A 70,672-nucleotide genomic window follows, 5' to 3' on the forward strand; every position below is an offset into this window, starting at 1 on the left:
ACCTTACATTTAGTATTAGTAATAAAATTTCATTGGATTAAGTAACGAATCCGCTGATTATCCATCTCTCTTCGCAGCTCACTGTGGAAGACGAAACTATTCATGAAATTATCACCCACGTGGGATTGTGCCTTTCCATCTTTGGAATTCTTTTGACAATTATTCTATATTCCTACCTCACGTAAGTACTGTAAGCATACGCTCAAAGAACCAAGTCTTTGCATGACCTTGAATGATTTGGGGCTTAGAACAGACAAGTTCTTTAAAAAAATATCGATGAAATTCAAAAGTTTATTGAACAAATAAAATAATAACGAATTAAGATGAATAAAATGTCATAGAGATCAATTAAATTTATGAGCGAGGGCCGGTAGGATGTCTAAAGTAGTACAGTACAAAATTAATAGAATACCTTGTCAAATATTGCTTCGTTTTGTTTTTGTTTCTGTCTTGCTTTGAGTTTTTTCCTTTTTTTTGTTTTGTTTGTTTGTCAGTTTTTTTATTGCTTGCTTGTTTCACTAGTGACGTATGGCAACCTCTGACTCAAATACGACTGACTCTTTCTTTGTCCCTCGGAGCTGGACAAATAGTCTTTCTCGCCGGCATAAACGCTACAGAAAATACCGTAAGTGTTGAATTTATCTATTTATGGTTTATTTGCTTTTTAGGGGCCGAACAGATTCTCTTTTGGAAATAATATGAAAAACCTACAAAAACGTTTTTTTCTCTCTCGTAGGCTCTCTGTGTCCTAATAGCAGCTTTCTTGCAGTATTTCCTACTGGCAGCTTTCTGTTGGATGCTGGTGGAGGAAATTTATTTCTTTCTAGTTGTTGTGAAAGTTTATAACATCAGCACCAAGATGCATATGTATCACTTCATATCATGGGGTAATGTTATTTCATTTGTTGTAAATTATTGTAAGCTGCTGAATCGAAATCGCCTCAAAATTGGACGTATGACTTCTCGAGTTGCACTAACTTCATTCTACTTATGTTTAGGCTTGCCCATCATCATGGTTGGCATTTCAATGAGCATCGCTGCTGGAAAAGATGGAATGAAAAGCTATACCAGTGAACCATAGTATGAGAAACAGCGAATAATATAACTACAGTTTCTTCTCTCTTCTTCCTCTTCCCTCTCTCTCTTTTCATTTAAATAATCAGCATTTCACGACCCGTTCCTATTGTTAAGATCTCTTCCCAGTTTTACTTTATCACTCCATTTGTTTTCACTTGGAGTTGCCTTGTTTTATTATGCTGTTGTATTTGATTTGTGTTGTGCTCTGAAGATTATTTTCTGGAATTTAATTTTTTTTTTATATACTCGTTTCCAGTTGCTGGCTGTCCTCGAGAAACAACCTGATCTGGATCTTCGTCACATTTGTAGCTGTCATTGAAGTTGTGAGTCTGCGTTGTTATTATTGTTATTATTATTATGATAATTTTCGGTAATATTATCGTTATTTCCTACAGCAGGACTGCCTATTATTAAAGATTTTTATTAGTAAACGTTTACCATCTTTCCAAAGAATATCAACTCCAATTGATATTCCCTTGTGTCTTTCCAACTTCCATTCCTCTTGGCCTGTGTATGAAAAAGTAATAGCGTGGCAGCACACGGTTCTCTGCTGCTCATTATAGAGACGTCGGAGCGCGTTGGTTAGCTGAAGACAGGGGTTTAATTTTCTATAAAGGTTCAGAATTTTCTTTTTTCAAACGCTCGTAACAGGACAAATGACAATTTTTTCTGTTTTCAGCGATACATTTCATAATCCTTATTTTTTTCAGCTCAACATTTTGATAGTCGTCCGAATAATTAAGGAGATGAGCACATTAACACAACCCACGGGGGAAGACAGCCATTTACAGCAGATACGGGAAGTCTTCAAATTTAACATTTATTAGATAATTGTGGTAAACTAGTTAAAAAATTCAGGGGGGGGGAAAGGTAAGTAAAAACTAGTTTCTACAAAGACTCCTCGAGTGATGAAATCAAATTATTGCCGCATTTAGTCTAGCAGTATTTTCCTAGATTCCACTCTCGTTCGTTTGCAGCGATGAAGCAATGCGATTTTTTTCCCGTGACGGAAAGAAACGGTTAATCGATCCTCATCATATATTATTGTCGTTATTCAGACTTGGCATTAAAACATGCGCGGTGATGGTTCCACTGCTGGGTGTCACATGGCTTTTTGGTCTTTTGCTATCATCACACAAAGCTCTCGCCTACCTTTTCACCATTTTCAGCTCTACTCAGGTGAGCTTTTAATAAAAGTTAGTCTATAATTAAATTTTAGTCATCTGTTCACATACTTAAATGCTCAAACCACTCTTTTGCCTAAAAAAGACTCTTTTGGTCAGATGATATCGCCTATTCAAAATAATTTACCCAACAGCAGACAATCTTTATTGGTTTAAGAGATATGCGACTTGCTTTAATTCATTCTTTTGCCACCTTTATTGTGGTGTCATCTCAAACGATCATACCGTTATCACCTTTCTCACCCGGATTACAAAAAGTGTAATACTGATATAATTAAGTATCTGTTTCAGGGAATCCTGATTTTCGTTCTTCATTGTGTGCGGAACAGCCAGGTATGATGAATATCAAGCTGAGTATGTACATAAGACGAATTATAAATTTGCTAGACACCAATAAAGATTTTGGCGGTTACCATTTGATTTTTGGTCGCCTGTTCATCTGCAGATTAGAGAGCGATTGAAAAGGAAGATGAACATCATTTTCCCATCTGCTGTAGATCATGGAAACTATGCGAAGAAGAGCTCTCAAATTAATCCAAGAGGTGCTTGCGAAGTGAGGGCAGTAGAAATGCAGTCATTCAAAGAATAGCGCCATACAGTATTCTGTCATTTAATTTACACGACTTTCAGTGATACCGTTTTTCCTGCTGTAAGGAAAAGGTAACAGGTTAATCCAAGTGATGTCAGTGATATGCGAGCAGTTGAATAGCAGTCTTCAAATAAGTTGGAATTAAAAAAAATTAGCTTAAATAACTGGATTCAATAGAACGAAAATGAAAAAAAAATCGTATCACACATTCAAGTTTCACTTGTTTAACACGTATACACTTTTACTGTATTTCCTTTAAACCACTGTTTATTATATTTATAACGACTTAATATTGGTCCACATTTTGAGTACACAAGGTAACTCTAAGCTACTTATAAAAATACCAAATACGATTGTGCTTTTGTAATAGCAGTGGTAAAAGTCAAGTTTTCATTTATTTAAATGATAAAATGATTAAATCAACAGTTTAAATGATAAATAATTAAAAGGAGTGAATGAACTATACCTTTTAGTAATCTGTTACATTTTTTCGCATGACGAGGCACATTGTACCCTGACGAGTCAGTTTTGATCACCTTGGATTAAAATCGGTGTATTGAGAAGCAATGAAACAAACTTCCACTGTCCCGTATGAAAGAATCCCTCTGAGTTTTGATCAATGCTTAGATTAAACCATTAGAGGGTGGAAGAGACGGAAGTGGTTTTGGATCCATCTCAACCACCTTCCCTCCGCTCTCATACCCCTAACTCCATCTCCCCAGGGGGAGATTCTAAGATGCCCGAGAAGTCCAACTACTCTTTTAAGTGAGTGTTTATGATGCTCTGTTGTGTTTTTGTCTGTTTTTTGGTTTGTTTCTTTAAATATGAAGCTATTGCCATGGTAGCCGGCGTGAATTCGTAGAAGTTACATGACACAAAATCTTCTGAAATGTTGAATAATCCTTTCCACTGCGTGATCACAAGCTCGTTTGATATAAGTTAACGCCACTTTACGTGAGGTGCGCACTCACGTGAGGTCCTTTCGAAAGGGGAAGACCTGAAGAGACCTAGCTACGCCCACCTATTTTGTGTCCTCTCGTTGCATTAGAAAGAGGATAGATGTGATATCAGAGCTTTGTGGCGATTCTTTAAGGATTTATTACTCCAACAAGATATAACTGCAGACATATATCGAGGAGCACGAAAACTTTTCATCACCATTGCTTGTAATTACTGATGCAACGGAATAGCGACCAACACATTCGTCGTTGAGCAACAGAGATCGATACCTTTCATATTTCATTTACGCGAAATGACCCAGGACACTTCTTGTTATCCTCTCAGTATAATGATAGAGTGATAATGAATGGTCTGAATACCCAAGATTTTCAAACTAATGTATCTAAAAAGGAATTAAATGAATTAAAAGATGATATTTGAGTGTTCATGGAGAAGAGCAGGTGCGAAAAGTAAAGTAACGGCAGAGAAAGTTAAGGCAGCGTTATCATTGAAGCTGTAGGATCATTTTAAAATGACTAAATTACTTCAAGTAGAGACACATTTGTTCCGTGCCGGTTCGAATTTTTTAGGCGCTCTAAAAACACCGAGAGTGTTATTTCAATAGCTAAGTAAACAAGGAATCTTAATGGTGAGTAGGCAACCGTAAAAATGACATTAGCAATTTTTTGTTATAATTGCTACTAAATAGTTACTTTACTCGAGCTTGGGGATATCACAATTGTTTAAATTAATTTGTTTTTTTCTCACTGCATGATTGTGGGTCGCACTCTATTTTACTGAAAGGATTACGAAATGAAACAGTTTCTTTCGATATTAATGGATTATTCTGCCATGTTTGTTTTAAGCAGGTGCAAAGAATTTAACCGAAGACAAGACGTCAAGAATTCGCATGACATTCAATTTCCTGCAAAATTTATTAGCAACAGAAGGATGATGTTCACTAAAAACAACTCACGCTAGAAAGCTTATCCTTTAAGCAGGAGACTCATCTTGAAAGGTTTACGAAAAAGGAATTCCTATCAACCTGATACTGCCAAACAGGGAAAAAGATCAGAGTTGGGGAAACATAATGCTAAAAGAAAATTAAGCTCACAGAAAAAAAGAAATGTTGACGAAATTTTGTCAGATATGGGGAACAGTCCTATTATCAATGACTCTGTTCAGTGAGTACAAAAGTTCTTTTTAAAATATTATCAATGACTTTGTTGAGTGAGTACAAAAGTTCTTTTTAAAACATAAATCATCGTTCACTAGATTAGTGGCACAAGCTTATTCCGAGCGAATAAATAGAATAGAATAAATGGCGTCGGTTCGTTGTTCTTTCGTGACAGGATCCTTAGTTTTGGCGAAAATGTGCCCCAAAGTCTGAAAAGGTTTTTGAGCAACTTTAACGTTTTGGCTATTCAAAATTCTCTTGGTATATATGGTTTATATTTATATATATAAACAAAAAGAGAAAAAAGAGCGATACATACATACTAATAAGCAGCAAAGTTGTTCTCCTTTATACTGTTTTCAACTTAAGAAAGGACTGAGTTCCTTTAACTCTTTTGGAAGATCATTCCAACAGAAAATGGCAGACTAAGCATGCAATATCTTGTGGTTGACAAAGATCCTTTTGGAAACGACTTAATGCTAATAGACCTAAGTTACTGCGCATACCTTTTGTACAAGATTTACGATGAGCTGATAAAATATTGCGCATTGCTTGGTTTTGGAGGCTTTCTAAACGCTGAGAACTCTCGGCTTATTACAATCTCCCTACACTATACACCTATGATAAAAAATAGGAAGAATAGATTGTTTGCATATTAACGAGATATTATGATACATACATACATACATACGTTTATTGACCACTTCCCTAAAGGGGCTTTTCAGTGCCAATTACAAAGGAAAAGATAAAAATAAAAACATATACAAATAATTTAAAGTTACAATTACAAATCATTAGGATATCATTCCTCCCTCTTAAATTTGTCTAAAAGCACCCCTCTAAGCTTACTCCTTCTGCTCTGCACTTATTACTGAGGACCATTAGAAAAAGCTAAAAAAATATAGCTAATTATATTAGGGTTGTAGCAAGGCGACGGTCATATTCGTCATTAAATGAAGCTTAAAATTTGTCGCTGGCTAATGAGGGTATAATTACGACTTCGGAGTAACAAAGACTTGCAGGCGATGAAAGAACCGAACTTAAATTTATTCCTCACTAGCAGTCAATGTTTCTCGTGAACTTAAAACAATTACAACTGAATGAACCAACTTAAAGGAGAAATCAATTAAAAACGAGTAGCGATCGAAACAAAAGGCGATGAAACATAATTGTATATCAAAGGCTTAATGATGATGTACTAGGTAGTGCATTTTTTTTTTGAGGCGGAGCACCACACGAGGAGAATATTATTGTTGCGTGGAAAACACGGAATATTCGAAATTGTCATGAAGATGTTCATATGCATGCCCATGAGGGGACATCAACAAATATGTTTACTAAAGGAAAAACGAAAATTACTTCTTTATCTGATCCACACAGTAAAACTACCAAATCACAAACGAAACTAAAGCGAGACGAAAAACTCATTCGCTGCCGTATTATTTGATGCTTCTTATTCGAAAACATGCAATTGACTGAAATACGAGCTGTTTAGGGAGAGTCTTAGAAACAAAGCGATGACGTTAATTAAACACCAGAAAGAAAGTAACTGATTAAGGAACGTAACAGTTAGACATATTTCAAGTGGAGGCGTAGTTGTTTCAACGCAACTCCTATGATGCTCGCACTCTTAAAACAACCTCATTCGATGTAAAAGGACTTAAGAAACAAAGAGTGGCAACTGTCAGTAATTAATAGTAACATTAAAAGGAATAAAAACCGTCACCACAAGTTGATATCTTTAGCCTATAAAGCTTTACTATTCAAAAATGCACTGTTTTTCGCCGAGTATTGTGTATCCTATGCTAAATTATTGAAAATATTAAAATTAAAATGCAGCATTTGCTAGAAAAGTTAGTTTCGTTCCTGTTATATTTTTTTACTTAAGTAAAAAGGCTTACTGCGACTAAATTGCGGCAGAAAGACCCGACGGAAATAATTTGCATGACAAACCATATTCCGTAGTGTTTGCCAGCGGTGAGTAAGCGGCTGGTTCTTGCTAAAAGGAAAATTATCACAAGCCTTGCATTTATATTGGCAAATGATATTTCGGACCGATCTCCAGCCGCTGACAATTTTCCAGAGGGTTGCATTTTGTTCAGCTTACAGGAACTAAACTCACAAAACGGAAAAAATAATGATGACGAGAAGTTGCCAGATGTGGGTGGGGAACACTCCTGTTATGAATAACTATGCTGGGTGGGTGCAAAAGCTCCTTTTAAATGTTTTTTTTTCATTTAGAATGCATTCTAATCGCACTTCGAGGAGTACTTCTAATGGTTGCCCTTTGAAAAGTCTTCGAAATAAAATTTAGCGGAAACAAAGACCGCTACAACTTAGATTAGTTTCTGATAAGACCATTCTTGGTGGCAGGTGACCACACAGGCTTGTTTCATAAAGCCAACACGAAATATTTTAGGGGAGATATCTCAGGAAGCAGTTTTACCAATGTATTATTGAGATACAGGCTTAAAGCCTATTAAGAAAAAGTGAAGCTTTTTCGCGAGGATGTAAATTGCGACGGAATATTTAAAGCTTGGGTTTTTTCCTAATTTAAAGATACGAAAATTCTGTAGTGACTAAATAGATAATTGAAATTTAGGTCGCCTCACCCCTTTAAGATACTGCCGAGCCTAGCAGCTTAGCAATACCATTCCGAGTCTTTCAAGGCTTGTTTTTCTCCTTTGCAATTTTTATGAGTCAGTTTTTCTTGGGTATTTAATTTTTCAGTAATCTGTAAACAATATCTGAGAAGCCAACTTCGTCATGCAAAAATGTTCTTTACACCCTTATGTAATTCTCAATTCCTAAGCTGCAAAACAACGTAGTAATGGAAAGAAGGCTCACTCTTTAATCTTACGAGGACCGCCTATCTGTAATGGTAGTTTCCATGAAAATTATTTTCAGTGGTTTTAAGCAACAATGGTGCAAAGTTGTTTCTTTGCGCAACGAAGCAATACCTTGATATTTTTCATACTTATCGTCATACCGTTTTCATATTCAGTATTCTCATATTTTTGGTTCTGTTCTTGTTTTTGTCGTTTCAGGTTTTGGGCCGGGCAATGGTGATTGCAATCAGGATAAATGTAAATCGGAATGTAACACTGATGGCGATCATTGTAATCCGCTCGGGAATTACAGCAGTGGTAATTATAATTGTTACATGAAATGTAAGGGGAAAGGGTGTAAACAGACGTGCGATACTAGAGTAGAGGTATGTGTAATGAATCTAGAATGTAACGGTCTGGATTGTGAGAAAACCTGCGAGGCTAAAGAATGTAAACTGAACTGCAGCGGGGAAAAGTGTAAAACACAGAAGTGTCAAGGTAAAGGAAATGCATGTAAAATGGATCGAGAATGTAACGGTCCGGAATGTGAACAAACCTGCGACGCTAACGAATGTAAACTGAACTGCAGCGGGGAAAAGTGTAAAACACAGAAGTGTCAAGGTAAAGGAAATGCATGTAAAATGGATCGAGAATGTAACGGTCCGCATTGTGAACAAATCTGCGACGCTAAAGAATGTAAACTGAACTGCAGCGGGGAAAAGTGTAAAACACAGAAGTGTCAAGGTAAAGGAGATGAATGTGTAATGGATCTCGAATGTAACGGTCCGCATTGTGAACAAATCTGCGACGCTAAAGAATGTAAACTGAACTGCAGCGGGGAAAAGTGTAAAACACAGAAGTGTCAAGGTAAAGGAGATGAATGTGAGATGGATTTAGAATGTAACGGTCCGCATTGTGAACAAATCTGCGACGCTAAAGAATGTAAACTGAACTGCAGCGGGGAAAAGTGTAAAACACAGAAGTGTCAAGGTAAACGAGATGAATGTGTAATGGATCTAGAATGTAACGGTCCGCATTGTGAACAAATCTGCGACGCTAAAGAATGTAAACTGAACTGCAGCGGGAAAAAATGTACACAAAGATGCAGAGAAAAAGGACAGGTGTGCAACATGTGTTGCAACGCTAACGTTTGTACACAGACGTGTGACGGTAAATGTAACATCACCAAATGTTCAGATAGTCACAGCGTCACTTCATATTCATACCCGTCGGATTTCTTTACATCTATTGGGGCTTCAACAACTCAATTATTCGTGACTAAAATTTCAACAGAACGTGGAACAGAAGCTTACAGTAAGTAAAATAATGATTTGAACACTTTTTTGCTTTACGAAGAAGTGTTTAAGATTCTAAACAAATAACTAAATAGAAAATATATTCTTTTAAAATTCGTTGCGCCTTAAAATAGAGTCATTAAAATAGAGTCAATTATATGGCTTATATTTGTGAAATTCCCAAAGGTAAGAGAAATTAGCCATTTATTTTTAATATTGAATCAAGTAAAAGGCTCATTGACCGTAATGCGAATGTTACCTATGAGTTCACGTTTGGTACACCCACCACTGCTATCATAGCAAGCGGAACTCATGGACCTTCTGACAATCAGGATAAAATTTTCACTTGGGCAAACATTTCTAGATCATTACGTTTCTGTTTGTTCCTGTTCTTTACTAATGTTTGTTTACCTGTTTGTTTGTTTATTTTTTTTTGTCAGCTGCCTCATTACTATCCTCAACTTTAACTGCAGAAACATCTTTACCATCCGAATCTATAAGGCCACAACCCACTCCATCGCCGCCATTATGGTTATCATTGTCGCTGTCACTATCTCATCCACTGTCTCATTCATCGTCGTTGTCGCAGTCGCCTTTCCAATTACTTTCCAAGTTTCCTTCACAGTCGTCGTCACAGTTGCCTTCTCAGTCACCACTGCATTCGACTTCTCAGTTGCCATCTCTTTGGCAATCGACTTCCCAGACACCTTCTCAGTCCCTGTTACAGTTGGCATTTCACAGGACGTTTCAGTCAACTGCAGACGCATCTTCATCATCCGAATCCAGAAAGTTACGTCCTACTCCATCGCCGCCACTGTGGTCATCATCTTTGAAATTTCTTTCACTGTCACAATCACCATCCCTGTCAATGTCTCAGTCACCCTTGCAGTCGGTGATGCAGTCGGTGATGCAGTCGATGTCTCAGTCACTCTCTCATACACCGTCTCATTTGCCATCTCAGTCGCAGTTCCCGTCATTGCTGCAGTTCCCTTCCCAATCGCCTTCCCAGCCACTCCCTCAATCGTCGTCAGAATCTCCCTCTCATTCATTGTCACAGTTGCCTTCTCAGTTGCTGTCGCATTCGCCATCTCAGTTGCACTGGGATTTACATTCAACACCACATTCACAGTCAACATTATCCCAGTTGCCATTGCAGATGGCCTCTCACTTGCCATCACTTTCACCATCGCACTTGACTTTTCAGTTGACATCACAGTCATCTTTCCAGTCACCTTCGCAGTTACTGTCTCAGTTGCAGTCTTGCTTGCCGTCGCCATCGCTTTGGCCACCGCTTTCCCTGTCACCTTCTCAGTCTCAGTCTCAGTTGCCGTCGTTTCAGTTACCTTTTTACCTGCTTTCATCCGCGCCCTTAATGCCATTGATATCATCATCGCCATTGCAGTCAAAAATGATTCAGAAGCTGGTGTGTAATTTTTTTTGTTTTTGTTTTGTTTTGTTTGTTTGTATGTTTTTGTTTTTCCCTTTTAGGATTCTCATATTCTACAATTCAACTATTATTTTCCTTACCTCAGGCGGCTGAACATGTCTCTAAACTTGGCAGAATGGATATTACCAATGTCAGTTCCTTGCAGGTATTTTATTATACTAATTTCTTTCCACAGTTATGCAACTAACGCTCCGTCGGTCTGTTTTAAATGTTCAAACAGAATCCGCAAATATGAATTATCATAAAGCGTATAAATCATGTTTTGTCGGTATGTTAGTTTTTCTGCTTTCGTCTCATATTGCTCGTAAAAGTAAAATATTAATGGCTCATAATTTTTAATTTGATTACGACGTTGAGCTACATAGTTTTTCATGCCTGTAAGAAATATCTTATTGGAATTTTTATTGATAAATTATCGTTATCAGTTTTATTATGATCATAATTATCAGTATAATTGTTATCTGTTTTTAAATGATAGGACAATAACTGAATTAACTGAATAATTGATCCTTCTGGACGAGTCGATATTTAACCTGCGCACATATATCTGTGCCCGACATTGGTTGGCTCTCTCGCTGGAATACTTTTTCTCATTTATCTATTAATCTTTTTTTGTTTTCTACCCACAAATTCTTGGTACCTTAGCTGAGCAAAATACTACATTTCATTACAGGAAGCCATAGTGGTTTTAGAAGTCTTCATCACCATTATTAAAAACATCACAAAAGCTCGTAAACACGCCTCTGTAACAGAAGAGATTGAGACAAGAAGAGAATCCACTTTTAAGGTGGCAGTTGCCTTTGAGGACTTTGCTCTTAACTACAGCAAGCTCCACCTGATTGGAACGAGGTCCCCACAAGTGATCGACAGTCACAAAATGGGTGAGTCTGAACACAATATGGTCTATGGGCCTTGATGATGAAATAAATTTGTACAGATTACTGAATGAGAAACGCTATTGCTGGATCAAATCCATCCATCTGGTCCGTCCATTGAATACCCCTTATTATGGATGGTTTTACAATATTTTAAGGATTGCACTCGTTGAGAGCTAAAGTAAATAAAAGCGTTGATACAACCATGGTTTACAGACTGTATTTTCAGTCCAGCAAGAGTCGTGAAATTATTGAAACCATCACCTGATGTTTTGTTCGTTAGTGCTAGGTATTCATAAAGCCTACCATCAAAATGCAAGTGATTTCTACCTTGAGAATCAAGAATTGCAAGCAAGCATAAATGTTTTGTCTGCAAACTTTCCGAAATCCGGTTGGTATCTACTGCAGTGTTTACTCCTAAATTGTGTAAGAACAATTCCCCTGGTTTCCCTTATAAATTTACGCGGTATTGAAATTCATTTGCACATAAACAGAGTCCTGAGTTTGTTTGTTTCTTTACACAGTCTAGATGATTGAGTTATCTGAAGTTTCTTAAAAGACTGTGCTTCAGCCTTTTTAACTTTTCGATTTTTTTTAGTTTCATTAGTTGTTGGGATTGTGTATAAGGATCTCCACGAACTACTAGACACAGATCAACTTGTCAGGAATGAAGCAGGCAAAGCCACGAGGTGAAGTTCAACTTCTCTAAAATTATATGATTCAAAATATAAAAATTATAATTTTCCTTTCCTTTTTTGTTAGGTATTTGAACTCTAGGATAATGGCCGTGGCTATGGATCCAAAACCAGAAAAACTGGAAGCGAATATCATATTAAAGTTCAGAAACCTGAAGGTAAGAACACGATCAAAATTGGTATCAATTGCTCTACACTGTGTTTATTTATTTCAAGGAGACACACATTTTCAGGTTAATGAAAGAAAAAAGACATGTGTGTTTTGGAGGGGCTTTAACAAAAGGTAAGAAACTGAAATATATTACGTACCTTGTTCTAAAAAGCTATGCAAGCCAGGCTTCCGTAATCTTTGTTAATCACAATGAATTTTTTTTTTGTTTGTGAAGGAAACACCAATCAGCTCTTGCAGCATGGAAAACCAAAAAAACAATAATATTCGAGTGGAAAAAGTCCCCACTTGACTATGATGCCAATGTGACTTCCCTAAAGTTATCAAACATCCATCACTGTCAATCTGTTACTTCCTGTTTTGAAGCTATTTGTTTTATGCATTTTATTCCTTTTCACTTGCGGTTGTCAACATTTTTCGCTTCTGCCATCGTCGTACATATTGTTGCTAACAGAATCGTTTTTTTTACCGCAAAATTAAAAGTTTACCTTTGATTTTTTTTCGATATTTCCGTTTTTTCAATTTTCTTCACAGAAGGTAAGATACAGTTGTGTTTTACTCGCCTGGATCGTCAATATACCTTTTCATCACATCGTACCGGCTAGAATATCAAAGCCGACTCTATGAGTGGCACATATCAATTACTGAATAAAATGGAAAGTAGTCAAGAAAGTCTCGAGGCTACGATTATATGAGGAAGATAGCTAGTTGACCCTTTGGTAACCAAAGGTCTTCTCCACAATTTTTTTTTATAATATTGCTGTTATTGTTTTAATTTTTTTTGTGTCTTTTTTTCTTTTAACGTTGTCGTTATTTTTCCAGCTCAGAAGGATTTTCAGGGAGAGGATGCTATGTGGTTGTATCACAAAGCAACTCAGAAGAAACAGTGTGCAGCTGCAATCATTTGACTCATTTTGCTGTCTTACTTGACTACAATGGCAGCTCAGGGGTAATGGACTAATGTTTACCTTACCTTCACTAGTGGTAATACAATTCCTTTGAGGTGATTGACACATTTCTAATTCTTTTCATGCCGCTAAGAACACTACTGAAACTAGTAGTTGTAAATAGGACCTGAAAAAAATTCAGGCCCGTACGGGATTTGAACTCATGAACTCTGCGATACCGGTGCAGCGCTCTACCAATTGAGCTAACAAGCCAACTGGGAGCTGGTCAATGAATTGGGTACAAATAAACATCCAAGTGAATGAGGAATTTAGATATATGAAAATTCACATATTTGCACTGCGGTGGAGAGATGAAATTAGAAGATCCTCGCAGCTAAGAACACTACTGAAACTAGTAGTTGTAAATAGGACCTGAAAAAAATTCAGACCCGTACGGGACTTGAACCCATGACCTCTGCGATACCGGTGCAGCGCTCTACCAATTGAGCTAACAAGCCAATTTGTACCCAATTCATTGACCAGCTCCCAGTTGGCTTGTTAGCTCAATTTACGCCCACAATGTATTCAGCATTACTTGTCTTAGCAACAACCACTCTGCCGATATTTGACATTCCTTGTTTGTTTCAGCTCAACATTTTGATTCTCGTCCGAGTCATAAAAGAGATGACCACGCTAGTGCAGCCTATGAGGGAAGACACTCATATCAAGCAGATACGGTGAGATTTAAAATTTGTAGTTAGCGAAATATTTTAATCAGTGGAGGGAAAAAAGTTAAATAAACGGGAACCAATTGCTGTAACATCTAGTTGTGAGGTATTTGCCTCAATTCCACCCTAGCTAGCAATAAACAGTGAGAAATTAATTACTTATTCATTGAAGAGGTTAATTCATGATTATGTACAGGAAACAATCAAATAATTCAAACTTTTTTTAAATGTTGTCGTTATTCCGGCAGACTTGGCTTTAAAACATGCGCGGTGATGATTCCACTGATGGGTATAACGTGGCTATTCGGTCTTTTGTCGCCATTGCACAAAGCTTTCGCCTACATTTTTACCATCTTTAACTCAACTCAGGTGAGTATTCGGTCTTTTGTCGTCATCACAAAAAGCTTTCGCCTACATTTTCACCGTCGTCAATTCGATTCAGGTGAGATGTAAATAAGACTGTCGGAAATCTAATCATCTGTTTGCTAACTTGAATGTCCAAACTACATTCTTACATTAGTCTGATGATATTTCCCGTTCAAAGGTAACCTAGTCGACAAGAGGGGATTTACTTCTTGGTTTTTGAGATCTGCAACTTCCCTTAATTTACTGTTTTATCCATTTTTTAAAGACGATTTCAAGATAGAGATTACAAGATGTTTGCACTACATCAAACTTTTTAAACGACGCTCTGCCATCTCTAAAAAAGGCTGATCTTGAAATAATTTTCTGTCTTAGGGATTCCTGATTTTTTTCTTCCATTGTGTGCGAAACAGCCAGGTAAGAATGATATGAAACAGGGGAGGTAGATCAAGTGAATTGTGAAGACTTTAGAATCACTGAGCTTTGGATGGTTAAGGACTGATATTTGGCCAATTGTTCATCTACAGATTAAAGAGCGATTGAAAAGGAGGATGAACGCAATTTTTCCATCTTACGAAGTTGGAAACTCTGCAAGGAAGAGCTCACGAGTTAACGCAAGTGATGCCGGGAAAATAAGGGCAGTCGAAATGCAGTCTTTGGATGCATAAATAGCACCGCGCCTCGGTGAAGTTAGTCAATCATCTTTTAGCGATTTGCAATCACTTAGCATGACCTTCCCTCTGTAATTCCTCAGTAGAGCCTGATTAGTATCGTAGTATCAGTAAGGAAGGGGGGATTAGGATTTTTGGTTTTGCGGTGTTCGTCATTTTTTTAGATCGGTGTTTCGGTTTTCTGCCAAACAAACTTCGATTTTACAGTTTTGGTGTTTATTGTGCTTCGCAGATTTCCGAGTTTTGGCACTTGGTTTTCGGTTTTCGTCAAAAATACTAATGGGCTTTCAGATTTGGAGTCCGAAGTAGTTTTGGCTTTTCCTATTCGGGTTCCAATTCCTCTTTGATCTGAGCGGCAATCTTTTTGCCTCCATAGCTGTGAGACCTCTTTGTGCTCTATCTGTCATCTGTATTGGGTCGATTAGGGTTTTGACAACTAGGATGTGAAAAATCGGCTTAGACGGTTTTGGATGCGATTTTCGGCTTTAAGCAAATTTTTGTTGCGGTTTTAAATGTATTTTTTTTCAGTTCTGCGGTTTCGTAGACCCCAATGCCCCCCCTCCCCCCCCCCCTTCACTAAAGGTAGGGCCATCCTGGTCATTATCGTAATGACGTAAATACATAAATGAACCGCTTATATAGTGCTATTAGCTGTTGACTTTAATTGTTGTTACGAAGGGCCGCATTCGGCATCCTGGTAAATCATGGGTCTATCTGTTTCCATAGGAAGTAGGCCCTTTGCAAAGGTAGCTTGGATAAATTGGAGACAGTACTGCTAACAACAATAGTACATGATGCTTGGACCCTCGTTTTAATGGAACGGATACAATGATATAAATCTCACTCGGTTTGTCGCCCTTCTTAAGATATTTCTGCTTAATGTTAATACTTGTAGAAGAGCTTTACATTCCAAGGCGTTGAAGTTAGTCAACTGCAATGTTTGTATTTTTATTGTTAAGTTTAAGGTTCGCCCTAAAATTAAAAGAAAAAAACTGTGTAAAAGCTTGATTGCCTATAAATTGTGTTAAACATACAAATCAACGATTTTAACGTCTTTTCTTTAATCTGTTTTCGTGTTCCATATAGTAAGTCAGATACGTAATCAAATTGAATGTGACACAAAATAGTTGCTCCTATAGCAATGATGGATAAATAAACAAATGTATAATAAATACATATTCACCTATCTAGTCATCATTATTATTTTTTAAAGCCACATTTTTTTTCTTTTCCTTTTTTTTTTTCTTTTTTTTTTTGTATCCATGTCAGGAAAATGACGAATGTTCTCAAATTTCTCAGAGTCGAAATGTTTGATCAAGTGTATTGCTTGAAATGTTGGAGTGAAAACTAGTTGGAGAAAAAGTCGGCATCGATAGATACAACATGAATGCATATACACAATTGGCAACTCTTACAGCGATTTTTCGCATTTGCTACTTCTTGTTTATCACCGAAACACCTTTGAGGAAATATAAACTATCAGGAATATACAAATGAAGTCACGTCTATTTTGTTTAATTTTGTCCCCAAGGGGGGGGGGGGAGGACATACAATTCATATAGGATCATGTACTCCTGTTATACGTATCCTTTTCTGTAGGTTCGAATATTTTCCGAAAAAAAAAATTCCGTGTTGGGCGGAAATAATTTTTCAGGGTTTGATATCATGATAAGGGTATTTCAAGCGTAATGCTACTGGCGAGTTAAGGTTTATCGGCGCGAGAAAAGCACTGCACTGAAGAAGTTTGTCCCAAAAACACTCGTGTATATCAAGAAACAAACGTAGTAGTTCTCCAATTTCATGACTTTTAATTCTTTTCGGTTTACAAATGCAGAAAACAAGGAAAACATTTAAGGATCCTTATAAGCGCGCTGCTATTGCTACCCACTGTGACTTTCTCAGTGCATCATTTTTAATTTACAAAATTTTGGTCTCGTTTTAAATTATTCGTTTGTATTGCTTTTTCTAACTTTTTAAGTTTGAACTTAAATGGGCTGTCAGGGGCAGGTTTCTAATGGCAGAAAAAAACTTATGCCCATTTTAAATTTGCTTTAGGCAAAAACAATTAGTAAAATAGGAATGACATGTAAATAAGACAGCCGTTAGAAGAGAGATTAAAGAGTTTACTGCAAAACTGCGATAGATTTCAAAAAGTAACCCCGACGCTTAAAATGGTAGTTCTTAAGAAATGTCTGAAATTAGTCATTTCCTTCTATTCAAGAACAAACAGAAAATGTTTGTTCTGACTTCAGATGTCATTGTGGTGTAACTGCGAAATGAAATACCGGACGTTCACACTGTACATGTCAGCCAGTTCTAAATCGAGAAAAATATGTTGCATTTTAAAAGCTTGACTGTCGCTAAAAATTAACAAAATACAAGCTGAAATCATCCATTTACTGGATACCGGTCTATCAAGCACTCCCGAGCAATAATTTTACACAACGATATAGAAGATAATGGACAAACCATCATACCGACTGTAATATAATACACTCTATCATATAGCGAGTGCATCATCCGGCTTAAGTTGGCTTTTTTAGCCGCGGGGAAATTATTTCTCGAAGAAATGAACATTCTTCAATCATCGACTACGAACGCATTGTTGATAAGATTTATGGGTGAGTATCAACTTTATATATGTCCATTTATTCTTACTACAGTAAGTCGTCGTATCTCCCTACGATAGTTTATCTAGAGAAAGTCTTGATGAACTTCTAACTTCTGATTCAGTTCTGGTGTCGGATCCCAAAAGGAAAAAAAAAAAAACCAAGAAAAAGTTTAAATTCACTGTTTGTTTGGTGTACGTTCGTTTATTTCAATGTCCTCCTAAAATCAATGAACACCCAAATTGCAAATAGATAAACGTTATGACTGTTCTGATAAAAAAAATTATAATAACAAAAAAAAACATTTAAAAAATCGTAAATTTTTTAGGTCAAAGATACAAACAGGAGTTGAGTGTTTTGGAAAGCATTTCGGAACCAAACGTAAGAATTAGTAATTTTCTTTATGAGTTTACTGGTATTTATGATTGGAAGAGACCTTCTATTATTTATTTTTGAAGCAAATCAGCAATAGGGATCAGTAGCTTTCGTCTTCCCATATACAGTATAAAACGCCAAAATTGCAATTCTATTCCAGCCATCGACATTTGTAGACATCTTCGTTTTCATCGTAGGTGATATATGGATCTTAGGGCCTCAATACTCGTAATAAATATCCCTATAAACCGAGCTCAAAAAAAGCATCACATGGCTATAAGTTAGGTGTAGCGACTCGGAAAAGGTGACACCGAGTTGATTTTTAAGCCCCTTTAATGACTGACTAACCTATGTTCACGGTATAAGTGTGTAATTATGAGTGACATGTATTATTCTTGCTCCACGGAAGGGGACGCTTTTTCTAAGACGGTGCTTCATGCATGCAGTGCACGCTTATGGCAAAGAATCACATGAATTTCCACTCTTGGTTTTTTGAAAATGAAAGGCATATGTGCTGGGAAGGATGAAAGTTGTATCTGAGGCAGTTTATTCGCAAAATTTACAGCCAACCAAGCATAGCCCTGGCTAACCACAGGCAAAGTGCATTGGAAAAGCTATTTCGTGATGTCATAGGCACGAACTCAGATGCAACACATGTAGTAAATGGATCTGCTTCAGAACTTTTGAGTTAAGCAAGGCTCTTCCTTCTGCCGATCGCCTATATAGGACATCTTCCATTCATATTGGCAAGTTGCTGGCGTCTTTAAGCCGTAATTCATGTTTGTGTTGATCATAAAAATCAAGGTAATTTCTCCCTCTGGCGAAGTGGCAAGTAGATTAAAAAAAAATTTACTATGCAATTCAGAAGCAGTAAACTGCTCTTATAGTCAAACCTGTATTAAACGGTCATCCAAGGGGAATGGAATATCAGATTCGAGGATTTAAGATTCCAGACCAAGAAAAATATGAATATAGCTCATTTAAGATATGTGGGGTCTTTGACAGTGTAAACAGGGTCCACTTTTATTGATAAATGCACCACGCAGAAACGATTTACAATTATTTGACGTTTTAGGCCGCTGGTAAGGCCTAAAATATTACTGAAAGCAGTAATTTTTTTTTTACGATGCATTGAAACACGTGAGAGTATATTAGGTATTGATCACTCTATTTCAAAAGGCTCGTTTTGAAAGCACAGCTTGTTGGATTTGTTTTTGTTCGTCAGAATTTACTACGTGGACTGAGTTAATTTTAATAAGATTCCTTTTAATGCATGATGATTAGCCTCAAAGAAGTGGCGTTTTAGGCAATGCACACCTGCTCTAATGAGTCTATTCAACTGCAAGCCGTAGGGTTTTAAAACACTTGCGTGGAGCGATAAGGCCAAAAAATAGCGTGATCAATAGACTCCATTAGAAACTCCTTTATATAAGCTTCGCTGAGCATCGTACGTAGAAAATAGGAAAAGTATAATATCACGAAATTTTATCATTCACCAGATAGTCTGACTTCACAATTTACCGTTTGGACTGTGCATTTTAGCCATGAATGAAGTGTCTATTTCTATGTCTTGTGAAAGTGATGAACACAAAAAATGCTGAAAATTAAAAAAAAAACCAAAAAAAAAACAACTAAACTAACGTAAGGCTTCATTGTTCGACAAATGATTTATATCATGGTTGTGGCCTTGTATCCTTGGTGAAGCTGTTTTTAAATTTTTAGTAGAAGTAATCAATTCAATACAGTCGCGTATTGAAATATTTTGTTTCTACATTGATAAAAATGATCGGAGTTAGGTTTTCCCGTGCGTATGATTCCTCCATCTCTGATTAACGTGGACAATTAGATACATGCGCTCTCGAAGTTTGAAGATGTTGATCTTCCAAATCTGCCACATTATTGATGTTCTCTCTTCCACATAATACTACTTCAATTGATCGCTTCAGTTCTTTAAGTCTAAATGTAGTCAAAATAGGATTTACTGCAGAATTGACGTTCAGAAATATCTCGGAAGTTACTCTTAAAATCAACAGCCATTTCTGATCGTGGCAGCTGTAGCAGTTTGCTTCAATAAGAACAACGACGAAATAGGGAACCAGACAAGTAATTAGACAAATTAAGATTAAAAACGAAGTTGTGGCACATCGTTGCTGTTTTTGGGTGTTTTTTAGTCTGCGTATGTCGCTAAGTACTGGGTTTTCAGAGATAGATGACTTTCTTTGCAAATCAACGCGAGAGCGGCTCTTTCGCAAAGTTATGAAAATCCCGGTATAGGCCATTGTAGTTACGACAAGAGGAAACGTCGTGTGTAAGTGAATATCGACTAAAACGTACACATCCCGAGACAAATCAACGAGCTGAAGAGAGGCGAAGATGGTAGAGAAAACAACTATGAACACTGTACAAAAGACGAGGTGTTTTGGTCTGACTTTACGAAGATAGAAATAAGGACACACAACAGAAACGAAACGATCGACCGACATGGCTGTAACGAGCAAAATTGAGCTGTTAACTCCAATGTATCCCATTATTCTGGGGAAATCTCCCTCCGTAGGAGAAAAATTTTCTCCAAATGTACACCTAAGCCTCATAACAGCCTCTGCTGGGCAAACAGCAATGCCAACGGATAGATCCATCGCAGCAATAAATATCAAAAACACGGAAAATGTTTTTCTGAAGCGACGAAGGGGGTCTTTGTATAATGCCACCAAAGTCACACCATTAAGAACTGATATAAGAAATGAAAGTAGGGAAAAAGATATTCCACTCCCGAGACAAATAGACTTCTCAAAATCTCGCTCCATGACGATAAGCGTATAACAGTTCTATGACAAAAGGCAGAATATTGTCTCCTCAATGTAAGACGTCTTCAGGGAGGTAAATTACCCTCAAAAAAATGTTAATTAGAACTTTTCAATGGTTTGTGCAAAACAATTACCTTATATACGCCACTAATGCACTGCCTGAATTTGAATAACATTCTTCGTAATCAACAGAAGCCAATTGCTTTAAAGGATCTGAATTTGAAACTAATGCCCTCTAGAGCATGGAGTGCGATATTGCGATATTATGTAATGGAAAAGGTTGGCTTAAGTAGCTCCAGAGAGGAGATTGTAAGCAAACCAAACATTAATGAGTTAAAAAATGATTAAAAATGGCCATGAGTGAGAGTGGTAATGATAATAAGATACTAAATAAAACAAGTAATACGAAACGTGTTTTCCCTTTTCAATTTACATACGTTCAATAGCAAACGTCGGTTCATTTGCTTTTTTCTTCAATATTATGACATGGAGAAAAACAAAAATAGTCTTTCAGTGAATTAAATGCAGGTTTAAAAAAGTATTACGCTCAGGTACAGTTAAGAAGACATACTGAACCTCTCATTCAACGTTAGCTTCTAGAGTTTATTTCTTTTTTAATCACGCCAAGAGAGACGAAAAATTTAAGATTCGCTTGCATCTCCAAGAAAATCTCAAGCGTGTGGTAAGGGTGGAAGTAGAAGACTTCTCGAATTTCATGCTAATTGCTTCATAAGTTGCTAGCTATCTCAGATTCAGATAAATATAACTCAACATGGAAAAAGAAATCTGCTGCTCAGTGATATCAGTTTCGATGTCAAACGTGCAATTTTGAAGAAAAATTGCGCTACATCAGGGAGAAAATATCTTGATACCAATAAAACAACAAGCAGAAACACCAATGAAACATTTTTTATTCATGTTGTGAACTAATCTTTAAGCAAAAAAATTTAAAACTATGCCAGTATTTTTTTGCCATTAATTTGCGGTTCTTCTTTCTAGAATATTTTCCCCATCATATTTTGAGACCCTGAGGGTATACTCAAACAGGTAGTTATTGACTCGTAGGCAATTTTGGAGGAAACAGCTAATCGAAAAACTATTGTGAACTAGTATGCGTATGTTTGTTAATATATTAGGAGAGATGGTAAACTTTGATCTCGGTAAAGAAAGAAAGAAAGATTTTTTCGTCCTGTCACGAGCCTGGGACAAAGAAAAAATTATGAGTCCCCATGAAGGATCAAACCTTTACCGAGCTCAGAACTTGCCATCTGTCTTATTATCTTGTTGATCCCAGCTGTATACAGGACGCGTGTCCTATGAATTTCGTAATAGACATCGCTCACCGTGAAGTCTGTGTGGCTCAGTGACGAGGAATCCGAAGGGGACTCAGAATTTTTTATTTGTCCCACGCTCGTGAAAAGACGAAAAAATCTGTATTTTTATCTACCTTATGCATGTTTAAGCATAAAATTATTATTATTATGATAAGGTTGCAGCTAATAATCGTGATGAATACACTTGCACATAAAGAAAAAGAAGATTTTTTTCCAAGGCGTAGTCACTTTCGATGTAAATAACGACATTTCGTTTGTGTACTGCGAGTCTTCTTCACGCGATAAGGTCCACAGAGTATTGCTTAAATAGTTTTTTGATCGTCGAAAACATGCAGTCGATATGTTGTCGAAACGTCGCGATCGACATCAAAAGTGATCACCTTGTCAGACAAACAATCATACCTAATAAATCAATACCGTTTGCCGTATGCTGTATGACTCGTGCTCTGATCCTCGTAGTCTAAAATTAAGGATTCATCATCGTTAATTAAACGATAAAACGTCCACGCAGCGAAGAAATTCGCATCTAGTAAATCAAAACACAAATCATATAATAAAACTTTGCTATCATGCCTATTATCGCATGAAAGAAGGTTTTGATATTATCAATCACACTTTGTGGTGCATGGCAAAGACAGGTGTGATATACTGTACTGTTCTGCACCAGTTTTTTAATTAGCATAACAGTCAATTTCCCGCATTGTATACTTTCCATTTACGGTTCGCTCTGGCACAAAACAACGCAAGGTCTATCGTTTTTACAAAATAGTGTTCTCTGAAATATTTCTGAGAATGGAACTTTGCTCAGATCTGCAGGATATACAAATTGGAGAAAATAGTCCTTTTCTTCTAACACGTTACTAACACACACATAACTCTCAAAGAAGTATTAAGACCAAAACTTGTCAAATATAGGCAACCACACAACTATTATTAACTCTCCTGAGTGAGTACCAATGCTCCTTTAAAAACGTGACTTTCTGCACAGTAAGTATAATTACCACGAGCATATCTCAAGACATGACTCGAACCTATGATCCTCCTAATAGCAAGCGGAGAAAAAGAGGGGGCTAGACTGATAGAGCCTAAGACGTTTTCTGATTGTGTAGCTTGTTATTCATTCTAAGGGAGAGTTCCTTGGTAAGCAAGCGTACCATACCATTATTGAACTCCTTAAATACTTTAAGTCTGGTTAAACACAAGGTCTTCCGTGAAACTCTTGCGCAAAGATGCAAATTGGGAAGGAGTAATTTTGAGCTCGATTTTTGTGATCAAAGCTATGACACTTCTGGAATAGGTAAATGAATGGTTAACACCTAGCTCTCCACTCCCCGTGGTAATGAACATATTGCTGAAGCAGTAGCTACCTAAAAACCCCTCCTCGGGCCTTCTTGAAAGAAAATGCAGACTCTCTTCATCTGTCTCCCGTCCACTTTTCATCGAAATCGCTAGCATAAACATTATTAATTTAAAAACTTTCTTCAATTAGTTGAGTAAACGAAGGTAGAACAGTCAACTCTCTCATACAAAAACAATTTTTAACACGGAGTAGATATTTTTCTTGACGACTATGCAAAAAAAAAAAAAAAGACACCAGCTAAACCTCACTGACTAGTCTCATAAGGGCAGTTACTTCGGTGAATAATGAAAATGCAAAAATCATCATATTTGACCCAAGACATAACTACTAAATATCAAATTTAAAAAAAAATACATATATTAAAAATCTCATATTCAGTGTTAGATGTTGAAGAAACCAATATAATTTCGAAGCTGCAAATGTATTGATCACCCGCTCGGTCACATTAAACAGCCTCATGATGGTTGGATATTTATTGCTGAAAAAGGATAAAGTAAGGCATGAACTGTAACTTCGCGGGAAATTAATTCCGCAATACTGGCGAGGAGATAGATCGCGGGGTTATATTTTGACGATTTTAAAAGGCAAACATGAAAAAGGGGCGTTGACTTTCATGATTCACGCGTCCTAGTATTCTAAGGAATATGCACGAAGAGAGCGAAATCTTTCTTTGCAAGTTAACGTCATTTCAGAACAGAAGTGACAAAATAGAATTTACCAGTATAACCAAATAATAATTTGAGTATTTGTTGATGTGTAGATATCCTGTAGATGTTGTTATTGTAACGAGTTGATCAGTTTAGTCAGCGACTTGAATTTTCTTAAGGGAGCTAATTTCGCGTCTTTCAATTTAGCATTGATTTTCATTCGCAGGTCTTTGATTTAGCTATTTTTTTGCAATCGCCCAGTACGCGGAATTAAAGACCCACGAATTTAGGTACCAATAAGGTAGATAATTCTATAATGTTGTGTTGTGGAAATGTCAAAGATCATTCGATGTGGGATCCATCTACGGGTTGTGTGTAGGTGTTGAGGCTTAGCGTTGGATCATCAGGAATGCGACAGTAGTAACGACCCGTCTGCCAGACTGACAGTTTAAACGAGCAGATTTTCTGTTGATGGTCGGCTGAAACATTTTTTTTTCGTTAGTAGCTGAAAGCTTTGTTTACGCGGGAATATTTAAACACGATTGAAAAGTTTTAGATTTGCACGTATTTCTCAGAAATGGGTCAATCAAAGGAAAGGGTTGCCTGGAAGACTCTCCAAAACCCATGCAAACGACGTGATGGATTTTCATTCGCCTTTGTACTTGATGAATGTTTGAAATAACGTGCGTTCAGACCGGTTGAAACAGCTTGCTTTATCATAAAACATATACAAGGTGGTCAAATCGGAGCAGAACTTTTAATTTTAGGTTTGAATTTAAAAATTCCATCTTTTTTCCCAAATTTAAAGCTTGAATCGCATGCCTCAGAATAACGCAAATAAAGCGAGTTACCTGTCTGCAATAGCTATGTCCATTGCATGCAGGTCAACATCAAGAGGTGAAAAAATATATATTCTCGGTGTTTCGAAGGTTTTGATAAAAGCGATCGTAATCATTACGAAGGCAAAATTGCACTTTCATGCCAAACACCTTAAGAACGTCGAAAGAGCTCTTCAAATTCACGATAAGGATATTTGTTTCACAAAATTGTTCAAACTGCACCTGCTTTATGTTAATTTTATATTTCTTTTCATATTTTTTCTTATTTTTTCCTTTTAGAAACCCTAGGGGTAGTCTGAAAGAGGTGGTTAATCACGAAGACATGTATCATTAGCTGTTAGTTATGAACCCGTCACTTTTTGGAGGAAACAGCCAATCAGAAAACTCTTTTGAACTATCGTGTGCGTTTTTAAACATAACAAACTACTACTGTCAACCATATTATGCGTGGCTCCACGAAGTATAGCATTAATACTTCGTTATTGCAAATGAGATAATGAAATATTAATGGAGGAAAGATTAAAAACCCACGTACCTAGAAGAGGAGAACATTAGCCCTCCAGTTTAAAGAGATTTTATCAAACAACAATTTTAACTACTCTGCCCAATTTTTGATAGACGAAATAAAATTTTAGCGACTTCTATGATGTAAGTGCTCTAAAAAGACTTATTGTTTTCGTTTTAAGCACCAAATAAGCAAAGAGTGGCATGGTCATTAATGATTTATAATTAACATGAATACTAACATGAATTTAACATCTTTAGTTAAAGGCTACATCCTTTAGAAACAATGATTAAATGATTATTTTGTATTAATCGTATTTGTTTTACCAACATTTCAAACGGAAGAAAAAAGGGGAAATATCACTGAATTTAAGTAGAAAGATGTGACATCAATGATTTGCATGATATTCAATTTCCCGCATATGCTTATAATAGGCAGCTGGTTCTGGCTCAAAACAACACTATAAGACTGATCTTCCAAATATTTCTTAAGAGAGAATTCTCACAAGCCTTCCATACTAAGAAAGGAAAGATCAACCAATCCTCAGCCAAAGAAGATTTGACTAAGGCTGTGTTTAGTTCGGCTGACAGATGCTCAAACCACACAAGAAAAACAAATGATGACGAATAGAAGTTGCCGGATATGGAGAACACTCCTGTTATCAATTGCTCTCCTACGTGAGTATCAACATTATTTTCAAAATAAAAGTTATTTTCTTTAATATTTATTACAAGTTTACCCAGAGGAGTCGGCTCTATGGCTCTATGGCTCTCCGAACAGTGTTGGGTGAAACCACAGCGCTAGAATGGTTTTCCAAAAGTTTGTCCCTTATCACAGCTGATCAAACCAACATCCACGAAGAAGCCAAGACAAATTATTTTTAGGAAAATACTTCGAGAAACTAATTTTCTCAATGCATTCCTGTGCAACAAGTTTTAACTCTAATTTAACTCAGGGGTCTACCATAAAATGGATAATTTTTTGCCCAAATATGCAAATGATGATGTGTACTTTAAGCCCGTTAATTCACTTTGAGGATATGCGAATTCTCGAATGTCAAAATATATGGTCAGGTGTCTCTTCAACTCTAACAAATTACTGAGGTTACTAGCTTAATAACACCATTTCAAGTCTTCTTGTAAAAGAGAACAGCAGTTTACTTCGTTTCCTTTTCAATTTCCATATTAATCTTCCGAATATTTGTTATTTCTAATTCATTTTCATCTTGCATTTAGTTGAATAAAAGAAGCGCCGTTGAGCGGAAATGTTCTAACTCAGAAATAACATCATTCTATCAATTCAAAGCCTTCACAGCGTAGTTATTGAAACACGGCATCGCTCGCTCAAGGGAATTTTTTTTTCTTCTTTTGTCTGGTGGGGGAGGGGGGAGAAGGGTGCTTAGTGAACTATTGTCTATTATATATTTCATTATTATTATAATTATCTAAATTTATCATAAGCAATATTTTTTTTCAGGCTTTTGGGTGCAGAGTAAGACATGCAACCACAGTGGGTATAGCGTCCGTAACGATTTTTCTTGCCAACTGCTCCAGCGCAACGCTTATTCTCGTACTCGCCCTGAGACAGGATGCGAAAAAACCCGCAAATGTTGGTGTGAAATGGTTCTGAAGTTTATTAAAATAGACTGTCAACAATTTTGCGACGCTGAAACATGTACACTGAACTTTATGGGGGGACAATGCGTAAAACAGTATCGGAGCGCTATTTGTTGTACACGGACCAGCGACACTGTCACACGGGGAGATAAAAGCGTCTGTTGCAGCTTTTCCAATTCATACAGGTCGAATTTCATTTCGTCTGCTCCGTCAACAGCAAGTCAAGGTTTAGCGACTCAAATCTCAACGGTGCAGCGGAAAGGTAATTCCCATACTTGGTGTGAGTAAACTTAACAAAGTAAATCTGTTTTTTTCACGATTGAATGTTAGTGAATCTTGAGATAGAATAGCTCTTTCTTCATTGTTCATATTCTAGATTTCTTGCGCTTTATCATTGCTTTTCAATTTTAGTTAAATGTTGTTTTGACATCTAGCTTTTACTTTAACATACAGATCAGTTGCAGTCATCGTCGGTATCACCATTATCGTTACTTTCACCATCACCATTACCATCCTCTTCAATATCGTCATCTTCATCTCAAGCAGAAGCATCAACAACAGCTGAATCGGAATCAGTATCAATAAAATCATCAGCATCTTCATCATCACCAGCAGCAGCATCGTCGTCTTCACCATCGTCAACTTGGAAATCTACGTTGGAAATACTTAAGAATCTGGTATGTTTCGTAATTTCTCCTTTTTAACTCGTGAATTGCGCGCATGCGCAAGAGCGAGTTATAGATACGATGTGGGGAATGGCATTCGCTCGCTCGCTCGATTGGTCGATTCCTGTAAAATTTTTTTAGATTTTAGGCTTTTGAGTGCATTTGATAGTTTTTGGCGAGCAATAAACAGACGAAATGGCGACCTTCGTTGCTAAGAATAGTGGTGGGATGAAAAAGAAGCCAATGATAATCTTAAAAGAGTGTTTTTTTTCGTTTTAGTTTCAACAAGCGGCGCCAGCGACTGGCAGGCATGCAAGGATTCACTCTGAAATAACAGAACAATCTTCGTTTTTCATAAAATTGTAATTTACAATCCTTGAACTTGAAAACAATCCGAAGATTCATTGAAAATATCACTTACTGCGAAGCGCTCGGAGTTTACAGATGTATAAAAGCTTTTTTTGTTATAGCGTGAGATCGAGGACAAAATTGATCATTACGTTTCGTCGCGTGTGTTTTTCCTGTATGAAGCAACAAAAGATGCCGGCGACTGACGAAATAACAAGTTAACACGAAAATCAAATAACACCTAAACAAACAATTTTAGCTACCGATTTTCATTGAATTTTTAAAGAACAATTTTCTTTTAAGTTTCAAGACAATTTGAAGATTCAACATACCTATAAATTACTAAAATGCGAAAGTTACACACCACAAAATTGATAAACAGGCCTGAAATGAAATTCTATCTTGTTATTGATTATACGTTGCCTAGCACGTGACTTAAATCTACCCAGGCGGAGATCCAAAATGACGATGGCAGGCTTGGCTTAGTTATATCACTCAAAACTCGTTCCCGTTTGTCTCATTTGATAAAGAGGGAATCGTTAATGTTTTCATTAAGACAGTATTGCCTTGATTTTCTAATATTTACAACGAAAGACAGTAAATTTCACTTTTCACCCACATTTACTTCCAACCTTTTCTTTTGAGCCAGAAACGAAAATGATAGACGTTTAAAACACATGACATCATCCACCTTGTCAAATGTAATAGCATGATCATTTCAATTGTAATGCCTTCTTATCCCAACGTTACTTTGTTTCTTTGCTACATTAGCGAACACTTAACTACTGCTCGTACTCTAGATATGACAATCAACCACAAAATTCCCTAAACCAGATAACATTAAACATAATCTAAAAAATCATGTGTCAATTCACGAGTTTGCTCACAGAGCACTTTGATTTTTTTATTGTTTCTGCCATTCCTCAACGCTTTTGTCTTTCTTTACCTCAGGCAAATAGATCTGTTTCTAAACTAAGTGGAATAGATAGCAAGAGAAATAATTCTTTGAAGGTATGAATGTACTATTGTCTCCTAATAACAAGATAAACATTACTTGTAGATATGAAATATGCAGTAATTAAAAGGAGTTACCGATGCAAAGCTGCAGTTTGTAAGCTGCAAAAGCGTTTTATACAGAGGCAAAAGCATGACAATACTGTGTGCTACGAGAATTTAAAGTAGGAAAATATGCCTCTTCTAAATAGGTGTGGCTAATTCACTGAAATGATGTTCTGTTGAAACGCTTCTTTTTCAAATCATGCAATATCCAATCAGTTCAAGTCCTATGATGTGCACTTTTGTTTTCTCATTATGATGACGTTCGACATGATTAAAGAACTTTTTGGTCCTTAAAGGAGGCTATGCAAGTATTTGAAGACTTCATCGATAATTTTCTAAACATCACGACACCCAATAAAGGCCAACTTAATGATGGGGGAGATGAAAAGAGAAGAGAATCCATCTTTAAGGTGGCAGTCGCCTTCGAGGAATTTGCATTTAATTATGGTAAATACCATCTGAATGGAACGAATCCTTCTACAACGATCAAAAGCCAAACAATGGGTGAGTTAAAACTATTTTATTAGTAACTGACCCACTGACCAATTGTCTAACTGAATGGTCTGTCTGCCGCCTGGCCTTGGAAATTAAATGATACATGTGAATTCTTGAAAGGCTCACGGAAGCAGTCGAAGGCGCATAAAATTCATCTGGCTTGATGCCAGTAGGTGCACGAAGATGTGTGAAGCCCAGTTGACGAGAAGTGATATTCGTCTGGTTAATAAGTTGTTTCAATTTACTCTTTTGAGGAAATGTTTAACGATTGGAAAATTAAAATACCTTCAAGAAAGGGATCTGCATATGCTGCTGTCATCTCCTTCAATTCAAATCATCAGCTAACATCTTCTCTTTCTTCTGACAGTTTTGGGCATTCAAATTGGCTACCGTCGGAATGCAACTGACTTCTTCCTCAAGGAGAAAGAATTGCAAGTCAGCATTAATATATCTTCGGATGATTTTGCTGAAAAAGGTTTGCCTTAACCACGCTTTCAACTCTTAATCATAGAATGACATTTTTTCACTTTAATATTTGCTCTATTATTTAGAAATCAGAAAGTTTTACGTATCAGTGTACTATTTTTCAATCGTTAAACATTCCAAAACAGCTGAGAAGACACGTGCACCCCGAATGGTCAAAAACCTCTCGTTTATTGCATAGGTTAACCCATGGAAAATTGAGATTTATATTATAGAAGCAAAGTACCGCACATTCTATCGTTAACCCGACGTGATGACCTTAGTAGGAAGCTGGGAGAATAGTTGGAAAGTTTGCCAATCACTCACGCCCAGCTAATGATCTATAACCTTTTTGAGTGTTCTGCCAGAATCCTAAGTAGATTATTTCGCCGTTTAACCAGTAGAAGGTGGGGGTAATTGCTAGAATCAATGATAATTAGCACGCACAACATTTCTATATTTTCACTGATGTCATAGAAAAGTAAGAAATGACAAAAGCATTTTAGTTGATCTATGCCAGTGGAGTCTCAGGTTCAAATAGCTTATGCAGAATGCTAAAGGAGCAAAGATGTGGTGTTAGCCAGTTGGGTGATCAGATGTCGAAGTACGTGGGCCAAACAAATAATTCTGCTCGAAAATATTTTGGTCTTCGAAAACACTTCAGTCCATACTGTATTATAACTTAAACAGTTCTTTGATGAAAAAAGCGGAGGGAACTTGATCGATCACCATTTCGAATATGTTTATACTGAGACTAACCCTATCGTTTGGCGTTACAAGGACTTTTTTTTTATATTCTGATTAACAATATTGTTTTCTTTATAGGGTCAGTGATTGTAGGATGTGTGTACAAAGATCTTCATGAATTACTACTGAGAAATCAATCTAATGGAGAAGAACTTGACACCTCTAGGTGACGTTAAACGATAAAATATTTACGAATTGTACTTAGCGAACATGTATTGAATTATATGGCATGCCATATCAAATTTAACCAGTCGAGATAGGGGGAACCCTAACAAGCAGTGTAATAGGAACCCTAATAATGAATTAAGAAGGCGATGACCAAGTCCATTTTTTAAGTTCATTTGGAGAAATTACCTGACGGTTAAGTTTTCTTTATCACACATTAAACTCTAAAAATCATAAGAGAAGTTAATTCTCATTATCACCATTTTATATCAAAGATAAAAATGACATAAAGTATGGTACATGCAGTTATACGTAGATGCACTGTAATGGTTTGCAAAAGTTGATAGCATAGAACAATATTTCTTCTACAGGTATATTAACACCAGAATAATGACGGCAGCGATGAATCCTAAACCTGAAAAACTACGACGAGATGTAATCTTGAAGTTCAAAAACCTACAGGTAACAGCAAGAACGCTAAAAGATGAGCTCGTTCCCTTTGTGTTATGCTGGATCAATTTAATAGAAATACATGTAAAATATATTTTCAGGTCGTTGAGGAAGAAAAGCATTGCATGTTTTGGAGTGGTTTCAAAAATAGGTAAATACAAAGATATTATAAACTATGCTTTGGGACTCCGTCTTTTTCGCTTAGTCCAAAACTGAGTATAAAATTTCGAGATATTAGTTAAACCCTCATTTGCGAGGAGGATAGTCCTGAGTTTTCATATTAGAATCACCGTTATGAAATGTTATAAAATACCAGAAGAAAGGCACTCAACACTGATTAGTGTTTCAAGCTCCGAAGTTTTTTAAATTATATGTTATTCACCGAATAACATATAACCAATCAGATTGCTGGGTTTGTTACCGTACCCTCTGAGAAAGAAAAATCGTTATTTTTATTTATTATATTGTAACATTTCTTTGTTTTTAGTCCGGATGGGTTTTCAGAAGAGGGTTGTCATGTGGATCATTCGAAGAGCAACTCAGAAGAAACAATTTGCAGCTGCAATCATTTGACTCATTTCGCTGTCTTAGTTGACTTCAGCGGCAGCACAAAGGTAGTTTTTTTATTATTATTATTATTATTATTATTATTATTATTATTATTATTATCATCATCACCATCATTGTTTTTACCTTGCTTCCAAACTAGAAATGGGTCCGTGTGGTCAATCAAAGTATTACCCTCTTTTTCTTTTGTTTTTGACGCAGCTTTCCGAGAACGACGTAGCTGTTCTGGAGATCATCACATACGTAGGGTTAAGCCTATCCATCATCGGAATACTTTCGACAATAACCTTATATTCTTTCCTCACGTAAGTACTGTAATCAAACGATCAGCGGAGAACATCCTTAAATACCGTGGAAGATGTACTGAATAAATCAGGCCAGTGCAATGTCCGTAACACCCTCTCCCCCCCCCCCGCCCAAGAAAGAAAATTAATAATAATAACGAAAATGTCTTGGTGCTAATTAGAAAATAAATCCGTACCCCATGTTTTGGACATCACTCGTGACTGACCAAGTTCATCTGCCTATCTACTGTCTCTCGCTTTCACTCATGCTTTTTGCTTTTGTTTTTTTGTTTTGTTTTGTTTTGTGTGTGTGCGTGTGTGTTGTTGTTGTTAACAGAGATCTTCGTCAACCTCTGTCCCAAATACGCGTAAGTCTTGCTGTGGCTTTAGGAGCTGGACAAATATGTTTTTTCGCTGGTATAAATGCCACAGAGATCAAGGTAGGTGGTTTTTCCCATTATTTATATGAAATTAAAGATATTAAGATCGAACAAAGCATTGAAATGACATAGATTCTGCTGTTTTCTTTACGTATCTGTGCAGGTTGTGTGTGTCATAGTAGCAGCTATTATGCAGTATTCTCTGATGACCGCTTTTTGTTGGATGCTGGTCGAGGGAATTTATCTCTATCTGTTTGTTGTAAAAGTTTATAACATCAACGACAAGATGCGCATATATCACGTCATGTCATGGGGTATTTTGCTTATACAGCTGAACTTACAATATACTGTGAATTTTATTTTTGGCTAATTTAATTTTAATCATTTTGAGTCTCCCTTGATTGGTTTGTCATTTCGTGATAGGTTTTCCCTTAGTTATGGTGGCCATTCCACTGTCTATCGCTGCTGGAAAAGAAGGGATACAGGGTTATACCAGCGACAAATTGTAAGAGGCATATGTTTTTTTTTCTTTTTTCTCCTCTATTTTTTATCCCCCTAAAATGTTAATTTTTTTCGGTAAAGTTTTGATGTTTCTTTTAATTTGCTTTGACATTTTCATTACCTTTATCTTAAAGTCCTTCTCGTAACATTTATCCTTTCGGGAAAGCTTTCTCACATCGGTTTCTTTCTTTATGCAAGGTTTCTGTAATTTAATCCTTGTGTTTCCTTATTCCTTTTTTTTTTCTCCAAAATATTCCCTTCTGATCTGTGCCTTATCATGTTATCATCATATTATTGAACATCTTAAAATGCATTTTTTAACATAATATAAACAACGGTGTTATGCAAGAATCTCAGCCCTGAGAAAAGCCTTAACAACAAATGTGAACAAGTATCATTATTTTTTCACGTCACTCGCCTTTTGCACCACTCGGCCAGGTTGATGAATGAACTGGGAAGCCTTCACCACTCTCAATCAGTCAATAATTATTTTGTTTATATAATAAAAAATAAATACTTGGTTACGTTAGGATATGAAATTTCTCTTCTCGTGTTCAACTCGACACCTCACTCGTGAGATATCGAGTTAAACACTCGAAGAGAAATTTCATATCTTCGGGCGCACATGTATTTTTCGCTAGGTAATTTCTTACGAATTCCTTTCACTACAGATCTTATGATGACAATTTTTTTTTGTCTTTGTTATCTTTCCCCTTTTAAGTTGTTGGATATCCTCAGCGAACAACTTGATATGGATATTTGTCACATTTGTGATTACAATTGAAGTGGTAAGTTTCTCTTTCGGTTTATTCATATTGGTGACTATGATATGGCTTGAAATTTGTAATAGCCATACCTCAGTAAAAACTTTTAATTTATCCTCCTCTTTCAGATCAACATTTTGATACTCACACGCGTCATAAGGGAGATGACCAGAATGCAGCCAACAGGAGACAAGCAAGGCCAGCAATTACGGTGAGAAAGAGCTCTAAAGAGCGTTTAAAAAAAAAAAAGGAGTACGTCTTACTTCCTCAGTAGCTTGTTGATATTAATTAGTTGAGAGAAAGTATAGGTTCCAAACATTTTTGTGAGGTTCAGTAAGCAATCAATTAACCAGCAAATTTTCGTCCTATAGAGTTGGCATTAGAGCATGTGTTGTGATGATCCCCCTGTTGGGTGTCACGTGGTTGTTTGGTCTTCTGTTGCCATTACACAAAGCTTTTTCCTATATTTTTACCATCCTCAACTCTACTCAAGTGAGTATCAAATATTATGATTTTATAGTTTCATACGTGAAATCATCCATATTGAGTGTCCAGATTACTTTATAACTATAAATTTTATGATGGTGATAGAATATTTGTTAATGTAAAACAGACAACAGAGAATAAAAATTAAAAGATAAGAAAAAAGGATGTCACTGTTTATGTGATTTTTTGCTAGTCAAGACATAATTTGATTCTTTTTTATGTTATTTGGGGCTTTTAGAGAAAAAAAAAAACCTCAATATATTTACCCCAGGTCGCAATCACAAAACGAAATTGGTCTGAAAAACAATTTTTTTTTCTGTCTAAGGGTTTCCTGATTTTCGTTCTTCACTGTGTGCGAAACAGCCAGGTAAGTTTTAAAACTTGAGGTTTTAAAACTTGAATGTACCTTGAATGTGGTTCTTTTTCTTACTTTCCATGTCTATCGGTGCCTTTATTTGTTTACTTTGCTTGTCTATCTGCAGATTAGAGAGCGATTCAAAAGGAAGGTGAACACGGTTTTCCCATCTACAAACAATGGAAACTCCACAAAGAAGAGCTCACAGGTTAATCCAAGTGGTGTCGGTGATACATGGGTAGCTGAATTGCAGTCTTTCGATGAATTTGAGCTGGAAAAACACTCGGCTTGAACAGCTAGATTCAACATGGACCAAGCATGAAACTCCATTGTTTAATTGTTTAATTTGATTTTTAAGCTTAGTTGGTCAATCGCAGTTGCTCATTTTCGATCTTTCAGGAAGATTTCCGCCGTTCCAATCGAGGCGTTAGCTTCGTGAATAAGTCATACTTAAGATGTCACTTACTGCGATAATAGGGTAACTTGCCAAAGGTAGTAGCGTTTAATATAAGCTAGATGCAAGAACTGTTCAAGCTTTTTTTCCTTTAGATTAGGAGTACATAATTTTTAGACTATCGTATCTACTTAGGGAAAGTTTGCCTTAGCTGCAATCTAAATTTCTTTTAAGTAACTATCTTATAGGCTGGCTGTCGATCACTGTTAGAATACAAAACAGTCTTTTCTAGATTTTTGTTTGTTTAAATTAAGAGTAAATAATATTTAGACTATCGTAGGTAATTAGGGAAATTTTGCCTTAGCTGCAAGCTAAATTGCTTTTAAGTATCTAACTTATAGGCTGGCTGTCGATCGCTGTTAGAATTCAAAATAGTCTGTCTCTCAAATGATGGTTTCTTCGTTTTATCAATGATTGCCCCCTATTATTTCCTATTATTTAGTTGAAATGTTGCGGTCATGCATTCAATACTGACGTGTCTTTAAACAGTCCTATGCTTTACTATGATACACATTTCTATGAATTTTAGCGCGCAGTTTTATACTAATATTTCACGATAGCGTCACTTTTTTTATATTATTTGAGCAGTTAAATTACCAGTAAAATCGCAAATACTATTTGCTTTTGTAATAGTAGCGGTTAAAGCTGACTTTTAAACTTTGTAAACTGATTAAACGCAGCGGATTCAATGGATTAAAACTTGCGGATTAATGGGAAAAAATGGAACCAACGTCTTCGGGAAAAATGCACCTGAGCAAGAAATGCCCTCAATATACGTGGAGGAACGCTGTAAACGTGAAAAAAACAAAAAGGTCTCTCATCAGACTTGTTTTCCGAGAAAAAAAAAAAACAACAACAACAACAACAACAAAAAACCCAGAGAGCAGTTTTCATGGGTAAATTGAAGCGATAAGAGAGGTTGAAATATCTATTTCAACTTCCACCCCCCCCTCCCCCTCTTCCCCTCCCCCTCTGTCCGGCCCGACCCTTCATAATGTTTAGATGAGGATATCTAAACACTGCAAAAATAATGTATCACCTTAGTGTGATACGAATTGCAGACAGGTGCAATTTATAGTACTGTGCAAAAGGAATGTAAATAAGACTTTTGAATATAGCACTTTGTTTTACAGATAAATTAGGAGGGGGTGGAGTGGGGGAAGCAGACATCCTATGTGTCTATGTCTCATTTCTCCTCTCATTTCTCCTCTCGTAATGTTAGAAAAAGGATAGATGAGATTTCAGAGCTATCTCGCGATTATCTTAAGGAAATCTCCATCTAGAGAGATATAGGTACAACAATATACCGAGGAACCTACGAGATTCGTCGTTCTTTGGCGGGATACACATTTTTGATGTCTCATTAATTTGTAAATAAATCGCCTCAGTCCGATGATTGTCGCCACTTAGAGACTGTCCAAAAAGGGAACATTTGGCACAAAGGTAAAGCTTCGAGGGAAGATGTGAACAATACCCCTCATAATTTTTCATATTCCGCGTCGATAGCATATTGTGTTGACTTTTTTTACAGTCCTCACCAGCGTTTGAAATCGGCTTTTAAAGGTTACTATCGTTGGATATTGCAAAACATTGAGAAATTTTGATTTTTCTCCATGTAAAAAGGTGAAACTCAAAGAGTTGGCTATTTTTCACCAGCTTATTTCATTTTTAAACAATTATCGAGGCAGACAGGGATAATTTCCGGATAACCGACCTGTTGTTTTGCATAACGTGAAGAAACTAGCTAAGAAAACCGCGCGAAAACGAATAGGTGGGTTTAAAATCTAAATGTCCCTGAGAAAGTATTGATTACTCGTCCATTTTGTATGTCTCAGTGGTATTTCCCAATTGGTCTGCTCCGCATACCTCGGAATTCCAGACTAATGTATCCAAAAGAAAAATACAATACAAACAGTATACCTAACTACTCATGGAGAAGAGCGTCGTAAAAAGGTAAAGTATGGTAGCACAGTCATTTGAGCTTTGCGAATCGATTGAAATTAGAAATTTCCTTGAAGTAAAACCATATTTGTTCGGTGTTAGCTTGTGTTATGCTACTGCTCTTAAATCACCGAGATGGTTTCTTAAATAGCTAAATAAACAAAGATTCCCAGTGGCTAATGGTCAACCGCAAGAATGAAAATTTGCAATCGATACCAAAAATTTACTCTCTTGAGCTTGACTCTATATAACTATTTAACATTTTAGTCCACTCTATTCTTTTAAAAGAATAATAAGGAATGTAGTGAAGCAATTTGTTACGATGTTAATCGATAATTTTGCTATGCTTGTTTTCAATATGTGCAAAGTCTGAGTTCTTTAGATTAAATTTGAACTGAGAAAAGACGTCAAAAATTTACATGATATTCAACTTCCTGTATAATAAATTAGCAACAGAACGTTGATTTTGTTCAAAACAAAACACGCTGGAAGCTTGTTCTTTTACCATGAGACTGATCTGGAAAAATATTTTTCCAAACGGGAATTGCTACCAACCTGATACTGCCAGAAGGAATTTTAAACTGATATTCTGCTCATAAAAATTTGGGGAAAAAAGATCAGAACTGGTTGAGTGTAAAGAGAAACGTAACCCAAACAGAAAAGAGAAATGTTAACGAAAGCTTGTCAGATTTGGGGAATCGTCCTATTTTCAGTAACTTTATTGAGTGAGTACCAAAGTTCTTTCTACATCATAAAAATTTGTTCAGTTTATTAGTATCACAAGCATACTCCAAAAAGAATAACTTCTTCAGAGTTCTCGAGCACGATTCGACCTTGTTGCTCTCCCAAAAGCACTCGCGGGAAAATACGGCAGCAGATAGCGATAGCATCTTTTAAATTTTCTTGTTCCTGTAAAACGAGGGCATACTTTTAGAAGCAGGTATATAATTATTACTGAACTATAGATAACGCTTGTTAGGTATAAGCTTAATCGAACTTGATTAGTTTTGAGGTGTAACTCTTACGCGGTAATGTAAATAAAGAAGGTTTATTTTCAGCCCGGTGAATAAGATTAAAGATATCGATTCTCTGTAATGACTAAGAAAACGCATGCATATGAGAAATCCTACCTAAACTACCTTTAAAAAACATAACGATTTAAGACCCCTTGAAAATCAAAAAGAAAAATGGAATATTAACCTCCATCCTTTCTTTCCCATCTAAATTTTTAGCCTTTATCGCATTGTTGATTCATCAAGTTCACATAGTTAAACAGAGAAAGTTTTCATCGTAATTCTCGCCATAAGTTTCTAAATTGGGCAGGAAAATCCATCGTAATTATACTTCAGAAACTAATCCCATGGCAGCCATCTACTAGGCAACCCCCCCCCCCTCCCTTAAAAAAAAGGAATAAGAATTTATTCAGGAATAACTGCTCCTGCCCGTGCACTATCTAATTTCCTGAAGTAACGATAAAAATAATGATAATAATAATTAAATGAAATAGTAAAAATGAGAATTACAGATGAGTTCAATACGTGAACTGCGCCAGATATATTGTATTTTTCAGCATCTCTCTTAAATTTTGTTTATTCAGAGAGTAAAGTATTATGCCATATGTTTTCCTTTTAAAGAGCGAATTTGCATTTCAATTTTTTTGTGAAATCGGATAACACTAACATGGTGGCATTCTTGCAGCTCAAATTTGAAGTGTACGTGACGACCCATTTCAGTGCTTTAAGTTAATTTATTGAAATTCTCGGCAGTACCATTAAACAATTTATGGTTGTCTCTCTCTCGTCCCAATAAAGAAACATTTAAAAGGAACGCAATTCTGATCAGTAAGGTTTGCTTAGTAAAGAACTGATTAATCTGTCATTTGATTTGGAGAAATTATCGTATTGTTCTCACAAATTTTACTTTGCCAGGATTTGCCAGACTTGACCAAGATAGCTACCCTGTCCCGTCGTGTTCGCTGCCATTATTGCCATCACCAAGCTCACCGTCGTCATCGTCACGTTTTCGGTCACCATTTCCATCACTATTACCACCGTCATCGTTGTCGTCGTTGTCATCGTCATTGTTAGTATTATTGCCATCTTCGACATCAAGGTTACTGTTAGTATCATCATCGTCGTCGTCGTTGCCGCCATTATTGCCATCACCAAGAATACTGTCGTCATCGTCACGTTTACAGTCACCATTATCATCATCACACTCATCAACATCCCACTCATTTCCGTCACTATTACCAACGTTATTGTTGTCGTCGTTGTCATCGTCATTGTTAGCGTCATCGTCACTTTCGAAATCAATGCCATTGTTAGTGTCATTGTCATCATCGTCGTCTTCGTCATCGTCGTCTCCAAATTTGACTTCTCCGCCAGTGACAATTGAGAGGCTGGTATGTACTGCAATTTCTCTAAATACTTACATTCATTATTTTCATTAAATAAATCGTTCATTGACATCGTTTTCTTTTCCTAGGCAATTGAATATGTTTCTAAACTTGGTGCGATAGAACTCAAGAGAGAAAGTTCACTGAAGGTATACCTTTGCTTAAATTTTAGTTTTCAATCGTCTAACTAAATTGCTTTGTATAGCTTGCTCATTCTCTTGAAAGTGACTATCTTTAGATAAACGCGAAAGCGGTCAAAGCTTTGACTTAAAATCGAGAACAGAACGTTTTAAGAGCACTATGAGAATCTGGTGCAGGCGCATATTCTACTTTGATATAAAAGCAGATCTGTAACTTATGGTGCCGAAAAGTCTTTTCACTTCTTTTTTGTTGTTGTTTGAAGCTGTTCTTGCCTTTATTTTTATGTTTTGGTTATTTTATGGGATATTTCAGAAATTTTAACTCAAATTTTAGTTTTTTTTCATACGAGAAGGATTATTTCTTATTAGAAGCCTGTTTACCTCCGCCGACTGTCTTCGTGTGGAAACTCAATTTTTACTGATTTGACATCATTATCAGACATTAAAAATATCTGAAGGTAATGTGACAGGAATAAAGAGTATTTCATAACGTTACAGGGGGCAATGCGTTTGTTTAACGACTTCACCAATCAGTATCAGAAGATAACAAAACCTTTCAAGGGCCAACTTGGTGAAGAAGAAGTTAAGAAAGGAACAGCAGCTATCTTTAAGGTAGCAGTCGCATTCGAGAAATTGGTTCTCAACTACAGCATGTACCACCTGAATAGGACGAAACTGTTAAAGAAGATGACTGACAGTAGAATGGGTGAGTCAAATGTCGTCTTTTCAGATTTGTGAAACTTTGTCGATTAAATAAATAATGACCAACAAAAGACCACCTGGCTGTCTAAAATAATGAATAAGGGGGGTAAGTTTCTAAAGAAACTGTGGTGCTGCGTTGTTGGGAGAGCATAACAGGGTAATTAAGTATTATTTACTGAACTGGTAACGCAAACTGGCCTCCGTAAAGAATTGGCGTTTCGAGTTTTAGCCCTTCGTCATAGCGATTGACGAAGGGCTAACTAAAATAATGGCTAACCTGCAGCCTGGCTTGAAGAAATAAGCTATGCGCGTTACTTCTCAAAGGACGCTCGGAAATAATTTCACGCACTTAAGTCTCCTTTCTTTTGTATTGATAAAAATAGATGCAGATAGAAATTTGTAAATCCTTTTTTTTTTCTACTTGGATGTGAAAAAAAATTCCGAAATTTTTATGACGTCTTTAGAATATTACATTTCACCTTTGTCAAATAAAACTGAATCGCTTTAAGACAATAGTGTGGCGTTACCACCAGCACCTTTGCTTGGAAACCTGGCACATCAACTCCGTCCACGCTCCTTTAAATCGTGATGACGGCGGCTTACTTCCTTACGCCTATTTATACCTTGTCAGAAAAAAAAGGGAAGCTAATTAGTATAAAAGGACTTCTTGTTGTAGCGTTTAGATCACCCCTGACGAAGGCATTAGGCAGCAGTGGTCGAAACGTTGGGTCTCTGAATTGAAACTTCTCGGTTACATTAATGAAATCTTTAAACCATGGCAGCATGAAACCATGTCTGAGTGTGGCTCATTTTTTAGACTTCGCATGTATATTCAAATATGCTATAAAATTCTAAAACGGCAGTTACTTTGTTACGGTGTAATTCATTCAACAGAAGTAATACTACACTCCTACAAACTCAACTACTTTATCAACCAACGTGTAATAATTATTACTAAGAAGCTAAGCGACCCTATTTTACCTTAACCTTTTACAGATTATAGCTTTGATGCCACTGACAAAAAAATAGATGTTTCCTCCAAACCCTCCTGAAATGTGTCATCTTTAAACTAAGTCATAGTAGCTCTCTCTCGGTATAGTTTTCCAGACAGACAATCACGACCGGAAACAACAGCTACTTCTCTTAAATGACTACATATAAATCTACAACGTATTGTAGAACTTTTCAGAAGCTTACAATTCAGCTAGTCTGGTAGAATTTAATCATGATTACATATAACCTAATAGAAAGTTCTGGAACGTTCCATGCTAAGTCATCAGATGGCTGGAGCATCCATGTCACAATAACAAGCCATTCTAGAAATCTCCACAGAATCTACTTTTTACAGTCATTGTTTATTACATTTCCGTCTTATCTTTTCCTTCCTCCGACAGTTGTACGCATGAGGATTGGCTATCAGAATGATCCGAATAACTTCCTTCTCGAGGAAGAAGAATGGCAAACCAGCATTAACATTTCCTCTGCAAACTTTGCCAAGAATGGTAGACACCATTTAATCTCAAAATTGTGCAATGCCATTTTGCTACCGATTAATGCTTCATTTCTGTAGTGCTTCTACGAAGTCTTTCGCATTTTGACTTTGAAATTGCTTTTTCCTTTATCAAAGTGCGTTTGGTGAAATATCTGAAAAAAGGCTAATAGACACGTAAAATTTGTTGGTATATTTATGTTTTAGGTCTCAAGAAGTAAAAAAATGACCAAAAAAGGGCATCTTTATTGAAATATTTTATTAAAGTCTGGGAGAAGTAAAAAAATAATAAAAAAGAGGCAGCTTGATTGAAATATTCCAGTAAAGTCTGGGAGAAGAATGTGAGGAAGAATAATGAATGTTGTGATGATGCAGTGTCCAGCATAAAGTAATAGTTGGCTCGGTAAAATACTTGTTTTGGGGGGTCAAATAAATAGCTTTGATCTTAAGATTCTACTTACGTTTCGGTGTTCGAAAAACATATTGGGTTGTATTTTTGAATATCCCCATTTATTATATAGCTGGCAGATGTTGTGGGCTATTAGAAGCGAATCATGTGTTCTGGTTTTTCTTTTCTTTTCTTTTCTTTTCTTTTGGAACGATGTGGTGGAAAAATAAGATTATATTTGGGGCTAAGGCTTTGTTTTGAATAAGTATGGGGTTACACCAAAGCCTCTCCGCGGTTTGTATGTCTTTTTTGTTTATTTGTTTGCTCAGGTTCCGTGGTTGTAGGATGTTTGTACAAAGATCTCCATGAATTGCTGCTGACTAAGCAGTCCATTGGGAATGAAACTCACAATTCAAGGTGACCTTAATACGTAATATATTAGAGAATCGGTTCATGCTTAATGTGCGTGCGTTGAGTTGCATGCTATGCTGAGCCATAAAAAAAAAACACAGCCACGAAATATGCCGGAAACTCAATATGTAACCGAAGGCACGACGCTTAACCTTGATGCCAGTCATCTTAAAGGAAATTAGAAAGCAGTGCCATTTCCTGTTTCCTGCGACGTTTGACTATCATAATTTTAATAGCTAAATGTGGCGAAGTCCTCAGTCAATAATTTCTACAACATCTAAAAAAAAATTTCAAATGTTTTGGCTATTTGTCAACCTCTAAATCGCACATAGGGCTAAAACATTCCTTTTTTTTACCGTTAAATAGTGGAGACAAAAAATTATACAGAACCTTTTTCTTCATAAAAAATACGGTTTAACAGTTTGGTTTTCAAGACAGATAGCATAACGGCCATGGTGATTTGAAGAGTATAACTTTCTAAACAGGTATGTCAACACCAGGATAACGACCGCGGCTATGGATCCTAAACCGGAAATTTTACAAGATCTCATCTTGAAGTTCAGAAACCTAAAGGTACTTAATTCCTAGAAGACTGAAGAATAACTTCAGTCCTTCTATATTGTGTTGAGTCAATTCAAACGAAATGAAATTTATTTCTAGGTCGTTGAGGAAAAAAAGCATTGCATGTTTTGGAGTGGCTTCAGCAAGAGGTAAAGACATATAATATCACATTAACTAATTTGTTTTGAAATTAATTTATTCTTTAACATTTAAATTAAGTTATGACCTTCAATTTAGTATCAGTTTGTCTGTCGCTTCCAGAAATTTCCATATGAGATCAATGTTTATTATTCTTTTCCTATAAACGATGGGATGAGAGGGCATCTTGAGAGTCTGAATGTATTTCAAAAAATTAAACTAGACCTGCTTCCAGAATGAACCTTTCGACACTCTGCTGGTTTCAAACCCTAATCGCTTATCTCACATTTTTTTTATTCGTCATTCATTTACTTTTTTCAGTCCAGACGGGTACTCAGAGGATGGTTGTCATGTAGATACAGCGAAGAGTAACTCAGAAGAAACAGTCTGTAGATGCAATCATTTGACTTACTTTGCTGTCCTAGTTGATTTGGACAGTGGTGGCACAAAGGTTTTTTTTTTTAATCATCGATATTTTTTTAACGTACTTCTACCGTTAGGTTCAATAATCAATTTTTTGTTTCCAATTTTTGATAAAGCTCTCCAAGAAGGACGGAACGATCTTGGAGACTATCACGTACGTAGGGTTAAGTCTTTCCGTCATCGGGATGCTTTTGACAATCGTCCTTTATTCTTTCCTCACGTAAGTACTGTTACCAAACAATAACTTATGACTTTGATGCTGATTTCATAAAGTTGGCCAGGGTGTGCAAAACTAGATTTTAAAAATCACTTTTGGCAACTACGATTTGAAAGACTATTGTGCTTACTGGATTAAATAGTCAATGACCGAGATCTGTGCAGTTATGGGACGAGTGCCAATCGTTATTATTAACTATCTGTTCATCTGTTCTCAATCCCCCTTAATTTGCGATAGACTGCAACTCAGTGTAACTCAGAAATAGCAGTAGTGTTCCTTCCAATCTCCCTTATACTTTGCATGCTGAATATTTAAATTACTTATTCATATATTTACTAGTCAGTGTTTATTCTTTTCTTCTCTAGACTTTCAGTTACGTTTGCCTTTGATAACTATCACTGATTTGTCTTGCTTTTTACTTCATCAGAGATGTTCGTGAACCTCTATCACAAATACGTTTAAGTCTTTCTGTGTCCCTCGGAGCTGGACAAATAATATTTCTTGCCGGGATAAACGCCACAGAAAACATGGTAAGTTGCATATTATGGAAGAAATTGTTATTTAACACTTCAGATTTTTCACAGCCAGGATCATGTTCTTTCTTTCTCTTTTGTAGGCTGCTTGTATCACAGCAGCAGCTCTTATGCAGTATTTTCTGATGGCTGCTTTCTGTTGGATGCTGGTTGAAGGAATTTATCTCTACCTGTTTGTCGTCAAGGTTTACAACATCAACACTAAGATGCACATGTACCACGTCATATCATGGGGTATTTATAACTATTTTTTGCCATATTTGGTATATTATTCCCCGACATTTACATCATTCTTCGTTCTCTCTATTTGTAGGTCTTCCTGTCGTCATGGTAGCCATTTCACTGAGCATTGCTGCTGCAAAAGAAGGGATGAAAAGCTTTACCAGTGATAAATAGTAAATAAAAACATTTGATATTTTCTTGTTTCCACTATATTTCAGTTATGGTGACAATTTTTCTTTTATTTTTTTTTCCTTGTCTCAAGTTGCTGGCTGTCTTCAACTAATAAGCCAATCTGGATTTTCGTGGCATTCGTGGTGTTTATCGAATCAGTAAGTTTATGACTAATTGACGTAATATGATTTTTTTTTATTCATATTTTCGAATTGATTGTCATGTTTCTTTTTATCGAAGACTATTGTCTATTTTTTTTTAAATTTTAATCATTATTATTATTTTTTAAATTTTTATTCAGCTCAACATTTTAATACTTGTACGAGTCATAATGGAGATAACTACACTCGTAGAACCATTAGCGGAAGACAACTATGCTCGGCAAATAAGGTATGACTCGACTTGTTTTAGCAGTGTGAGTTTAAATAATTGCATTGTTATTTTTCCAAACCTAAATGGCTCTTCTCATGGAGTTTTCTAGTTCTTCCCAAGGGATCATTGAACGTCGAGGGGAAAGAAAATCCACTGAATCCTTCGAGGCCAGTCACATTACATTTCATAGTATTACCTTGTTCCATGATACTCGCTTAACTTCCCTATTAATCTGAATCAGTGGGTGGTCTTATAGTGATAAAATTTGAAGGAAAAAAAAAGTAAAATGTCTAACTCTCATGCCCCGTTGTAATTGTTCTCATCCTTTAGACTTGGCGTTAAAGCGGGCGTGGTGATGATTCCCCTGCTGGGCGTTTCGTGGTTGTTTGGTTTCCTGGCACCATTGCACAAAGTTTTCACTTATATTTTTACCATCCTCAACTCTACGCAGGTTAGCTTAGACTCGTGGTTCATGAGATTAAATTAATCACGCTAGAAAGTAGAAATCTCTCTGTTGGCATGGTTGTAGACATTTTAGTTGTGGCGAGATCAATTTGGTCCTAAGGACAAATAAGTTATAACTGATTACTTTGTTTGTACATAACATAAAAGTTCTTGCCACTTTTTACGTCACTCTTACAATTGACACAAGTTTTAATACTAATACCACATTCATACTAAAGCCCAAACTTACTTAAACTTTTTTGTCTGTCTGTTTGTTTGTTTGTTTTTGTTCTATTTTATCATAGAAGCGGCTTAAGGTAACTTTTGTGTGCGTCCAGTTTAGCACGTTGAAAATACAAGTTAGTGATCTTCTGGAAACCATAAAAAATAATTTTTAGCTCGCTGTTGCTGATTTCCAATTAGTTTAACTTGGTCCCACTAATCATCTTTATTTCTGGTTTAAATGGGGTAAAAATTCAGCTTAATTCGTTCCAGAAACCCAACATGACCCTTAACCCCTCATACATTACAAAAGAGAAAAATGATTCTCAACCCTTTTTTTGTTTGTTTTAGGGCTTCCTGATTTTCGTGCTGCATTGTGTGCGAAACACCCAGGTGAGATGAACTTTGAAAATCATTTTATCCTTTTTTTTTTAATTTTTTACAGTTTTTTCTTAATTATGTGCAGTTAAAATTTTTCCGCTTTTCCACCCTCAGATTCAAGAGCGATTCAAACGAAAGCTGAACACTGTTTTTCCATCTGTATATACTAAAAACTCCGCAATGAAGGGCTCGCAAACTAATCCAAGTGCTGTCGAAGATATAGGGGCGGCCGAATTGCAGTCTTGCGATGAATTTGAACTGAAATAAAATTTAAATAACTGAAACTAATCATCGAATGTTTGATACGATCGTCAGGTTTGATATGTCAGGTCGCTCTATTCGCTTCGAGTTACGAGCTCATTGTAATGTTCATGATTGTATTTTAAAGATGTTTAAGGCTAGTTTGAATGTGCTGTGACCTCGTTTCATGCGCTTTTAGGTCGTAGTTTTCCGTGAACAGCATTTTACTTGACTCTCGCAATCGTTTCAGTCTTAGATCATCAGTTATTTATTTGTTTCGTTATTTTGAAATCCTCTGTGCCAAATGTTTGCTATTATTGAACGACGACGCAGTCTCCCTTTTTGATATTCGGAGTAAACACAGGGTTACTTGTCAAATAGCTTTTTTGTTATTGTAATAAAAACAGCTGTGGAAAAAACTTTAAGCTAATAAAGATCTTCATGGATTAATAGATAAATCAATAAAGTAATAAATGACGGATTACGTCTATTGTGAAACTGTTTTATCCGAACAATGAAGTTTTTTTATTAAATCTCTGAAATAAGGGTTACTTTTTCGAATCGCAAATGTTGCGAAAACGACTAGTAGTATCATTGGTTGTTATGAAAACTGACCGGTTTGGGGTCAGTCTTAGGGCCCTAACGTTAAGCACATATCTACACAAAAACTTCTGTGTTAGGGCAACGATAGACTTAAGCAGCGGTTCTGAAATACGTGAATAAATTACCAAAATGGCAGTAATTTACAATGATAACAAATAAGGTAAATGAATTTCGAAAGATAAAAGGACAACAAGAACACACCTGGCTGTTAGGATACGTGAATGAAACGACATTGAGACTCCTTGGGAAAAAAATTCGACTACATGGTGCGGAAAATTATATCAAAATGCTAACGCCGCGCAGAGATTGGAAACTAGGAAACCGCTAAAAGACTTTGCAACAGCACGAAAATCTGAGCGAATCACGGCTTTTCAATATTTTCCCTTTACCTAGAACGCTTGATCAGCTTGGAAAACACAAATATATCTTGGTGAAGTAGAAAACGGAAAAGCGGCTGCACCTCTCGTTGAACCGTCCTTAAATCATAAATCATAAATCACGTCCTAAAAAAAAAACCAATAAATTTCGCGTTCAGCATCTTGTTATATATGCTTTTTCTCTGTGTATGAAGACATAAATATACAACTTAAAACAGAAGAGTAAGGTGTTGATAAAAATGGTCTCCAACACTTGGCATTATTTTGGCAGGGAAACATTTTTCAACCGTCCTAAATGATTTTTTGCAAGACAAAATAAATCATGAGGCTTTTTAGCTTCACTCTTATTTTGACCTAACTGTTGAAAAATACATTTGCTGACATTGATTTTTATCTCACTTTGACCCAACCATAGGAGAAAGGGAAATAATTTCATTTTTGTTGTTTTCCTCTTAAAAGATCTCCCCACTAAAGTCTTCGACCACTATAATTTCATTGACTGAATAAATAACTTTTACGATTAGTGTATACTAAAGAGGAAAAAAAATTATGGATTGATTAAAACTGAGCTTCCGTCAATTGTTGAGGTATGTAGGCTCATTATTGCTCATTATTACTCATTATGTCTTCGGCACTGATGGGCGCAGCCCGCAGGTCTTAAGCCGGCAACCGTTGGGAACGAGCGAAATGTTCGTGAGTGTTCTGGCGCGAGTATGAGAGACCCCTTGGAGACCTATCGCGTACTCGCTCGGGCTGCTGCTCAAATGAGAGATAACTGGCTGGCTTAGTTTATTTCTTCTGCCATAGCTTTTTTGGTACTTTTCTCTTGGTTCGATTTAGAAAGTCCGGCGAGGTATGTATAAACTCCGTGTTGTGGCCAGCGTGTTCACACGTCACAGGTTGCTTGGAATATCAAGATGAAATATTTTATGAATTCTCCCAGACTCCCTTGCGTTTCGATGATGCTATGTTAACAAGAAATAAAGTCTTCAATGGTGAAAGTTTGATGCGTGGAATGGAAAGAAGGATCTGGCAATAGACACCAGCGAGTCGATACCGTTTTAAAGAAGACGTTTTTATCATTGCTTATAAAATCGTTTTATTAAATGGCTGAGGAAGAATAAAAGGCGATAATTAGCATACGTATTGAATCGAAAAATAAATTTTAATACTCCCCGTCGACGTGTCACATAATATTTTAAACCTAAGGCTATGCATTTTACTTGGCACGATAATGACGCTCTTGCACCATGCTGTAAAAATTGATTAAGGTCAGTTTGATCAATGTTTTTTACAAAATTGCTTCGTCTTTTTTTTTTTTTTTTCTTTGCTACAGTCTTAAGCGGGTGCAAAAGACCAAAATAACTAATTCCTGTCGAAAGACACGATGTCAGTATCGTGAATGACTGTAGATTTTCCCACCTTAATCAGCCATAAACAGCTGGTTCTGACTCAAACCAACACAAGCTGCAAACCCCATCCTTTTAACAAGATACTCGTCTCTTTAACTACAAATTGTTATTATCCTCTTGTGGGGAAGTATTGGTGTGATTTTTAGCGTATACAAACTTGGGAAGATAGTCTCCCTTCCTTGAGCGCGTGCTAACAGGAATCAGACTAAGTACATCATGATGAAAAATTGTCAAAAATGCTCAACAACTTTAGTGTGAATGACTTTGTCGAGTCAATATAAACGTTATTCATGAAAGATTGATTTTTGTTTCAATCAGAAACATAAGCATTTTTAATGCGTATCTATCAAGTGCTCTAACGAGTAATCACTTTATGAATATGTTTAATACGATCAGTTGCATTGTACAAACACTATTTTAACATAGTGCGGGTGCATGTCCTATCTTATTCCTGAGGAGATACAATGGTATAAACCCTATTCACCTACGACCATGCATCTATAACATCACGTGTGCAGTTTCACTTCGGCTGCAAGTTCCCGTCCATTTGTTTGTTTCTGTGTTTGATGGAAACATGATTTCGTGCAGACTTACATATGAGATACCCGCTATAGTTCCCGCTTTGAAAATTGTTAATTCCTAAAAGCGACTATCGTTAAACGAGATCCCTGATTAAGTTTTCATTATTTAAAAACATGATTTATCAATTCATTATTTTTTTCACGTTAACAGAACTTCAGGATAAAAAAGTGATTTTCATTATAGTAAAGTAGTATCGTTTGTTTCACGATGTGGTAACTTATGATGTGAATCGCAAAGTTTCAGCTGCATTCTGTTGGTCTTCATCAGGTGATAAGGTCGACTGGTTCGGGTGTTGTCATAAGGCAGGATGCTCCGATGTAATTGATTGGTTTTTCCACAGCTGCAATTAGCGTGTTTTGATCCTCGATGTTATTGAGTTCAGTTTTACATAGTAGATAATATCTCAAAGCCAACATATCAGATCCAGATAATAGCTGGAAATGTTGGAATTTGTTCAAATTTTATTTAATAACGACTATAATAGCGTGTTTTCCTTTTTTTTTTTTTTTTCGCAATTCTTTCCCCACTTCTTGTCTATCATAAGAACATCTGTAGATATATAGATCATCAAAAGTGGCAAATTTCGTCACACCTAACACATCTTGTCCGCAGGAAGAAGAGGGTTGAGCACTTTATCGTAGAAATAAAAGTAACGGAAGAGAGGGAAATTGCACAGCCGATTTGCTTATCGGGAACTTGAAAATAAAGCTCGCGCAGGATCACTTAGTCCTGTTAAAGGTTCCCTTTCCTTCCGTGTTGAATTATGTTTCGATCAAAATCTCCTGTATTGGGCAGAATGTAATTTAATATCTGACGTTAACTTAAATTCCAATTTTTTTTGTTGAACCACGCGCTACGTAAATTTTCTAAGGCTGTCATGCGCTTGCCGAGCGCTCTTTACATATGAATTTAGTGTTCAGCACACGCGCATGTAGCTGAGAAAATAGGCAGGGGTTTTCTTTGGCAACTTAGCGTAATCATTCTGCAAAGATATGAACTCAGTCATTACACAATGTGCACTAAAGGAGAAGTTATGCAGTGAGAGAAAGGAAATAATGCAGATTTATGGCTCAACTATTTCCCGCCGAGCGCACTTCGTTTTCTGATCCGTTAACGGATGATGATCAACTTCAAAGACCCAGTAAAACTCACATCGAGCAGGTGATTTAACTAAACGGAGAATATATATTTATATGTATTTTTCAACCTGAGAAATTCTGTAGTTCATTTGCATTCTTACACTTGCCCGAACATATTACTAAATCATCCCTGCCTTCGAAGTCAATATTATGCGGGCCTAAAACACACACTCTTATCTCATGATGGATCGATGACAGTTATATCTGTTCGGGTGCACGTAGATGAACAGATGGCATATTTACGCTAGTTTCCGGTGGACATAATATTTTTTCCCCAATTAACGACTACCTATAAAAGTGGATCCTCATTAGTTTTGAGTTGTTTACAATTTTTTCAAACACCCATTTTCATATCCACGTTAAGAAAAATTTAGCTTGATGAAGCTATTTTCGTGTCGTGAATCACTTGCATCTGTTAAGTAAAACAGCATTCTGCATCTGGTGTAAAGAGCTTTTAGTCTTATTGGTCCGTTTACGAGTGGAAAAATAGAACTCTCGCGGCTTATGTCAGCAAAAGCGGTCGAATGTGATGTTTATTACACTCACGTCCTATAAAATAGTTTAAAAAACGTTGACTAAAATCGGCTGCTCTTGTGATTTTACCAAGTCACGGACCATTATAAGGGTGCCGACATACACTAACGGCAACTTTTGATTGAGTAAGTTGATGGGTGGTGCGATGAGAGGGATTCAATTCAGCAAAATGTCCACAGCCCTGTCTTTACGTTGTGCGCTGAGTAAGTACAAGCTTTACTACTTCTCTTGGTTATGCTTTAGAAACAAAGAAGACAATGAATTAAAAAATGAATTAAGGAATAAATGATAGGACATCAATATGTCGGTATCGGGGCATCCTGCAGCCCTCGGCCGCTTCAAACCAGAGAGACGCAAGTCAAGTGGCAAGTATTCATCTCTCTAAAAACAAATCGATTGAACTCGACAACGTCCGCTCTTGAGTTTTATCACATAAAACAACTGGCTGAATGCGGAGTTTGCACTTTTTTTTTTATACAGTTTTTGCCACGACACAATTCGAAATGATTTGAAAGCAATGAGTCAGTATGAAACAATTACGAAGTTTTGAAAATGAAGTGCGGTCCGCGTGATCATAAAGATCAAAGGAACTAAAAGCTTTGTTCTTACCATCTTTGGCTAACTGGAGTTTCGTCGTTCGATGAAGCATCAGTCGTTCCAGTCCTGCTAAAACAATTTAAAAAAAAAAGGAAAAACTGTAATAAAATTAAACCCGGCGGTGCAATTTGTCTTCAGTAACCCTTTTTCTTAACATTTTGTAATATCGGTGTGTACTTATATCACTTCCGTGGAATTAATTCCACCCCACTAAAGCGAAAAAGAGTCTTGTGGTATTAACTCATTGATCATATTTTGGACTGGCTTTTGTGTTTTGTGTACTCTTGGGCTACATTGATTTACAATTCGTATTTTCCATCCAAATTTTATTGTTATTATTGTTAATATGTCATTTTGTCATTTTATTTATTTTCTATTCGACTGAATTATAGACTTTTTCGTTTTTTCTCATCAGATATATTAAAACAAACAATAACTTGATTGCCTCAAAAGTGCACTTGTACGCAAGTTTCCTAAAATTATCTCAGTTATCCTTATCCGGGGACCAAATATTTTTAAAATTAGAAATATATGATAAATTTATATTTGACCTCTGAATGATTGTAATGATAATAATAAAAAAGAAATGACAAAGTAATCCTCAAAGGTTAGGGAACACCATAGAAATTGAAGAGAAAAAAAAAGGTAAGAGGCCGTAATATTTGCATCTCTCCAAGAATGTTACTTAGTTGCTCATTTACTATTAGAACTGCGAGGGACGATTTTGAACCGCGTCAAAGTTTTGATCAGCTCTTTGGGATTTCTTTCTCCGCAATTGCTTTGATCGAGGTAATCTTTTAAGGACTGTTTTACCGTCATATTTGAACCCCAAGGAAACAAAATTGGTTCTTAGGAAATGGATAAAGTGCAATTTTTCGCACCAGGTGGAGGCTATTTGACAAACATCTTGGTCACAAACGTGTTAGCGTCGATAACGTTTCCTTTGCGATTTTTCAGTTTTCGCTAACAGCGCTCGATCGTTTCGAAGGAAAAAGTTTGCTTCTTCTTCTGTAACGGCGGCAAACCAATCAAACTCCTTGTATTAGCGCTAGAATAACAACAGGGGAATATCACCAGGAATTTCCCATTCTTAGCTAGGGTCTGTTCAGTCAGTTAACGTTTTACCTCAAGTCTTCATATATTTAAGGGCAGAACTGTATTCGAGTCCTTTTCGTTTGATAAGAGTCATTTTTGCAGTCAATAAGCTTGTTCAGGGTGACATTGTCTGCGTTTAAAACTAGACTGTGAATGGCGAAAGGTAAAAAAAAAGAGAAGATTCCTAAGGTGAAACTAAAAAAGAATCCTGGCTGTAAGCACAAGTATCGAGGAAGCTCGATGAGGAATGGTTGAAGAAACTCACCGAAACGGATAAGAGCTCGTGGTTGAAGCGACGGGCACACGGTCAGGAACCATTAACGAGTTCTGTCGCAGCATGCTCGAGCCGCTTTTGAGCTAAAAAAAAAAAATACCATAGAAAATTTAAAAAAAATAATAATAAATAAAAATAAAAAATTCAATCCAAATTGCGGGTCAGCAGATTATTTAAATACCGTCTGGTACGGGCGACTATTACCCGCAAAATATGTTTTTGCTGCGAGTCTCTCTAGACAACGCGGGACACTCCTGTGTTTCTATTAGCGGTCGGCATTGCGAAAAATTTACTGTTGACATAACTCGGCATGTAGTCACTCAAAGGCGTGAATTATTAGCAGAGCTTTGGAAGCACCAAAAAAAAAACATGCTTGTAACTACGCGATAATAGAGAATGTAAACCATACGGTTTGCCTTGAAATTCGGTTTTCGTACTTCCTAACATACCATCCGCACAACCCGGTGGGGGTTCCGTTTTCGAAATGGATCTCCCGCAATTGCCTGAGTGTAGAAAAAGAAAAACAAACAAGTTAGAACATTATGGGGTGGAAAATAAACTGAATATCAGCAGACTGCGGAACCTTAGAGCCAAGAACCAGCGCAACCAGCGGAACCGTTATGATGAAAAATAATAATAATAATAACAATACCTTAACGCTGCAGGTAATTTAGTGTTAACAACTGGGTTGAAAAGGGTAAAAAAGCTTTAGCTAATTTACCTTTTCAACCTAGTTGTTAACAATAAATTACCTGCTATACTCTCCCACCGACGCAGCACCACTGTTTCTTTAGAAACTTACTCCTTTATTCATTTGAATATCAGCAGACTGCGGAACCGTAGAACCAAGAACCAGCGCAACCAGCGCAACCAGCGGAACAGTTATGATGAAAAAAAAAATAATAATAATGATAAAAACTAAAAAAAATACCTTAACGCTGTTCGAGATTTTGTTTTCGTGTATAAAGAAGATAACATCATCAGAAAAATATGTTTGTTAGTTCTTTGCAAATATTTTTTTGGTTGTTGTTTTTTTATTCTGTATTTTTTTTAATCTATCTATCTTGACGTCCGATAGGTAACAAGTTTTGTTCAGCTGCTTGCGGAAATACTGCACTTTTTTCTTTCAATTCCTCAGTTAGCTCCTTAGGGAAGGTAAAAAAGCCATGGGTAGATTTTAAGGTGTATGTAGCGAATAAAATGCTCTAGTACTAGTCAACTTGAAATTTAAGAAACTCGTTTGTTGTTTCAAATGTTACAATCGACATAACAGTAAAATTATTTTCCCACTTTCTCTTCTACAGTCATCCTTCATTTGATAATGGAATTGCCAGGAACAGGTGAGGAAGTGTAATTACAATTTAATATTTATGTATCTTAAAATGACGTGAAAAGAAAGGATCCGACTGAATTATCAAAATGATTAGTTATAGACTTCCTGCTGCAGTGACACCGATCGTTTTGCGATTAAAAACATTAGTTGGAAAGCAAAACAAAAAGGTCAAAGATTAACGGTGCTATTACCCTGATTTCCCCAATTTCCACTTATAAAACCTTGCCTAATTCTAATTTTTCCTTCGGTGACGTAGAGGGTTTTGATGCCCATTGTTTTTTATCATTAATGGTATAAATTTTCTTTTTCTTCTCCATATCTTTATCGTTATTACTATTGTTATCATCAGTATACATTTTTTCCTTTATTTATTTATTTATTTTTTTGTCTCCATGCCATCATCAGAATTATCACTTTTGTTACAATCAGTGTACATTTTCTTCGTTTCTTTATTCCTTTATTTTTTTTATAGAGTCCCAAGCAACCTGTTTCAAAAACTCCTCCTACATATTTTCGAAAAGCGGAAGATATTGGTATAACAACGAGAATGTCTGTTACCTCCAGGGAGGTTACTTAGTCTCCATCGAAACTGAAGAAGAATGGCAGTTTATCAATCAGGAGATTCAAAAGCGTGGCACTTGGAATACTAGTGCGTGGCACATTGGTTTAAGGAAGATCGGCAGAGTTTGGACTTGGGTGAGTGGAGAACAACTGAATATTTCGAAATGGCGAGATTCTCAGTTAGATGATAGAGACGATAGAGCGAAAATATCCAAGAACAGAGGCCTATTTAATAGTATCTCTTGGGGTGATAAAAACGCCTTCATTTGCAAGATGCCCGGAGGTAAGATCACATTCCAACCATAAAGTATATTATGTGCTGAAACATTACAGTCTTGCAATTGTGTCATGAAAATTTCTCTTGCTTCTTAAAAGTGAAAATATTGTTCACATAATACGCTCACCTCACCTAACTTGTACGTGTGAGCGACGAATGAACTTTTAGGCGCGCATTAGTGGTTGAACATAATGCCCATGAAAAAAATCCGGGATATATGTCAAAAAAAAAAAAAAGATCACTCTAAAATTGTCCTTTTTTGCATCACCTGCAGTTGGAAAAAACAGCGATCGAAATTGTACACAACTTTACACAAAATTTTTTTGTCGAGCGCGCTGAGATTAGGATAATCTAACCAACGGAATTCTCCCTTGCCACAAGTTACAAGGCGTGTTCACTGACGTCGGTGAGTGAATACATGTTCTTTTAAACATAACACATCGAAGTATGTTTGCTCAAGGTCTTGAGTACCGGTACTGAAGACAGAGGGCACAATTTACAATGACAGAGCGCGTGAGAAACAAAAGCGCATGCACGTTAAAAACAAACAAACAAACAAAAAAACAAACAAAAACCAATAGCAACAACAACATCAACGGCACTGGTTTGGCAAACAAACTTAAGTTCAATGTCTGTCACGAAATTTTTTTTCTTTAAAAACAGTCAATAATCTTACGGAAAGTATTACGCATTTCCATCGACTATCCATTGATGAATGAAGTATAGCTCTGATCAGTCAATTAATGGAAAGTAATTGTAAGTAAATTTAAATCTGTTTCGAGATTGTGGGAGTTTGCTCGTTTATTTGGTGCAATCTTTTGTGTAAATCTGGTCTTTTGTCAAAAAGTGAATTTGAATGCAGTTTTTTCTCGTTGAATTCCTTCGTTTACTGTTATGAAGTTTACGGTACAAATGTCTAATTTGAGGAGACTTGCCAAGACTTACCAAAAGCGTATTTAAAGTATAGAATGAAGACTTCGCTTTCTGTTTTTCAATGAACAAATTGTTTGAAAGAATTCAGATATTAAATGATTGTAAAAATTCCATTAATTAATTCAATTTTAAACAAACACCTCACGTTCTAACTTCCTGAGTTACTTCTAGTGAAGGTCAAGGTTACTTACAAACGGTTTTCAGGCCGCGCGTCAACCCATCTAATGACAAACTTGTCACCAAAAATCATTTTACCATTCTTTTTGCCGGCAGCCACAGTGACTTGAGAGAGAGAAGGAGAGGATTAATAATCAGCTTGATTTGCTTTAAAATGATTTGCTTTAAAATACTGCTCAGCTGGCAAACGAAATACATTTATGAAAAATGACAACGTAGTTAGGGTTGTAGCTAGCGACTCGAGCAAACGTTACCGTGCCGCTAGGCAGAGATAGGAAAATCCGGACGGCATTAAGAACCACAAAGATTGCATGATTCGTTACCGTTCAGAAAAACAACTAATAAATACAGTTCTTTCGGGAAAATTTTTCGGGAAAAAGCGTGTCAAAAGTGCAAGCGGTGACCTTGAGAGATATTGTGGGTAGCTTTCAGGTCATAGTTAGACGACCTTAGGATTTCAGGGAAGTCTAAGAAAACGACACTTTAAGGACGAGGCACGACGGCTTTGAACCTATTTTTAATACAAGATTGACTTTTAATTCGAAACTGCAATCAAATCGGAAGAAAAGCACAAAGTAACCTTAATTAGTTTATCTTTACCTTTTTATGTCCATGTTGATTACCACCACCAAGATAATCTTTTGAGTTTGTCGCGTGCCCTTTAAATTTTTGTTCTGTTTTGTTTTTTCGATAAACTTTCCCATAGCAACTGTATACGGTGAACTGCGTATCTCCGGTTGCACATTTATGAAAACTTACATTCACATTTAATTTTACGTTTTTTAAGTCTGTTCAGATGGGGGAGGAAGAATAAGGGGCGGGGTGAGGGGAGGTGTCAGCTCAACAAGGAACTAATTAATATCCAAAAATTCAACTATTAAAATTACACGAACTCACAGATACTTTTAGCTGAAGTTCATAAAGGAAAGCAGAGATGGTGGACGCCGTAGTGAAGAAAGACGTATTGTATTAATTGACAGTGACCAAACATAAACTACAGATGTTTAATTAAAAAAAAAAGGAATAAAGTAGAAAATGAAAAAAATCACATTTTCTTGCTCATTTTTTCCTCCTTTATTGTGATTGTGATCATAGTTTTTTTTTTTTATCTCGTAATCATTGTTATTATTATCACTTTGTTTATCACCATTATTATAATTAGTATTTTTGTTTCCGTTTTTATCATTTTGTAGGATGCTCAAACATAACTTTTAAGAACTCTTGGTACATAATTTCGGTGAATGGATGATCATGGCTCTTTAACAGAGAAACCTGCCAAAACCAAGGAGGGGACCTAGTATCCATTGAAACCGAAGAGGAATGGAAGTTCATTAATGACGAGATTCAAAGACGAAATACTAAGTACTATATAAGCACATGGAGTATTGGTTTAACAAAAAAAGCCGGGAATTGGACCTGGGTGAGTGAAAGACCGCTGACTATTTACAAATGGGGAAAAGGGGAGCCAAGTGGTAAACACGAAAAGGCCATCATGTACAAGCGGTCCAGTAATGGCAAACCGGGCGTGTTTGGTAGCACAGCTTGGGGGAACTGGCACGCTTATATTTGTGAGATTTCCAAGGGTAAGTTTTTCTTTTAGTTTGTTTTGTTTTATTTTTTCCCTTTTTGTCTTCTCATTCTTATTCTTCTTCTTATTCTTCTTCTTCTTCTTCTTATTATTATTATTATTATTATTATTATTTTGAGTAACCTAAAAGGCACCAGAAGCGCTTAGGCGTAACAAAAGCATTCTTTGGTGACGTTTGCGATACTCACGACATCATTTTTATAAACCCTCTGACAGTCGGGATCAAGTTTACACTTACATTTGCATGAGTGAAAATATGTTTGAAATAATTTCAATGAACGTTTTCACGATATACATGTCTAACTTTTAACCTTGCGAGCAGAGGAAAGTTTTAAATGGTTCTGTTACTATTACCATTACGAGTAACAACAATTGTGAAACTTTCAACTGTCGCTAATTTTCATGTAGTTAATTTATCCTTTCGACTGAATGAAATGGTGGTGAATACCAACTGCAAAGAATCAGCGATCCGATTGTTTTGTTAGATAGCAACACGTGATGATGTGAAGTGCGTTATCTTATGTGAAAAGGTAGTGACTCAGTCGGTAAAGATACATGCTAACTGTCGTTTTATAAAACAAATGCAAAAGACTTCGAGGCTTATTTTTTCTTCGCAGAGGGAATCAATTTTGAATTTTTATTGTATTCTATCCTTTGAACTGTAAAGTCGTAGGGGCTAAATTCAATGCAATGCAAAATGTGCAGTGAACATAAGAATCTGACCATCCTGCTTTTAATTCGAATAAGGCAAACATTTCGATCAACCTAACAACCACTACTCTACAGCGAGGATAGTAAGGGTTACTTCAGTTCTCGTATGTCACCAGAGCATGTAGATATTTTTTTCTGTCAATACTGGGTTGGAATTTAATGGATGTTCTGCCTACTAAAATAAAATAAACATAGGCATGCATAGCATATAAGATTCGTTATTTTGGCTCAGAGGGTTGAGATGAGACACTTTGTGTTCCTAACGTTTTCAGTTTTATAACAGAAAAATTAACATGCGATGGGATTAAGTCCGAGGTAACTGAAAGGGACTTTTGTTCGTAGAAAAAGTCAATACACAGGAGAACTACGTTGAAAATTTACTCTCAGTAACATTTAGTTCCGTCTGAAATTTTTTGAGTGGTGTTAGATAGTGCGGTTCGAATAAGTGCTAAAATGCAGAAGAGAGAAAGATGGATTCGTCTTATCACGAGCGTGGGACAAAGAAAAAAATTCTGAGTCCCATGAGGAATCGAACCTCAGACCTTCGGATTCCGCGCTCCGATGCACTACCACTGAGCCACAGCGACTCCACGGTGAGCGAAATCTATTGCGCAGGTTGTTTACAAGGAAATGACAGATGATGGAATCAGGCCTAATGAGGCAAAATGAAAATTGATCGGTGGAATACAATTTAAGCGCATGGAAAAGTGCCACGTGTTCATGTAATGCAATTGTGTAGAACGTTCTGATCGGACTGAAGGTTGATGGAAATGTTCTTACGTTTGGCGGAACTAAACTGTAGGGACAATGACAGAGAATGTAAATATTTTCCGATCGGTGTGTAAGCACGTGAGCTGCTATGACGTTAATTGCGTTTTTTCTTGTAGGTCGTATATAACGTTTGGCATTTGTAATGTTTCATCTCATTTGTCGCACTTTTCCAGCTTTATGTTGAAAGTTTTTCTTGCATGTAATTGTATCTCCATAAAGCCAATGGCTAAGAAGTAAACCACTTACCTATCTTCGGTATCAATTAACGAAAACCATTGCTTGTTAGTCTTTTCCTTTCATAGCAGTGTTAACAATGGGGATGTTCGAGGTATTTTGTAGTGTATTCCAATAGTGTCCATTGGCATAGCACACTTCGGGTGAAGCACTTCGTAACAGTGGCGCATCACGTATGGTGTTTATACGCATTTGTAAAACCTGTGTTGAAGAAAACCAAAAGGATCCTCGCTAGCGTCTACTTATTATAAAATATCCGTTTCATCCAAGTTTTGTAAATTGAGCGATGATAACAAGCTTGAAGTTTTGAACCTTTACGCCGTCTGTGTTTCCTGTCATTCGCTACCCTATTATTTTAAAAAATATACAAACACGTGTTAAGAGGTAAGCCGTAAAACGGCAAAAGAGCTCAATTAATATCTCATTCTAATCGAAGATTTACAATCTCATCCATATTAAGCATCATCATCAGCATCGGCATCAGCATCGCCATCGCTATCTCTATTGTCATCGCCATCGTCATCTCTATTATCATCGGCATTAGGATCAGCATCGCCATCGCCATCTCCATCGCCATCGCCATCGCCATCGCCATCGCCATCGCCATCGCCATCGCCATCGCCATCGCCATCGCCATCGCCATCGCCATCGCCATCGCCATCGCCATCGCCATCGCCATCGCCATCGCCATCGCCATCGCCATCGCCATCGCCATCGCCATCGCCATCGCCATCGCCATCGCCATCGCCATCGCCATCGCCATCGCCATCGCCATCGCCATCGCCATCGCCATCGCCATCGCCATCGCCATCGCCATCGCCATCGCCATCGCCATCGCCATCGCCATCGCCATCGCCATCGCCATCGCCATCGCCATCGCCATCGCCATCGCCATCGCCATCGCCATCGCCATCGCCATCGCCATCGCCATCGCCATCGCCATCGCCATCGCCATCGCCATCGCCATCGCCATCGCCATCGCCATCGCCATCGCCATCGCCATCGCCATCGCCATCGCCATCGCCATCGCCATCGCCATCGCCATCGCCACCGCCATCGCCATCGCCATCGCCATCGCTAACAGCACCATCGTCGTTGTTATTTAGGACAGTTGAGCATTTGGTTTGTGTTCTGAATAGTCCTTTAGCGTTTCTTTGCATGTCACTTTTCGAGATCTTCTCGGTCCATTAATGTGACAGACAATTGGTTTTTTTTTTATTATTATTATTCCAGGCAAATTACTATGTGTCAAAATTATCCGGAATAAATGTTACCAGAAAGATTTCCATACAGGTATGCAATTTTCATAACTTGAAGGCTTTTAACCCTGATATATCTATTTACACCATAAAAAAGTAAATATCTGGAATTTAAGATAAACCACCATTCAAGCCATACAGGGTGAAAATGGTGAGGCTCAAAAAGTAACCCAGGACCCTAAAAGAGTTATTTTGATGAGGAATACCCTGGACACCATCTGGGGCCTCCTGCTTTGTGTTAAATTGTGTATATGAGACTGGCTAGTTAATGACCTGGGAATATTTACGTAATTATAGGAGGCTGTAGGTGTGTTTGAAGATTTCACCATAAATCTCAAGAAAGTCGCAAAAGGCAAGGTCAGCATGGAAGAGGTTAAGACACTAAGAAAATCCATCTTTGAGGTGGCAGAGGCCGTCGAGAAATTTGCTATTAATTATGGCAAGCAACACCTGAGTGGAATGAGGCCTTCAGAAAGGATCGTTTTCCCAAACATGGGTGAGGTGGCGGCCTTCAATCCTGTTTAGTTTCAAAATCTATTGCTCTGTTACTTACTGATTTGCTGACTGACCGACTGAGTAACATAGTTTACAAGATAAATCTCAGTTATAGACCAAAATTATTAGAAACTTTATTGTTGGATGTCATTGGTTCATCTGCTCGTTTTTTTAACTTTGACTTTTTGCGGTGGAGAAGGAAATTAAAGGTGGTTTGAAATCAACAAGAGAGAATAGGAATCCTTCAAAATTCTGAAACCCTTCGTCTTGCTCTGTTTATAGATTGGCGAGTAACACTTTACTTACTGAAATTGTCAAATCTTACAAATAATGTCCCCTTACTTCATACTATGCACTGAGCTCAAAATAAGCACATCGTCTGCGATGCATATATATGCAAGATTTTTAACCGTACTCATACAAACTCCCTAATGAACTCTATTGTTCTCCGACAAAACGCTTCGAGGAACGAAATGAATTTTCACAATTTTAGTCCGTGCAGTACTACATACTTTTTAATCAGTTTTAAATGAAAAATTATTTTTAAAATGAGTGAATCCGTCGAATATTCGCTGAAGGGCAAATAAAGTACAAACGGTACACGTCCACTCACTAAGATTATAAAACATTTTGTGTACTTCGCAAAACTCATGTTTTGTAGACGTGCTATTGTTAATTTCACCGTGAGTGCTTTTATTTGTCATTGAGTTGTTTTTCTGACAGTTTTGGCCATTCAAAAAGCCTATCGCCAGAATGGGAGTTTCTTCCACTTTGACGAACAACGATGGCAAGCGACAATCGATATCGCTTCTACAAATTTTGAGGAAAATGGTTCGTATTAACCGGCGTGTTAACTTTACAACTTTTAATTACCTTAGTTTCTCCAATCTGAATTCCTGTATTGAAATAAAGCCCCATAAAAATGCGCTACATTAGTTTACATAGTCTATTTTCTTGAATTCTTTGCCTTCCTTCTAAAGTCACATACCTCAGGCCCTGATAAAAATTTGAATTTTGTGTTTTTGTTTTTTCTAACTTATTTTTTGTTGATTCTTGGGGGGTTTTAAGGATCATTGGTAGTGGCTTTTGTGTACAAAGATCTGCATGACCGACTTCTAACGGACCAACCCATCAGGAATGAAACAGTCAACGAAAGGTCATGATATTTTCATCTCCTTCTATGTCGCTTACCCCCCCAAAACACATAATATGGAAACATAAGATTTAAGTTCAACCAAACTGAGCGTAGAAACTTTCAAAAACCTCATATAGGGTTCGAAGTCTTCCTGTCTGTCTCAGAAAATTCCATCTTCATAAAAAACTCGCTTGAATCTAGCAAGAGTATATGTTTGTTGATTCCTCGATTTTGGTTCATTTACAAATATAATTTCTTCATAGGTATATCAACTCCAGGATAATGACCGTAACTATGGACCCTAAGCCTAATAAATTGGCAGAAAATGTCATCCTTAAGTTCAAAAACCTAAAGGTAACATTAAAATTAGTTGCTACGCGCTATTATGATTCATTCTGACTAGATAAAATCTATTTTCAGGTTTTGACAGCAGAGAAGCGCTGCATGTTTTGGAGTGGCCTCAGCAAAAGGTAAAAAGTACCTCTTTAGTATTTCTTCGTTCTAATATAAAATTAAGTATGGCAGAGTATGAATGAAAGTTCATAGTCAGATGTTTCCTGGAGGCTAACATGTTGTCGTTTTTAGAGAGAGGAAGACTGACTCAAATGTTCTCGCTGCGAAAACTACAATGGAGGAAAAACCAAGCGCAAATTGTCAAACATCACCTCTTCCCTAGACGATGAATTATTTTGTGTGCTTTGTTAATTTAATTTTTCAGGTCTGAGGGATTTTCAGAGGAAGGATGCCATGTAGTTAAATCAAAAAGCAACTCAGAAGAAACAGTTTGCAGCTGCAATCATTTGACGCATTTTGCCGTCTTAATGGACTACGACGGTAGCTTAAAGGTAATCAAATAATTTTTGCCTTACTCTTTCATTTTATGGGCTCAATTAACTACCTCAATGTTCTCCTTTAATTTTTTTTCTCTTTTGACATAGCTCACCAAGGAGGACGAAACAGTCCTGAAAGTTATCACCTACGTGGGACTGAGCCTTTCCATCGTCGGGATAATTTTAACATTATTACTTTATTATTGCCTCACGTATGTAATGTACCTGAATATTGATGACGTAGATTCTCATCTCCCCTCAACTAGGCTAGAGAGAAAAGAGATCTCAATGCAAATCTCCATGCCAATAAGAAAATACATGTCTGCCGAATAACTCACAAATTCAAAGTAGATTTCATGCCCCATTAAGAGCGCTTGAAATGCTCATGGTTTCACGGTTCATGAATTGTTTAGGGTTTAGCCATTTTCCTCGAAATGCTTTCTTTTTTTGGTCCTGTCTAGAGCTCTTCACTGTCTTTTTTTTTTCCTTTGCTGTCAAGATTTAGTTGATATCTTTAGCCACATTTTTCTGTACCTTTTGATTAAATTTTGTGGTTCTTGCTGTACTTACCTATTATTTCACCAGAGATGTTCGTCAACCTCTCTCTCAAATTCGACTGAGTGTTTCTATGTCCCTTGGAGCTGGATAGATTATCTTCCTCGCGGGAATAAACGCAACAGAAAACAAAGTTAGTGGCCTCTCTTTCATATCCATAGAATGAATCTACTCTTTGCACCAAAAATATCTAATCTAAAGGAGCGCGATAAGAATACGAAAAAAATCTTTCTCTTCACAGGCTGCTTGTGTTACAATAGCAGCTCTGATGCAGTATTTCTTGATGGCCGCTTTCTGTTGGATGCTGATCGAGGCAATTTATCTCTACCTCTTCGTTGTGAAAGTTTATAATATCAACGCCAAGATGCACATGTATCACGTCCTCTCATGGGGTAAGTTTATTATTTTACAACATGCACAGGTAGCTATAACCATGCATCAGTGCTTTCGGATCGCCAAAACCGGTGTTGTCATCCATTGCAGTGTTTGTATTTCCTTCCTTTCTCTATGGGTAGGTCTTCCAGTAATCATGGTGGCCGTTTCACTTGGCATCGCTGCTGGGAAAGAAGGATTACAAAGCTATACGAGTGATAAATAGTGAGGAAAAAATTCAACGGTTCCTTCTTTTATTTCATTTCATTACATTCTTTCTTTTGTGTTTTTGTGTATAGTTTTAAGTCAGTGTAATTTCATTTGTTAAAAATTTGTCTTTCTTTCCTGCCTTTCATTTCTTCGAGTTTAGTTGCTGGCTTTCCTCGACTAACAACCTGACCTGGATATTCGTCGCCTTTGTGACTTTCATTGAAGTTGTGAGTTTATCATTCGTGTTGGTGATTATGATTGGTATACTTGGACTAATTGCTGCCAAAAGACCTTTTCCTCCGCTCTTTAAAAAGCGAATTAAACCTTTAACTTCCAGGAGCGATCAACATGAAACTTCTCTCTGTAATAGCCTTACATTATACAGGAAACAGCGAATGAGAATATGTAAACTTATCAGGTAAAAGTTGTTGCCTTGATCTAACACCAAATTCTCATAACTATTCTTAAAAATATTTGTAGCAGCTAGAGGGGAGAATTACTAATCAGATCTTGGGAGTTAAAGGGATAAGTATTTATGATATGACCCCACACAATATTTACCATTTATCTTTTGCTATTTACTCACGAAAAACTTTGGACGGAGCTGCTGTTTACGGGGATGGTTGTCAATTTTAACTTACTGATGGCCTTCAATAGCGAGAAAAACCTTGGAGACAATGTCTTCACAGGGATAAAATAGCTTCATAAATTCTCCAACGTTTACTTTATAGCGTAAAAAAAAAAAAATCCTCACTGCCTCCATATTAATTATCTCACACTGTTTCACATTGATATACCAAGATGATGTTTCGCGCAAAAATCACTGATTAAAAAATTTTAATTAAAAAAGACTTTGACAAAGATGAAATAGCAGGGAGAGTAGGAGATATTGAATTTATATAATTTAACATGAGGCTTCACTTGGTATGGTTCATTCAGTTTAGACACTTTTGTTCGCAATTTCTTTAGCCCATTGTCAGAGGATCGAAGCTCATAATTTAGGTCCCCTGGCTGGGAGTTCTATTCCCTGTAAATGACTCTTCATTCCACCCTCCTTACCAAAACTAATGACGTCTTTGGCAAGGATCGTTTCTTGCCTTTTCGACAACCATATCTAAATAATCAATTTATTCCTATCGTATTTTTAGCTCAACATCTTGATACTCGTAAGCGTTATAAAGGAAATGACCAATTTGGTGCAACCAACAGCGGAAGACAACAATTTTCAGCAAGTACGGTAAGACCTGCATCGTAAAACTAAAACAAAATAGTGGACGAGATTGCCATGTGCTCCTGTGAGGCGATAATCGCCTAACTTCCCCATTCCTTAATCAGGAAGGCATTCCGATATCTAACAATGAAAATTATTTGTCAAATTAAAATAAAAAGAATGTCTTTTCTTCTTTGTTTTTAACTCCTAGACTTGGCATCAAAGTATGCGTGGTGATAAATCCCCTGCTGGGTATCACGTGGTTATTTGGTCTCCTTTTACCTGTGCATAAAGCTTTTGCCTACATCTTCACCATACTCAACTCTACTCAGGTGAGTGTTCAATGGTTACTCTCAAAAATCATATAGTCTTTCAATAAATGTGAGTGCTCAGAACCAATATTTATGTTGCTCGTCTATGTGCAGATCAAAGAAAGATTGAAAAGAAAGATGAACATCGTTTTTCCATCTTCAATAAAGGACAACACCACAAGGAAGTGCTCACATGTCAAACAAGTGAGATTGTGCTGAATTTGAATCCAAGTCGCACTTAACTCAAGTAACTAGATCTAGCCAACTAGAAATAACAGTCAATTACTTAGTGCAATCATTTAGTTAACAGCGATTAGTCGGTTGCAATCGGTCTGAGGTACGATCTGCAGGTTAAGGTCATTCTGTTTATTATTGTTTAAGCACTCACGCAATTGTAAATGTCACCTATCTTCTTCATGATTGTAAGTTATAAGTTTATTTTCTGAGCGATCGTATATTTGCAAGCAAAATTCATCGAAACAAACCAATCTAAAAATTTTAATTTCTTATGGCTCAGTCTGATGAGGGCTGCCCTCCGAATAAGACTACAGCGAGAACTACTTTGAAGATTGTTGATATAATTTCGAGGAACTTTGGAGACAACTGTGAGATTTGTCAGTGGTTGAGCTAAGAGATGGTTTTTAATGCGCTAAATAAAGTTTATTTAGGATAAATACTGTACTTCCTTTAACAGTCGCTTCTTGGTAAGAATATTACAAGTTGTTTAATATTGTTCTTTCTGTTGGTTTAATTGTACCGTAACAAATGATACTAATAGTAGTAGTAGCTAAAGCGGACATTCAAAGTTGTTGCTTAATGAATAAATAGATGAATACGTAAATGTTTGAATAAATAAACAACTAATTTGAAAAAACCAGAAAAAAACTTAGTGATTGGATCCTTTTTGGATCAGTTACATTTGCCCATTTTTATCTTTTTTTTCGCAATTAAAGCGCGCGTTATATTCGAACTTTGTTAAAACCGAGATTATAATCTCTTGCGCAAACTTAGTTTAACAGCGATTAAAGAACTTCTACACAGAGTACACAATTTATAGAAAAAATGCTCAGCGATAGAAATGAGGAATATTTACATAGGCCTTGTTTTCAAGTATAACTATAACTGAGAGGCAAGCATTGAAGAGGAATTTCAACAATTGAGAGAAGGAGTCGATAATGTAAATATGCCCGACTTGGTTTACAACAGTCTAAACTATGTCATACCTATTTATAACTCAACATTGATAACGAAGCATGCGATTTAGGCGGAAGAAGGTACACAGAAGAACACTCTGGAATGCGCAAGTACTTTTCTCTCCACAGCGCTCAAATGCGATAGGTCAACTCGCTTTAAGCTTCGATTGACTAAATATTTCGCAGCTCAGGCTGGAGAAATTACCGAATAAATAATCAATTATTCTATGAGCGCGGAGAGTAGAATACCTCGCCCACAGAGCACCTCACTGACCCAAGAACATCGCACACTCAGACCTTTAGACCCCACCGCTCCTTATGAAATGTTGGAATTGAGTCATTTGGGCACAAAAATAATGGTCTGCCTGACGCTTTTGAAGGGGAGAGCTATTTTGTAGGCTGAACACTAAAACCATCGGCCGTTAGCCTCCACTGGGATTCTGATTAATTAACGATTAACTTTATGTAAATTCACATTCATTAATAAAACCGACAAGAAATCCTTTGACTCGGAGTTTGCCGTTTGCTATAAAAATAATAATGCACGGTTATTAACACATGAGCGAGTTAGTCCATCAGAGTTGAAGGCATACGAAGTAAATAAACCTACCGACAGAAATGCGTAGCACGTCATCGGCGAGATGAATAAATAATAATTTCCATTTACGCATACGAGCAGATGAAATACTAGCTTTAGCTGCCGGTTAATAAAACGGTAGCTGGTTTAAGACAAAGTTCATTTAGCAGAGTTCATAAAAAAATATTATCTTTCCTAACATCAATTTTGTTTGAGCTGCTTCTTTACAAAACTTGAACCACAAAAGCTAGTTTAATGCCTCTAAGTTTTTCGACGGAATTAAAAAAAACAAACAAAAAACAATGCTCCACACCAGGTGCAAGTTTTGAAAAAGAAAGAAGGAGACACACACTATTAACATACGATCAGAGAAAATGATTTGCATTAAACTCTAACTCTCAAGCAGGGTGAAACAAATACAAGTGTAACAATAGCTTTCAACAGCAACCTTTGCATATCTTGGACATAATGAAGTGGATGATGAATGGAACTGAACCGATCGAAATTTTCAAAACCCTTTTGATATCTTGTGTTTTGGGTAAGTACGACGTTTGTAATTCCTGTTTCAGTTATTCCGCGGTAGCTATGAAACCGTGGAACTTGACTTTCCATTTTTGAATAATTCATTTTTATTTTTAAACCTACGGAACTCTAATAACGAAACATACCAGACTCTACACACGGGCTTTCTAGACTATTTGTTAATCGCTAAAGGAAGAGTTAGGGATCTTTGCATTATCATCATCATTATTATTATTAGTTTCTCAATAATTTTCACTTTCCATACAATGCCAAATAATTAAAAAAAAAAAATAACCGGAATGACAAATTCGTATAAGAGTAAAGACAGCTATTGACAGCAAGCTATAACAGTATCGTACGCTTAATGGATTGTGTGATGCGTGCAACTGAATCCGGCAAAGTGTGGAAAGCTTTGTCTAAAAGTTATGCGCCAGGTAAGTACCACCCTTATTATATCTTGACTTTTCATTTGCGAAACATTTATGTCCGCAGTAAACTCGTAGTTTATAATTAGAGAAGGATCTCTTACAACTTGGATTCCTGAGGGCTTTTAGATTCCATATAGCGGAAAGTAATCAGAAAGCAAATAGCACAAGCTAGACATTCATTCGTGCAGTGGTCATTTTGTTTGCCCTTAGTTTTCTGCAAAACAGCTTTGGCAGCCATATTTAGGATGATAGAAACACAATAGCTTGATTGCTATCGTTTTATGCCACTATTACATGATGCCAAAAGGGAAAAATGTCTCCTCTTTCTATGCGTCAACTAGCTGCTGAAAGTTCTACGTGTTAGACAAGCGATCATACTTAATCAACAGCGATAACAACATGCCAAGAAAACCGACAATACACCCAGGTGGGGAAAGTTCTCATTTTATGATGGAGGAGGATTTGTAGCAGACCTCGGGTATGATAGCCATACGGGATTCAGCATAATAACAAGTTTACAGATCAACGGTTGGCTTGACAGAAAAACGAGAGTTGTCCTGTCAGAGTTTTCTACATTCAATCCGTCGGTGAATATTTTAGGTGTTGCCACATACTTCTATGAAGTTGATGCTTCTGGACTGATAGCAGCCTCCATGCAAACTCGTGTTCTTTCACTTGATTCTACGGGCAAACCCTCGCATCAGTTTTATTTGATTTGCTTGTTTCTGTACATTGTATTTGTTTTACTGTATTTTGTTAGAGAAATTTTCAGGCTTTACAATCATCGTTTTCGATATTTCAAGCTCATGTGGAATTGGATCGAGATATTCCAAATTGTCTTCCCTCTGATTGCCGTGGTGATGTACATAAAACGACAAAGTAAAGTCATGTCAACCATGGGCAAACTGCATAGAAACATTTACGAAAATCTAAGTTTCCAAGAAGCTATCACTTGCCAAGAAGTGGAAAATGTCGTAATTGGAATTCTTACTTTCATCGTCACCATCAAGCTATTGCGGGTCATTCGCTTCAACAACTATGTTGTTCTATTCTCCAAAACATTAAAGATATCTGCACGATCTTTATTATCCTTTAGCATCGTTTTATCCATTTTCTTTGTGGCATTTTTGCACTTCGGTGTCTTGATGTTTGGCTCTGTAACTAAGCGCTGCTCTTCGGTGCTGAAAGGAGCTTATTTCAAACTCGAGCTAACTCTTGGTCGAGTGAAAGCTAGACTGATCAATGAATTGGCACAGGCTAACACCATATACGCCAAAATATTCGCCTTCTTAATTCTCTTCACTCTGACCATTCTTTGTATGAACTTCTTTATCAGCATAATCAACGATGCTCTTTTGGATGCTAAGAACAACGTGAACGAAAGTGAACTGTATGAACTTATCGATGAGAACCATTGCTCGAGCTCAAAAGAAAGAACAAAATGTTTCGATGCAATCAGTAATACATTGAAACAGTCGAGAACCTCCAAAACGTTGGCAGAAGTGAAGGACAAAGAATTAGGAAACATTGGCCTTGACCCCAAGAACAGTTCCAATCTCAACTTTGATTTAACAAGTCAAACTATCGTAGCTTGGGGGAAGAAAAGATCTAGAGAAACAATAGATAAACAGCAACGCAGTACAGGGAGACAAGCATTGTTCGACAAGATAAGCAACGTGTTAAAATCTCTGAAAAGTAAAAGCAATGACGACTGCAGCGAACGTAGAGAAAAAAAGAAAGTAAGATTTCCAGAGGATGTCGTCGAATCTTCCCTCCGTAAATTACGGAG

General features: G+C 36.7%; 7 protein-coding genes across 7 annotated transcripts in view; 6 read left to right on the forward strand and 1 right to left on the reverse strand.

Annotated features, from left to right (window-relative positions):
• Positions 1-3,176, forward strand: part of LOC149051766 (adhesion G protein-coupled receptor D1-like) — a 4,102-nt gene extending 926 nt beyond the window's left edge. Inside the window, exons 3-11 of the mRNA XM_089187382.1 lie at positions 78-181; positions 523-625; positions 737-887; positions 999-1,080; positions 1,334-1,400; positions 1,788-1,872; positions 2,132-2,256; positions 2,553-2,594; positions 2,707-3,176. Coding sequence (XP_089043508.1) covers positions 78-181; positions 523-625; positions 737-887; positions 999-1,080; positions 1,334-1,400; positions 1,788-1,872; positions 2,132-2,256; positions 2,553-2,594; positions 2,707-2,850 — 903 coding nt within the window. The 3' untranslated portion in view covers positions 2,851-3,176. The remainder of the gene's footprint in view (positions 1-77; positions 182-522; positions 626-736; positions 888-998; positions 1,081-1,333; positions 1,401-1,787; positions 1,873-2,131; positions 2,257-2,552; positions 2,595-2,706) is intronic.
• Positions 3,177-18,835: 15,659 nt separating this feature from the next.
• LOC149051767 (uracil nucleotide/cysteinyl leukotriene receptor-like) lies at positions 18,836-20,728 on the reverse strand. The gene has a single exon (XM_089187263.1). The coding sequence runs from the start codon at positions 20,710-20,712 to the stop codon at positions 19,738-19,740; it is 975 nt and encodes a 324-aa protein (XP_089043389.1). The 5' UTR covers positions 20,713-20,728; the 3' UTR covers positions 18,836-19,737.
• A 5,080-nt stretch (positions 20,729-25,808) lies between these two features.
• On the forward strand, positions 25,809-35,888 carry LOC149051768 (adhesion G protein-coupled receptor L4-like). Its single transcript, XM_089187218.1, has 19 exons — positions 25,809-26,074; positions 26,874-27,275; positions 27,467-27,690; positions 28,978-29,037; positions 29,382-29,589; positions 29,948-30,055; positions 30,868-30,955; positions 31,326-31,416; positions 31,506-31,555; positions 31,892-32,018; positions 32,173-32,276; positions 32,593-32,695; positions 32,799-32,949; positions 33,059-33,140; positions 33,858-33,924; positions 34,029-34,111; positions 34,272-34,392; positions 34,712-34,753; positions 34,869-35,888. The coding sequence occupies exons 1-19, from the start codon at positions 26,014-26,016 to the stop codon at positions 35,031-35,033; spliced, it is 2,337 nt and encodes a 778-aa protein (XP_089043344.1). The 5' UTR covers positions 25,809-26,013; the 3' UTR covers positions 35,034-35,888.
• A 1,717-nt stretch (positions 35,889-37,605) lies between these two features.
• Positions 37,606-47,069, forward strand: LOC113676025 (adhesion G protein-coupled receptor D1). The gene is made up of 18 exons (XM_089187359.1): positions 37,606-37,861; positions 39,065-39,540; positions 39,624-39,683; positions 40,173-40,380; positions 41,771-41,878; positions 42,583-42,670; positions 43,150-43,237; positions 43,325-43,374; positions 43,685-43,814; positions 43,903-44,006; positions 44,431-44,533; positions 44,620-44,770; positions 44,850-44,931; positions 45,021-45,087; positions 45,231-45,319; positions 45,632-45,752; positions 46,319-46,360; positions 46,463-47,069. The coding sequence occupies exons 1-18, from the start codon at positions 37,804-37,806 to the stop codon at positions 46,613-46,615; spliced, it is 2,178 nt and encodes a 725-aa protein (XP_089043485.1). The 5' UTR covers positions 37,606-37,803; the 3' UTR covers positions 46,616-47,069.
• A 4,070-nt stretch (positions 47,070-51,139) lies between these two features.
• Positions 51,140-55,596, forward strand: LOC149051769 (dromaiocalcin-1-like). The gene is made up of 3 exons (XM_089187317.1): positions 51,140-51,438; positions 54,506-54,541; positions 55,007-55,596. The coding sequence occupies exons 1-3, from the start codon at positions 51,369-51,371 to the stop codon at positions 55,399-55,401; spliced, it is 501 nt and encodes a 166-aa protein (XP_089043443.1). The 5' UTR covers positions 51,140-51,368; the 3' UTR covers positions 55,402-55,596.
• A 2,088-nt stretch (positions 55,597-57,684) lies between these two features.
• On the forward strand, positions 57,685-62,382 carry LOC149051770 (uncharacterized). Its single transcript, XM_089214711.1, has 4 exons — positions 57,685-58,065; positions 61,020-61,079; positions 61,343-61,541; positions 62,264-62,382. Exons 1-4 carry the CDS (start codon positions 57,994-57,996, stop codon positions 62,380-62,382), a joined length of 450 nt encoding a protein of 149 aa, XP_089070837.1. The 5' UTR covers positions 57,685-57,993.
• A 1,746-nt stretch (positions 62,383-64,128) lies between these two features.
• Positions 64,129-66,794, forward strand: LOC149051771 (adhesion G protein-coupled receptor D1-like). The gene is made up of 8 exons (XM_089214717.1): positions 64,129-64,193; positions 64,302-64,452; positions 64,576-64,657; positions 64,803-64,869; positions 65,791-65,879; positions 66,064-66,184; positions 66,278-66,367; positions 66,681-66,794. Exons 2-8 carry the CDS (start codon positions 64,329-64,331, stop codon positions 66,792-66,794), a joined length of 687 nt encoding a protein of 228 aa, XP_089070843.1. The 5' UTR covers positions 64,129-64,193; positions 64,302-64,328.
• Positions 66,795-70,672: the final 3,878 nt, after the last annotated feature.

Source organism: Pocillopora damicornis, chromosome 1 (assembly GCF_964200805.1).
Source record: "Pocillopora damicornis chromosome 1, jaPocDami1.2, whole genome shotgun sequence".
In the NCBI taxonomy this organism is placed as follows: domain Eukaryota; kingdom Metazoa; phylum Cnidaria; class Anthozoa; order Scleractinia; family Pocilloporidae; genus Pocillopora; species Pocillopora damicornis.

Coding starts and splice junctions, on each gene's coding strand:
- LOC149051767 (XM_089187263.1), bottom strand. CDS start 20,712: ATGGAGCGAGATTTTGAGAAGTCTATTTGTCTCGGGAGTGGAATATCT.
- LOC149051768 (XM_089187218.1), top strand. CDS start 26,014: ATGATGACGAATAGAAGTTGCCGGATATGGAGAACACTCCTGTTATCA. Junction 34,393..34,711: donor CCATCCTCAACTCTACTCAA/GTGAGTATCAAA, acceptor TTTCTGTCTAAG/GGTTTCCTGATTTTCGTTCT. Junction 34,754..34,868: donor ACTGTGTGCGAAACAGCCAG/GTAAGTTTTAAA, acceptor GTCTATCTGCAG/ATTAGAGAGCGATTCAAAAG.
- LOC113676025 (XM_089187359.1), top strand. CDS start 37,804: ATGTTAACGAAAGCTTGTCAGATTTGGGGAATCGTCCTATTTTCAGTA. Junction 44,007..44,430: donor GTCCTTTATTCTTTCCTCAC/GTAAGTACTGTT, acceptor TTACTTCATCAG/AGATGTTCGTGAACCTCTAT. Junction 44,534..44,619: donor TAAACGCCACAGAAAACATG/GTAAGTTGCATA, acceptor TCTCTTTTGTAG/GCTGCTTGTATCACAGCAGC.
- LOC149051769 (XM_089187317.1), top strand. CDS start 51,369: ATGGGTGGTGCGATGAGAGGGATTCAATTCAGCAAAATGTCCACAGCC. Junction 51,439..54,505: donor GTCTTTACGTTGTGCGCTGA/GTAAGTACAAGC, acceptor TCTCTTCTACAG/TCATCCTTCATTTGATAATG. Junction 54,542..55,006: donor AATGGAATTGCCAGGAACAG/GTGAGGAAGTGT, acceptor TTTTTTTTATAG/AGTCCCAAGCAACCTGTTTC.
- LOC149051770 (XM_089214711.1), top strand. CDS start 57,994: ATGGCAAACCGGGCGTGTTTGGTAGCACAGCTTGGGGGAACTGGCACG. Junction 58,066..61,019: donor TATTTGTGAGATTTCCAAGG/GTAAGTTTTTCT, acceptor TTATTATTCCAG/GCAAATTACTATGTGTCAAA. Junction 61,080..61,342: donor CCAGAAAGATTTCCATACAG/GTATGCAATTTT, acceptor ACGTAATTATAG/GAGGCTGTAGGTGTGTTTGA.
- LOC149051771 (XM_089214717.1), top strand. CDS start 64,329: ATGCAGTATTTCTTGATGGCCGCTTTCTGTTGGATGCTGATCGAGGCA. Junction 64,453..64,575: donor GTATCACGTCCTCTCATGGG/GTAAGTTTATTA, acceptor CTCTATGGGTAG/GTCTTCCAGTAATCATGGTG. Junction 65,880..66,063: donor AACAATTTTCAGCAAGTACG/GTAAGACCTGCA, acceptor TTTAACTCCTAG/ACTTGGCATCAAAGTATGCG.